The sequence below is a fragment of the Nicotiana sylvestris genome, chromosome 2, assembly GCF_000393655.2.
Source record: "Nicotiana sylvestris chromosome 2, ASM39365v2, whole genome shotgun sequence".
NCBI classification, from domain to species: domain Eukaryota; kingdom Viridiplantae; phylum Streptophyta; class Magnoliopsida; order Solanales; family Solanaceae; genus Nicotiana; species Nicotiana sylvestris.
In genome coordinates, this window is record NC_091058.1 from 9,663,663 (window position 1) to 9,735,751 (window position 72,089).

Below are 72,089 nucleotides of genomic sequence, written 5' to 3' on the forward strand. Positions count from 1 at the left end.
ATTGTTTTCTATCATATAATATTTTAATTATTTTTTACATTTCGTCTTGTATCTATAATATAAACATTATCATATTATTTTTCTAATTCTTTTGAAAATATGCCAAAATTTAAATGAATAAGTTCTTTTATTATTTTCCATAAATCTACACTTTTAGTAATTATTATTTAGTATTATGTGCAATAAGCAATTAATTTTTTTTCTCTTGTTTTCGTATAGAGTTTTGACTTTAATTGTTTTATAACTTAACTACATGACAATTTTAATTACATCTTTATATTATTAATTTCTTACTTGCCGTTATTTCATTGTAAATATTTTAAATTTTAGGTTTATAAATTATGTTTTCAATTGCGTGATATTATCCATATAATATGTTTTTTCTCGTAATAATTTAAAAAGTTTTCATATATTAAATTTAAATGTCTTATCCTTCTATATATCTACAATTATATTATTTGCTTAAAAAAATCTCTATTTTTTGTTCTTTGTCTATTGTTACTTTGTTACCCGTTACTTAATATGGTTACATTATTACTTAACTTTTTATTAGCTTGACACCTACTTTATATTCCTATCTGCTACTTTTATTATAATATACTATAATGAATATGGTTTTTCTTTCTCTTAAAATAATTTTTATTTATTTATTTTAATATTTCACTATATAATATTTGAATTTATCAATAATATTTTTGAGTATTAATTATTTATTTGCTTTATTTTATCATTTAAATTAATTCAAAATGTAAATTCTCTCACACTATCTTTATCTCCCTCTTTCTAAATTATATCCCCTAGTAAGTATGATATTTATTTAATTTTTTCATTTAGTATTTTGTTCAATAATAGACAAAAAGAAAAGTACATATGATCAAACTATATAATACTTCAACAAAATATTATGGTATTTTTATTATTAAACTTCTAGTAATTATTATTTTCGTTGAAGCTTTTAGACTTTAAAAAAATTATTTTTATTGTATACTTATTTAAAATTCAGAAAATTTAGTCTAAAACAGATACCATAAATTATCCATTATAAAATAAATAAATTATTAAATGTATCTACATTCTGAAGTTTAGGTTAAAACCTAAAATATATTCTTCAACTCATTAAAAAGTATTGAATTTTTAAAATAAATTAAAATTGCATATTAGATTACGGTAGGATATATTCTTCTCACTCGATATTAGAAAAGGAATCCAAATATTATTGATATCAAAATTCTTTACTTTCCAAATAAAAAATTTCAGTTAGAAAATATTAGTACTGTCACGACCCTAAATACCGATCGTGATGGCGCCTATCACAGTACTAGGCAAGCCGGCAACCCCTATTCCACAACTGATTTATCAATAGCATTAAACCATTTCTCTAACCTTTGTTTTCGAAACAGAATTCTTTATAAGCATAATAATAATAATAGAAGTACGCGGAAAACTAAATGACAAATACGACACGACCCCAACAATCCGGTGTCACGAGTCTAGAGCCTCTAATACTTATCAGAATATCTAATACATCAAGTCTAGGAATGCAAAAAAAAAAGAGATAGAAGGGAAGAATCAGGGTTGCGGATGTCATGCAGCTACCTCGAACCTCCCGGCAAGTACTGGATAATAGCAAAAGCTCTCACTCCGCCCCTCGGGCACCTAGATCTGCACACAAGGTGCAGGGAGTAACGTGAGTACGCCAACTCAGTAAGTAACTAAAGTAAATAAAGACTGAAGATAGTGACGAGCAGGTAAAATATAATATCTGAAAATATCAATAGGGTAATAGCTCAGCTTTGTAATTTAAAACCAGTTTCGTCTCAAAGATATACAGTTTCAGCTTAAGTTTGAAATCATATAATTAGCAATATTTTTCCAAAAGAGGTTATGTTTGAAAGAAGAGTGAAAACAGTATGACAAGGCCTCTTGAGCAAGGAATCACTCAAATATGGCCCCTCGGGAAGCCTCTCGGTCACTCGGGACTCATCTCTCGTCACTTAGTACTCATTCTCAGCACTCAACTCATATATCTCTCATAATAACAGAAATCAAATTAACTGCTGTGACGTGCAGCCCGATCCATATAGATAGTCGATTGCGCTCACTAGGGGTGTGCAGACTCCGGAGGGGCTCCTACAGCCCAAGCGCTATATTGTTGCGGCGTGCAACCCGATCCAATATATATATCGTTGCGGCGTGCAACCTGATCCATATAAGTATTATTGCGGCGTGCAGCCCGATCCATAATATATATAATATCCTCACCGTTGGGTTCTCAACCCCCTCTCAGTCATTTAACTCATCGCCTCTCAGGCACAATAATAGAAGGTAAGGATCTCAGCCCACAAATCCTCTCATTTAGGAATAAAGAGATAGAATCAGCTTAAATCATTTAAACAGATAAAGACATGACTGAGGATATAAATTTTTAACAAGTAAAGTGAGGAAAATCAGTCAAAATACCCCTAAGGGTTCTACAAGTCGGCACAAGGCCCAAACATGGCATACAGCCCAAATAACAGTATAAATGGCTAAAACATAGAATAATATAGATTTCCAAATCAATTACGCGGCTTAATAGTCGCTATGGAACGGACCAAGTCACAATCCCTACCGGTGCACGCCCACATGCTCGTCACCTAGCATGTGCGTCACCGCATTTATCAAATCAAGTCAAATACCGAGGTTTTGTACCCTTAGTTCTCGATTTACAATGGTTACTTACTTCAAACCGGTGAAAATACTACTCCGCGACACCTTTGCCTCTGGAATCGGCCTCCACTCGCGTTGAATCTAGCCAAAATCAGAATTAATACGTCACAATATGCTAAGGGAGCAAAGCCCAATCGAAAACAATCGAATAATATCAAAAATTCCGAAATTAGTGAAACCCGAGTCCCGGGCCCACTTCTCGAAACTCAAAATTTTTTACATCAACGGGTTCCTTATCCTCCCACGAGTTTATACATATCAAAAGTTCTCAAATCCGACCTCAAATGGTCCCTCAAATCGCAATTCAAAAGTTCAAAATCTCAAGCCCCAGTTCTTCTTTTTTAGCTTTGGTTCCATGAATTTCTAGGTAAATTTCACAATAGAATCACGTTTTAGGTTGACAAATCTTACCTCCAATCAATTCTCCTTGAATCCCTCTTTAATCACATTCAAAAAGCTCCCAAAAAGCTCAGCTATGGAGGAAAAATGGCTCAAAATCACGGATAAAATAACTTATAAACTTTCTGCCCATTTCTGACTTTCCTTCTTCGCGAACGCGGTCAAACTCTCGCGTTCGCGATGCACAACTTATCTTGACCAGATTTTCCTTCTACGCGATCGCGACATAGGACTCGTGAACGCGATGCTTTGCCTAGGCAACCCTTCGCGAATGCGACAACACACCTGCGAACGCGAAACACAATTTCACTTCTAATCTACTAACTCAAATCCTTCTATGCGAACGCGACAGTACCTCTCGCGAACGCGATGCACCAAGCTCACTCCCCTTCGCGAACGTGTGGCCTGCCTCGCGAACGTGAAGGCCAATTTCACACCTTCCTCCTCTTACTCTTCGCGAACGCGGAGACCCTTATGCGAACACGAAGATATAAATTGCTGCAACTGCTGAGATCAATTTTCTGCAACTTTCTAAACTCAAAAATGGTCCTATTGACCACCCGAAACTCACCCGAGGCTCCCGGGACCTCAACCAAAAGCACCAACACATCCTAAAACCTCATTCAAACTTGCTCCAATCATCAAAACACCTCAAACAACATCAAATTACCCAAAACTCATCGAATTCAAGCCTAAGTTTTCTAAAAACTTCCGAAATACACTTTCGATCAAAAACCCAACCAAAACACGTCCGAATGACCTGAAATTTTGTACACACATCCCAAATAACATAACGAAACTACTACAACTCTGGGAATTCCATTCCGACTCCAGGATCAAAATCTCACCTACCAACCGGAAATCGCCAAAATCTCAACTTCGCCAATTCAAGCCTAGTTCTACTCCGGACCTCCAAAACCAATTTCGATCATGCTCCTAAGTCATAAATCACCCAACGAAGCTAACCAAATTATAAAAATTTCGTTCCGAGCTCATATACAAATAAGTCAAATCTTGGTCAAACCTTTCAAATTCAAAGCTTTCATCTGAGACTGTTCTTTCAAATTCATTCCGATTTTCCTGAAAACCAAAACCAACGATCTACATCAGTCATAATACATTACATGGGTGAAGACATGCCCGAGAACTGGCGATCAAAGTGCAAAAACTTAAAACGACCGATCGGGTCGTTACAAGTACAGTGATTGAACTTTATTTTTAAAAAAAAAGAATTCTTATTTCAATAAATGAAATTCCATATATAGTTCTTAAGTGATATTTCCTTATTTGACAATCTCCCACAAACTCTTTAAGATTGCCAAGTAGTTTCATAGTAGCTTGCCACTTGGCTTAACCACAATGCAAACTTTCATGTTTTAATATATATGATATTTTATTTAATTTTTTCATTTAGTGTTTTATTTAATAATAGACAAAAAGAAAAGTGCATACAATCAAACTATATAGTACTTCAACAAAATATTATGATATTTTTATTATTAAACTTCTAGTAATTATTATTTTTGTTGAAGCTTTTAGCCTTTAAGAAAATTATTTTTGTTGTATACTTGTTTAAAATTCAGAAAACTTAGTCTAAAACAGATACTTTAATTATCCATTATGAAATAAAGAAATTATTAAATGTATCTACATTCTGAACTTTAGGTTAAAACCTTAAAATATATTCTTCAACTCATTAAAAAGTATTGAATTTTTAAAATAAACTAAAATTGCATATTAGATTACGGTAGGATATATTCTTCTCACTCGATATTAGAAAATGAATCCAAATACTATTGATATCAAAATTATTTACTTTTCAAATAAAAAATTTCAGTTAGAAAATATTAGTACAGTGATTGAATTTTATTTTTAAAAAAAAAGAATTCTTATTTTAATAAATGAAATTCCATATATAGTTCTTAAGTGATATTTCCTTATTTGACAATCTCCCACAAATTCTGTAAGATTGCCAAGTGGCTTTATAGTAGCTTGCCACTTAGTTTAACCACAATGCAAACTTTCTTCTTTTAATATATATACTAGTATTAGTACTCGTACGATGTGCGGATAATATTATGATCCTGCTAAATTCTATAAATTAAAAAGAACAAATTATATGAATAACTATTGACATAAACTTAAATATTATAACCTTATATATAGCCGGTGATACAAACAAATAAAAATACAATATGATTCAAAAATAAATACTCATTCCCTTTCAATTTACATAAAATAATTTTCTTATTAGGCTATTCCAAAAGAATGACACATTTCTGTATTTGAAAATAATTTAACTTTAAATTTTTTTATGTTACCCATTTTACATATAATGAGAAGTTCTTACACCCATGCAAATATCATAGTCCCACAAAACTATTAGGATCATAAGTTTCAAAAGTTTTCTTTTTCGTTCTTAAATTTTGTGTCAAGTCAAACTATTGAAACTGAGTGAAGTCATACTATATAGAGTAATAACAAATAAAAATATATTTACTAATATCTTAATTTAAATTATAAAAATATGTTATGTTATTAACTCAACATAATAAATTCTTACATGAACATCAACTTCTACCAACCTAAAATTATACGGTGACAAATTAATATATACATACATGCTAATTTATTAACAACCAATATATTTTAACTTTTGGGAGTTACTAATTTATAAAACAGTTGGATCGTAATTTGCTCAATAATTTTGCTAGTTACCTCAATTTTAACCACATAATTAAAGTTACATTGTTTTTAACAATATAAATGATACATTTGAGATATAGTTAAGATTAATATATTATAATTAAATAAATGTTAACCTACTTTAAATATTTTTCTTCCACGATGCACATGTACTAAAAGAAAATGAGTTCCTACATGTAATTCTTAATTAAATGAATCTTACCATATGATTTTACGATCCACTTTATTTTGTGCAAATAGCAATCCCAAATAGTGCAATTATATTCATCTATGTATTTACCTTATCCAAATTTATTTCATTCTAATTGACACACACACACACACAATATATATACACACACACACACAATCTGAGAGAACACAAATAACAACAATGCACTAAAAAGTCATTGTCCATACCTGAGTCATTAGAGAAGAATCTATCCTCCCTTATTATATATTTTAGCATAGCAACTGCTAGCACTAATAGAAAAATTAAAAAAGATGTATGTATTGCTTCCAAAAAATTGAGATATAAAATAAATTATAAAATATTGGAAATTAATTTTATCGAAAGGCAACACAATTGACATTTATTTAGCCAATGTCTGAGTCGATTCATAGTTAAACATTATCCCTAAGGTAGTTACGAAAGTTAAGTTTTGATGCAACAACTTGGTAATTATGATTATGGATTCGAGCCTAGATTTTTAGTCTTATTTCTAGTAACAAACATGTTTTTGTTTTTTCTGTTATTTTTATTGTGAACTCAAATTTCAAAAAACTCTTTCTCATTATTTAGAACAATTCGCCTCACTCGTTGAGCCTCCCTTTTGAATTAGAACATTTATGTGTTGATTAGCTTTCCTAATTAATTAATCAATCAATTCAAATTTAACTTTTTTTCCATTCAGATTCAAAAGAATCTTATTTACTATCTTACTATTTAAATTTAAATAAATATCCTGTCTTTCAATTTAAATTAAATACTATAACAAATATTATCATAATTTATCAAGTGGCTTTATATTAGCTTGCCACTTGGCTTAACCATAATGCACACTTGTTATATTGCCATGTGACTTTTTATTAGCTTATCGCATTACTTAATGTCCTTACTCATTGCTCTACTTTTAGTATAATATAATGAATATAGTTTTCTATTACCCTAAAATTTAATTTAACATTGTTCTTTTGTTCCGTAGCTCCAATTATTTTATTTAAATTTATCAATAATATTATTTTTCCTATTTAATTATTTTATTAAACAAATTTAAAGTGTAGACCCCTTCACATTACTTCTTTATTTTCTATCATATAATATTTTATTTATTTTTCACATTTCGTGTTGTATTTATAGTATAAATATTATCGTATTATTTTTCTAATCCTTTAGAAAATATGCCAAAGTTTAAACGAAGAAGTTCTTTTATTATTTTCCATAAATCTACACGTTTAGTAATTATTATTTAGTATTATGTGCAATAAGCAATTAATTTTTTTCTTTTGTTTTCATATATAGTTTTGACTTTAATTTTTTTATAACTTAACTACTTACATCTTTATATTATTAATTTGTTGCTTGGTGTTATTTCATTGTAAATATTTTAAATTTTAGGTTTATAAATTATGTTTTCAATTGCGTGATATTATCCATATAATATATTTTTTCTCGTAATAATTTAAAAAGTTTTCTTATATCAAATTTAAATGTCTAATCCTTCTATATATCTACAATTATATTATTTGTTTACTGTCACGATCCTAACCTCGAACCCGGTCGTGATGGCGCCTCTCGTGAAGACAATGTAACGATAAGACCGGTAGGGTCGGGATGGTGCCTCTCGTGAAGACAAGACCAGCCAGTCTAACCCAACTCGTCCTTTAAAACAGTAATTTAACACAAATATAGTATAAACATGGTTTAATAGTACCAAATAGCGGAAAGTATGAATAAGAAATGCGAAAATCCAGCCCGACACAGCCCTAACCGGGGTGTCACAAGTCAGGAGCATCTACTAGGGTATAAATACAACTGAAAACCTGGAGTGTACAAATATAGACTAATTAAATGAGGAGAGAGAAAAGCAGTGCTGTGAACGCCAGCAGCTACCTTGCTAAACTCTGCCTCCGATCAGCCAAAACATACCTGAATCTGCACACAAGGTGCAGGGAGTAATGTGAGTACTCCGACTCAGTGAGTAATAATAATAAATAAAGACTGAAGGCAAGAAATCACGCAAAAACATAAGGCATTCCATACTAAAGCAGTAAAATCACTTTAAACATTAAAGCGGTGAGAAATCAAGTGAAAATCCCTTTTTCCAACAAGTAAAACAAGTAGTTTACAAGTGAGTAACAAAAATGATAGAAATGTCAATAGCCCCTCGGGCAAAAACATGTACAACAAAATGCCCCTCGGGCATAATATCAACAGAACCAGTCCCTCAGGCTCAATATCAAAACAGTGCCAGCCCCTCGGGCTCAATATCAGAACAGTAACAGCCCCTCGGGCTCACTCTCAGAATAGTATTAGCCCATCGGGCTACCTCACAATCACTCATATCAGCCCCTCGGGCATAGTATCAATCAATTAGAACAATAGGTACTCGCGCTCACTGTGGGTGTGCAGACTCCGGAGGGGCCCTTTACGGCCCAAGCACTATATCAAGCCACCTCGTAGCATCATCACTTAGCATATCCTCACATCACTCAAGCCACTACGTGTCATATAAAGTATCTCAGGCCCTCAGCCTCATATCACTCGACCTCACATCACTCAAGCCACCGCGTGGCATAAATAGTATCTCAGGCCCTCGGCCTCATACCACTCAGCATATCCTCACATATGTCCCTCGGCCTCACTCAGTCCGGAAATCATCATAAGCCCCTCGGGCATTTGTAAAACAGTAGTTCTCAGCCCAAAATATTATTTAGAAATATCATTTGAGTTTTCAAATCTGTATAAAAGCGGCTGAGTTTGTAAAACAATAATTATCAACAGGACTGAGTTTAAATATAAGTCAAAACAGTGAGGAAATAGTGATAAAAATTCCCGAAGGATTCAAATAATTGGCACGAAGCCCAAGTGTGGCAATCGTCCCAAAATCATGATGATAACAAATAAGTTTCAATCAAATATGCGTTAAATCATCAATCGGGATAGACTAAGTCACAATCCCCAGTAATAAAAGACCCCGCGTTCATCATCTAGCGCGTGTCTCACCTCAATATAGCACTACGATGTGCAAATCCGGGGTTTCAAACCCTCAGGACATCATTTACAAACATTACTCACCTCGAACTGGCTAATTCTCTAGCTCGCGACGCCTTTTCCCCTCGAATTGGCCTCCACGCACGTCGAATCTATCCAAAATCAGAACGAATACATCACAATATACTAAAGGAACAAAGCCCAAGTGAAAACATTCGAAAAATATCAAAAATCCCAAAATTAGCAAAACCCGATCCCCGGACCACGTCTCGAAATTGGGTAAAATTTACATTTTCAGAATCCTCATACCCTCACGAGTCTAACCATACCAAAATTATCCAATTCCGATACCATTTGGTCCTTCAAATCATCATTTTACATTTTTGAAAGTTTTTACAATTTCTTCCCAAATTTCATCCCAAATCACGAATTAAATGATGAATTCAATGATAGATTCATGTACTCTAGCCAAAATCTGAGTTAGAATCACTTACCCGATGAATTTCTTGTAAAACCTTCGAAAAATCGCCAAAATCCGAGCTCTCTAGGTCAAAATATCAAATAAAACCCAAAACCTCGTATTTATAGAGTACCCCTCAGATTTCAGCCTCCGCGGGCCGCACAAAACCGACCGCTGTCCGCACAAAAACGACCGCGGCCGCACAACTTTCCTCTGCAATGATAGGCTTTAGTATTTTGGCCATAACTTTTGCTACAGATGTCCAAATTGCAATATCTTTACCTTTCTGGAAACTAGACACGAAGTGCTACAATTTTGTTTTCGAATCATCTCAAAATTCCTTGTAGATCAAAAGATATGAGCTTCCGAAGTTGGACCGACGACCTGCGGATCTTCATGACCGCGGACCATTTTCCGCGCCCAGCACTAAACCACCACACCCAGCACTAATTCCACCGCGTCCAGCACTAAAACTTCTGCCCCATCCATTTTCTAAGTTCAGGAATGTCCAGACTCGCTCAATACTCACCCGAAACACACCCAAGGCCCTTAAACCTCAACCCAAACATACCAACACCTCCCATAACATCATTAACACCTTGTCGAGCTTTCGAATCACTCAAAACAACATCAAAACACTAAATCAACTTCAGATTCAAGCTTAAGAACTTAGAAATTTCAAATTCCACAAACAACGCCGAAACTTGATAAATCAGGTCCGATTGACCCAAAATTTTGCACACAAGTCATAAATGACATAATGGAGCTATTCCAACTTCTTGAGTCAGATTTTGATCTCGATATCAAAAAGCCAACCCCTCGGTCAAATTTCCAAACTTCGGCTTCTCATTTTCGCCATTTCAAGCCTAATTAAACTACAAACTTCCAAATAATTTTTCGGGCACGATCCGAAATCCAAAATTACCATACGGAGCTAACCAAATCATAAAAATTTCGATCCGAGATCATATAAAAAAACAAGTCAAATATTGGTCAAACCTTTCAAATTTTAAGCTTTCAGCTGAGACTGTTCTTCCAAATTAAATTCTGATTAACCTAAAACTCAACACCAATGATTTACATAAGTCATAATACACCACAAGGGGCAAGTCATGCCCGAGAACTGGAGAGCATAGTGCAAAATCTCAAAACAACCGGTCGGGTCGTTACATATTATGACTCATAAACGTGGCCGGAATTGAATTTCGGGAAGTCCGGAGTTGATTTGGAAAGAGAATTCTCATTTCGGAAGCTTTAAGTTGGAAGAATTAACTAAGATTGGATTTCAGAGTAAACGACCTCGGAATCGGGATCTGAAGGTTCCAGCAGGTTCGTATGATGATTTCGGACTGGGGCGTATGCCCGGATCGGATTTTAGATGACCCGGGAGCTTTTTGGCGCATATTGTGGAAGTTGGCAATTTGGAAGAAATTTCATAAGTTTGGCTTGAAGTGCATTTCAGCGTTATCGATGTCCATTTGGGATTCTGAGTCTGGGAGTAGCTCCGATGGTGATTTTGGAGTTGGGAGCGCGATCGAAAGTGAATTTGGAGGTTCGTAGGTCATTTTGAAGTCGTTTGGCTAAAGATAGAAATTTGAAAGTTTTTCTGAGACATTTGACCGGAAGTGGACTTTTTGATATCGGGGTCGAATTCCAATTCCGAAACTTGGAGTGGGTCCATAATGTTGAATATGACTTGTGTGCAAAATTTGGGGAAAATCGGACGTGATTTAATAGGTTTAAACATCGAGAGTAGAAGTTTGAAGTTCTAAAGTTCATAAAGCTTGGATTGGAGATCGATTAATAGTTTTAGCATTATTTGATATGATTTGAGGCCTCGAGCGAGTCCGTAATGTGTTTTGGGAATGGTTAGTATGATGGGTTTGGGTCCCGGGGGGCCTCGGGTGGATTCCGGGTGGTTAACGGATCAAAAATGGAATTTTGGAAAGGCTAAAGTAGCTGGTATCTGGTGTAACCGCACCTGCGAGAGTTTGGCCGTAGGTGCGGAGCCGCAGAAGCGGCCAGGAAGCCGTAGATGCAGTATGGGCGGAGGAGAGTTGAGACCGCAGATGCGGTCATTTTGCCGCAGATGCAGGACCGCACCTGCGGTGGAGAAGACGCAGAAGCGGACCTGGTGAGGACCGCAGAAGCGGTATTTGAACCGCACCTACGGAATCGCAGGTGCGGAAAGTGCTGGAGGCAGTGAGTTGTTTTAAAGTCGGGATTTGGCCATTTTTCTCTCATTTTCTCTTGGTATGGATGATTTTGGAGAGCTTCAAGTGGGTTTTTTCATCATCAACGACAAGGTAAGCTAACCCCACCTATCTTGAGTTAAATATATTGATTATGTATGGATTTTAGAATGTAAATTGGTAGAAATTTGGGGGTTTGAGTAAAATCTAGAAAATTAGTATTCTTGGATTTTGACCACGATTTTGGATATGGAATTAAGAGAAAATCTGTGACGACCCAAAGGGACATCACCTGTTTTCTTACCCATTATGTGCTTCTGAGGCCTTGAAAACCTCATTTGGAGTTGCTTTGATTTGCGTGCACAGTCCGAGTGCGTAGCCGGAAAGCTTAAATATGAAATTCTATGAAAAATTCTAAGTTTTGATATTAAAATGAATAAAATTTGACTTCGGTTAATATTTTGGATAAACGGACCCAGACCCACGATTTGACGGTCTCGATTGGTCATTGGGGATCTCTAGAAAGCCCGAGGGTCCGTGGGAAAATATGGGACTTGGGCGTATGCCAAGAATCGAATTCCGAGGTCCCAAGCCCGAGAAATGAATTTTTGAGTAAAATTGTTTTTCGAAATTATTAAGGAAAATTGAAATGAAAATTGATTAGAACGTGTTGGTATCGGGCTCTTATTTTGGTTCCGGCGCTCGGTACATGTCGTATATGTGATTTAAGAGGTTTCTGTAAAGTTTGGTTAAAATCGGACGTCGTTTGACGTGTTTCGGACTTGAATTCCTAAATTTGAACTTGATGGAGTTTTTGAAAATTTTATTGATCTTGAGGTTTAATTCGATGTTCATGATGTTATTTTGGCGATTTGATTAGACGAATATGTTCGTAGAATGTTTTTGAGGTTGTGTATATACTTGGGTTAGAGTTTCGAGGGCTCGGGTGAGTTTCGAGTAGGTTCCGGTATGCCTTAGGCTTAAAAAGATCAGATGTTGCAGGTTCAGGAAATATTGCAGGTCTCTGAACCCTCTTGTGCGGTCTGCGAGAAATCGGGTGCGGCCGCGGAGGGGTCAGCGCGGCCACGGTCGCCTTTGAGTGGTCCGCGGTAGATATTGTGTAGCCGCGGTCGGCTTTGTGCGGTCCAGACGGGGTTATGATCTGCAGGTCTTCAGGAAGGCCTGTGCGGTGCGATCCTTTTTGTGCGGTCCACACAGGGAGTTTCAGAGGGGTATAAATTCACGTGAATTTCAGTTATTTTTACACTTTTCAAAATCCCAAAACGTAAGAGGCGATTTTCTAAACAACTTTTCTTCTCCAAAACGATTGGTAAGTGATTTCTAACTCATTTTCTTCACTTCTTAACATCTTTTAACATGATTTCAACTTCAGATCAAAGATTTTCATGGGGAAATTGGATGTTTTGGGTAGAACCTAGGTTTTCTAAAATTGTGTATTTGGACCTCAATTTGAGGTCCGATTTCAAAACAAACCATATATTTGGATTTGTGGGGGAATGGGTAACCGTGTTTTGGTTCGAACCTCGAGTTTCGACCACGTGGGCCCGGGGGCATTTTTGACCTTTTTGGGTAAAACCTTGTAAAACTTATTTTTATGCATTGGGGTTGACTCATTTAGCATTTATTGATGTAATTAAGTAACTTATGACTAGATTTGAGCGGATTGGTGGTGAAATCAAGAGGTAAAGCTATAATTGAGACTTGAGTGGTGTTCAAGGCATCGAGGTAAGTATTTGGTCTAACCTTAGCTTGAGGAATTAGGAGTGGAGTCATATTTGCTACTTGTTTCTTGTTGAGTACGATGTATAGGTATGGTGACGAGTATCTATACCTTAGTGTCGAGCATGACCGTGAGTCTTAAATTGAAAGTGGTTGTGTCCTTAAATGACATTTCAGATGCTTTAATTAATGATCTTCTATATTGTGCAAAGAATTGTTCTATCCTCGCAGATCTTATTTATGTTTGAGCATTGTCATTATTTGGGCTGAGAACAAGCTAAGTTAAGATTGGTTATAGCTGATTCTCCCTTGCCGGGATGATTGTTTTGATATCTTTGTTCCTTTGCCGGGAAACTATTATATTGCTTTTGTTCCCTTGCCAGGAGGTTATTATATCGCTTATGTTCCCTTTCCGGGATTTCTTGTAATTGTGTGATGAAATGGGAGCGGGTGGTACGCCTATCATAAGATATTATTAAATGAGAGCGGGTGGTACGCCTACCACAAGATATCATGAAATGGGAGCGGGTGGTACGCCTTCCACAAGATATTATGAAATGGGAGCGGGTGGTACGCCTACCACAAGATATTATGAAATGGGAGCGGGTGGAACGCCTACCACAAGATATAATGAAATGGGAGCGGGTGGTACGCCTACCACGAGAAATAATGAAATGGGAGTGGGTGGTACACCTACCACGAGATATGAGAAATGGGATCGGATTGCACGCCTGCAACAAGATGAAACTGAAAGTGAAAGTTGCCTTTATTTTCTTCATTTGTGATAGAAGTTATATTGCTAGCTTCCTTATTATTCCCTGTTATTTTCTTTTAATTGTTATCCCCGAAGCGTGTTTCCCTTCCCCAGCTTTAACTGCTTATTACTTGTTTACTTTTTCGCCATATATTGTATAATTGCACAGGTTTATCTGGAGTCTAGTCCTAGTCTCGTCACTACCTCACCGGGGTTAGGCTAGACATTTACCAGCACATGGGGTCGGCTGTGCTTATGCTACACTCTGTGCTCTTTTGCACAGATCTAGGTCTTGGACAGCAGCAGTAGCACGGGAGCCAGCTTTCAATCCAGTGAGATACCGAGGTAGCCTTGCAGGTGTCCGCAGGCCCGGCGTCTCCTCTATCTTTTATTTCAGACTGTTATCTCATGTATTCGAGACAAACAATTTATATTTTCTTTCAAACGGTTGTATTTAGTACTCTTAGAAGTTCGTGAGTAATGTGACACCAATTCTTGGGTAGAGGCATATGTTGATTCTCGCATTATTGTTTCGTCTTCTTTAATTTATGTCTTCCGCATAATTATTTAATTTCGTTGCTTCATGTTATCACTGATAATTGTTAAAAGAAGTAATTGTTAATGAAGTAAGCAATTAAGGATTGACTTGCCTAGCTCACATTAGTAGGCGCCATCACGACTCCCGAGGGTGGGAAATTGGGGTCGTGACAAGTTGGTATCAGAGCTTTAGGTTACATAGGTCTCACAACTCATGGGCAAGCTCAGTAGAGTCTGAGGGATCGGTACAGAGACGTCTGTATTTATTCCCCAGAGTCTACAGAGTTAGGAAAAATCTCCCATTTGTTCTTTCTTGTCGTGCGGATTTGTTCCTCAAATGCTAATTGAACTTCTACTCTGTTTTTCGCAGATGGAGAGAACACGCGCTTCCTCATCTGCCGCTCAGCAGCCCGAGTCCCCTGCAGCAGCTCCCACTAGGGGCAGAGGGCGAGGGCGAGGCCGTGCTAGAGGCCGAGGTAGGGGCAGAGCTCAGCCCCAAGCAGCACCACCAGTGGCAGAGCCTCAGGTTGATTTCGAAGAGGAGGTTCCGACCCCAATAGTTCCAGTGGGCGCAGCTTAGGTCCCAGAGGGGTTCATTGCCACCCTAGTTCTTCAGGATGCTCTAGTCCGATTGGTGGGCCTCATGGAGTGTGTCACCCAAGCGGGTTTGCTTCCAGTAGCACCAGCCACTTCTCAGGTTGGAGGAGGGACTCAGACTCCCGCTACTCGCACTCCGCAGCAGGTAGCTCCCCAGATTCAGGTTCCAAAAGTTCAGCCAGCGGTGGCAGTTCAGCCGGGTGTAGTGGCTCAGACCGACGATGGAGCGGCTATGTCCGTCAATGCTTTGTGGAGACTGGACAGATTCACCAAGCTCTTCACTACTACTTTCTGCGGAGCTCCTTCTGAGGATCCCCAGTATTTCCTATACAGCTGCCACGAGGTTGTCAGGAACATGGGCATTGTTGAGACCAATGGAATCGATTTTGCTGCATTTCGCTTAGCTGGATCCGCCAAGACTTGGTGGAGGGATTATTGCTTAGCCAGGCTAGCCGGGTCTCCATCTTTGACATGGGAGTAGTTTTCAGTGTTGTTTCTGGAGAAGTTTCTCCCCGTGACTCAGAGAGAGGCCTTCCGGAGGTAGTTTGAGCGCCTCCAGCAGGGTTCCATGACGGTCACCCAGTATGAGACCAAGTTTATTGATCTAGCTCACCATGTTCTTGTCATACTTCCCACCAAGAGAGAGAGAGTGAGGAGGTTTATTAATGGTCTTATTCAGCCGATTCGTCTTCAGATGGCCAAGGAGGCCGGGAGTAAGATCACATTTCAGGAGGCGGCCAATGTGGCCCGCCGAGTTGAGATGGTTCTGTCACAGAGAGGTGGTCATGGATCGGATAAAAGGCCCCATCATTCGGGCAGATTCAGTGGTACCTCGTCTGGAGGTAAAGATTCATATGGTAGAGGCCATCCTCCTAGGCCCTTTCAGTCAGCTCTATAGGTCTCCCATGGTACTCCAGGTAGTCGTGGTTCTCAGACGCACTATTCTGATCAACAGTCTTACAGTGCACCATCAGCACCTATCAATGCACCGTCGCTTCAGAATTTCCAGGGTCGTCAGCCCCACCAGCCGAGGGCTTGTTTTACTTGTGGCGACACGAGGCACATTGCTAGGTATTGCCCTCGAGCTTCGAGCAGTTTTTCGCATCAGGGTTCTCGTGCTATGGTACAGGCACCAGGTGTTCCACAGCCTGCCCAGCCAGTTAGAGGTGGGGGTAGAGGTGCTAGAGGTGGAGGTAGAGGTCCTAGAGGTGAAGCTCAGGCCGCTAGAGGTGGAGGCCAGCCAGCAGCAAGCCATCCCAGAGAAGTAGTTCAGGGTGGTGGGGCCCAGCCACGATGCTACGCCCTTCCAGTTAGGCCCGAGGCTGAGGCTTCAGATGCAGTTATTATAGGTTCTATTCTGGTTTCTGATAGAGATGCTTTAGTGTTATTTGATCCGAGGTCTATGTATTCGTAAGTGTCAACTTATTTTGCACCGTACCTGGTCATGCCTAGTGATTCGTTGAGTATGCCTATTTATGTGTCTACACCGGTGGGTGATTCTATCATGGTCGATCGAGTTCATCGTTCTTGTATTGTAGTGATTGGAGGTCTTGAGACTCGTGTTGATTTGTTGCTTTTAGATATGGTCGATTTCGGTGTTATATTGGGGATGGACTGGTTATCCCCGTACCATGCTATCTTGGATTGCCATGCCAAGACTGTGACCCTAGCATTACCGGATTTTCCCCATTTAGAGTGGAGAGGGACTCCTGGTCATTCTACCCACAGTGTTATCTCGTATGTGAAGGCTCAACGTATGGTCGGGAAGGGGTGTTTGGCCTATTTGGCGCATGTTCGCGATTCTAGCGCGGAGGTCCCTTCTATTGATTATGTGCCCGTTGTTCGGGAGTTTCCTGAGGTTTTCCCTTCAGACCTGCCAGGTATGCCATCCGACAGAGATATTGATTTTTGCATTGATTTGACTCCGGGCACCCAGCTCATTTCTATTCCGCCATACCGTATGGCCCCGCCTAAGTTGAAAGAATTGAAGGAGCAGTTACAGGACTTGCTTGAGAAGGGTTTCATTAGACCTAGCATTTCGCCTTGGGGTGAGCCGGTGTTGTTTGTTAAGAAAAAGGATGGTTTGATGAGGATGTGCATTGATTACCGGCAGTTGAACAAGGTCACAATCAAGAATAGGTATCCATTGCCGAGGATTGATGATTTGTTCGATCAGCTTCAGGTTTCCAAGGTATTTTCAAAGATTGACTTGAGATCTGGCTACCATCAGTTAAGGATTAGGGCATTCGATGTCCCTAAGACAACATTCCGTACTCGATACAGGCATTACGAGTTCTTGGTTATGTCATTTGGGTTGACCAATGCCTCATCAGCCTTTATGGATTTGATGAACCGAGTGTTCAGGCCTTATTTGGACTCATTCGTGATAGTCTTTATTAATGATATTTTGATATATTCCCGCAGCCGGGAGGAGCACGAGCAGCATCTTAGAGTGGTTCTTCAGACCTTGAGGGATAGTTAGTTATATGCTAAGTTCTTGAAGTGTGAGTTCTGGTTGAGCTCAGTTGCATTTATAGGTCATATTGTATCCGCAGAGGGTATTCAGGTTGATTCGAAGAAGATTGAGGTAGTTAAGAACTGGACTAGACCAGCATCAGCTACAGAGATTCGGAGTTTCTTGGGATTGGCAAGCTACTATCGTCAGTTCGTGGAAGGGTTTTCATCTATTGCAGCCCCGATGGCCAGGTTGACTAAGAAGGGTGCCCGGTTTAGATGGTCAGACGAGTGTAAGGCGAGCTTTCAGAGGTTTAAGACAGCTCTGACTATGGAACCGGTGTTAGTTTTGCCCACAGGTTCAGGGCCTTACACTGTTTATTGTAATGCGTCTCGCATTGGGCTTGATGCAATGTTGATGCAGGAGGGCAAGGTCATTGCCTATGCTTTGAGGCAGTTGAAGATTCATGAGAAGAACTATCCAGTGCATGATTTAGAGTTGGCAGCCATTGTTCATGCATTGAAGATTTGGAGGCACTATCTGTATGGCATGGCATGTGAGGTGTTCACTGATCACAAGAGTCTTTAGTATTTGTTCAAGCAAAAGGAATTGAATTTGAGGCAGAGGGGGTGGTTGGAGTTGTTGAAGGATTATGATATCACTATCTTATATCACCCAGGAAAGGCCAACATGGTGGCCGATGCTTTGAGTAGAAAGTCAGCCAGTATGGGCAGTCTTGCTTATATTCCAGTCGGTGAGAGGTCGTTTGCTTTGGATGTTCAGTCTTTGGCCAATCTATTTGTGAGATTGTATATTTCTAAGCCTAGTCGAGTATTAGCTTGCACGGTAGCTCGTTCTTCTTTATTGGAGCGTATCCATGTTTGGCAGTATGATGATCCCCATTTGTGTGTCCTTAGAGACACGGTGCAGCATGGAGGTGCCAAGCAGGTCACCTTAGATGATGATGGAGTTTTGAGATTGCAGGGTCGAGTTTGTGTGCCTAATGTGGATAGGCTCCGAGAATTGATTTTAGAGGAGGCCCATAGCTCCCGATACTCTATTCATCCAGGCGCCGCGAATATGTATTAGGATTTGCGGCAACATTATTGGTGGCATAGAATGAAGAAGGATATTGTTGCATATGTGTCTAGGTGTTTAAATTGTCAGCAGGTTAAGTATGAGCATCAGAGACCTGGTGGTTTGTTTCAGAGGATTAAACTTCCCGAGTGGAAGTGGGAGCGGATCACTATGGATTTCTTAGTTGGACTCCCGCAGGCTCAGAGGAAGTTCGACGTAGTATGGTCATTATTGATAGGCTAACCAAGTTAGCGCATTTCATTCCTGTGACAGTCTCCTATTCATCCGAGAGGTTAGCTTAGATATATATCTGGGAGATTGTTTGCGTTCATAGGGTGCCGGTATCCATTATTTCGGACCGAGGTACGCAGTTTACCTCGCGCTTCTAGAGAGCAGTTCAGCGAGAATTAGGCACTCAAATTGAGTTGAGTACAGCATTTCATTCTCAAACGGACGGGCAGTCCGAGCAGAATATCCAGATTTTGGAGGATATGCTCCGAGCTTGTGTCATTGTCTTCGGAGGATCGTGGGATCAATTCTTACCTTTAGTAGAGTTTGCCTACAGCAACAGCTACCAGTCGAGCATCCAGATGGCACCCTATGAGGCTTTATATAATAGGTGGTGTCAATCTCCGGTTGGATAGTTTGAGCTGGGAGAGGCTCGGTTGTTGGGTACAGATCTAGTTCAGGAGGCCTTGGGCAAGGTCAGGATTATTCAGGATAGGCTCCGTACAGCTCAGTCCAAGCAATATAGCTATGCAAATCGTAAGGTTCGAGATGTAGCTTTTATGGTTGGTGAGCGGGTGTTGCTCCGAGTGTCGCCTATGAAGGGCGTGATGAGATTTGGGAAGAAGGGCAAGCTTAGCCCTAGGTTCATTGGTACATTTGAGATTCTTGATCGAGTGGGAGAGGTGGCCTATAGACTTGCATTGTCGCCGAGCTTATCAGCCGTGCATCCAGTTTTTCATGTGTCTATGCTTTGGAGGTATCACGGCGATCCATCCTACGTGTTAGATTTCAGCACTATCCAGTTGGACAAGGACTTGTCCTATGAGGAGGAGCCGGTAGCTATTCTAGACCAGCAGGTTCGTCAGTTGAGATCCAAGAGTTTCCCTTCTGTTTGTGCTCAGTGGAGAGGTTAGCCCCCTGAGGCATCGACCTGGGAGTCCGAGTCCGATATGCAGAACCGTTATCCTCACCTTTTCCCCGACTCAGGTAATTCTTTCTTCTGTTCGTTCGAGGATGAACGGTTGTTTTAGAGGTGGAGAATGTGACGACCCAAAGGACCATCACCTATTTTCTTACCCATTATGTGTTTTCGAGGCCTTGAAAACCTCATTTAGAGTCGCTTCAATTTGCGTGCACAGTTCGGGCGCTAGCCGGAAAGCTTAAATATGAAATTATGTGAAAAATGCTAAGTTTTGATATTAAAATGAATAAAATTTGACTTTGATCAATATTTTGGGTAAACGGATCCGGACCCGCAATTTGACGGTTTTGGAGGGTCCGTGGGAAAATATGGGACTTGGGCATATGCCCGGAATTGGATTCCGAGGTCCCAAGCCCGAGAAATGAATTTTTGAGTAAAATTGTTTTTTGAAATTGTTAAGGAAAATTGAAATGAAAATTGATTAGAACGTGTTGGAATCGGCCCGTATTTTGGTTCCGGCACGCGATACAGGTCTTATATGTGATTTAAGAGGTTTTTGTAAAGTTTGGTTAAAACCGGACGTCGTTTGACGTGTTTCGGACTTGAATTCCTAAATTTGAACTTGATGGAGTTTTTGAAAATTTCATTGATCTTAAGGTTTAATTCGATGTTCATGATGTTATTTTGGCGATTTGATTAGACGAATATGTTCGTAGAATGTTTTTGAGGTTGTATATATAGTTGGGTTAGAGTTTCGAGGGCTCGGGTGAGTTTCGAGTAGGTTCCGGGATGCCTTAGGCTTAAAAAGATCAGATGTTGCAGGTTCAGGAAATATTGCAGGTCTCTAAACCCTCTTGTGCGGTCCACGAGAAATCGCATGCGGCCGCGGAGGGGCCAGCACAGTCGCGGTCGCCTTTGAGCGGTCTGCGGTGGATGCTGTGCGGCCGCGGTCGACTTTGTGCGGTCCGCACGGGGCTATGATCTGCAGGTCTTCAGGGAGGCATGTGCAGTCGCGGTCCTTTTTGTGCGGTCCGTACAAGGAGTTTCAGAGGGGTATAAATTCACGTGAATTTCAATTATTTTTACACTTTTCAAAACCCCAAAACGTAAGAGGCGATTTTCTAAATAACTTTTCTTCTTCAAAACGATTGGTAAGTGATTTCTAACTCATTTTCTTTACTTTTTAACATCTTTTAACATGATTTCAACTTCAAATCAAAGATTTTCATGGGGAAATTGGGTGTTTTGGGTAGAACCTAGGTTTTCTAAAATTCGGGATTTGGACCTCAATTTGAGGTCCGATTTCAAAACAAACCATATATTTGGATTTGTGGGGGAACGGGTAACCGGGTTTTGGTCCAAACCTCGAGTTTCGACCACGTGGGCTCGGGGGCATTTTTGACCTTTTTGGGTAAAACCTTGTAAAACTTATTTTCATGCATTGGGGTTGACTCATTTAGCATTTATTGATGTAATTAAGTAACTTATGACTAGATTCGAGCGGATTGGTGGTGGAATCAAGAGGTAAAGCTATAATTGAGACTTGAGTGGTGTTCAAGGCATCGAGGTAAGTGTTTGGTCTAACCTTGGCTTGAGAGATTAGGAGTGGAGTCATATTTGCTACTTGCTTCTTGTTGAGTACGACGTATAGGCATGGTGACGAGTATCTATACGTTGGTGTCGAGCATGACCGTGAGTCTTAAATTGAAAGCGGTTGTGTCCTTAAATGACATTTCAGATGCTTTAATTAATGATCTTCTATATTGCGCAAAGAATTGTTCTATCCTCGCAGATCTTATTTATGTTTGAGCATTGTCATTATTTGGGCTGAGTACAAGTTAAGTTAAGATTGGTTATAGCTGATTTTTCCTTGCCGGGATGATTGTTTCGATATCTTTGTTCCTTTGCCGGTAAACTATTATATTGCTTTTGTTCCCTCGCCAGGAGGTTATTATATCGCTTATGTTCCCTTGCCGGGATTTCTTGTAATTGTGTCATGAAATGGGAGCGGGTGGTACGCCTATCACAAGATATTATGAAATGGGAGCGGGTGGTACGCCTACCACAAGATATTATGAAATGGGAGTGGGTTGTACGCCTACCACAAGATATCATAAAATGGGAGCGGGTGGTACGCCTTCCACAAGATATTGTGAAATGGGAGCGGGTGGTACGCCTACCACAAGATATCATGAAATGGGAGCGGGTGGTACGCCTACCACAAGATATTATGAAATGGGAGTAGGTAGTACGCCTACCACAAGATATAATGAAATGGGAGCGGGTGGTACGCCTACCACGAGATATGAGAAATGGGATCGGGTTGCACGCCTGCAACAAGATGAAACTGAAAGTGAAAGTTGCCTTTATTTTCTTCATTTGTGATAGAAGTTATATTGGTAGCTTCCTTATTATTCCCTGTTATTTTCTTTTAACTGTTATCCCCGAAGCATGTTTCCCTTCACCAACTTTAACTGCTTATGACTTGTTTACTTTTCCGCCATATATTGTATAACTGCATAGGTTTATCTGGAGTCTTGTCCTAGCCTCGTCACTACCTCGCCGAGGTTAGGCTAGACACTTACCAGCACATGGGGTCGGTTGTGCTGATGCTACACTCTGTGCTCTTTTGCACAGATCCAGGTCTTGGACAGTAGCAGTAGCGCAGGAGCCAGCCTTCAGTCCAGTGAGACACCGAGGTAGCCTTGCAGGCATTCGCAGGCCCGGCGTCTCCTCTATATTTTATTTCAGTCTATTATCTCATGTATTCGAGATAAACAATTTATATTTTCTTTCAAACGGTTGTATTTAGTACTCTTAGAAGTTTGTGAGTAATGTGATACCAGTTCTTGGGTAGAGGCATATGTTGATTCTCGCATTATTGTTTCATCTTCTTTAATTTAAGTCTTCCACATAATTATTTAATTCTGTTGCTTCATGTTATCATTGATAATTGTTAAAAGAAGTAATTATTAATGAAGTAAGCAGCTAAGGATTGGCTTGCCTAGCTCACATTAGTAGGCGTCATCACGACTCCCGAGGTGGGAAATCTGGGTCATAACAAAATCATATATTTGAGTTCGTGAGTTCATGGGTAAACTTTATCTTCGAAAAATTTAGGAATCGGGGCAAGTGGGCCTGAGGGTAATTTTGTCAACTTTTCGATCGGGGTTAGAAATTGCTTTGAATTGGATTGTAATGAGTAATTGATCATATATTAATGGATTTGCATAATCATTGGCTAGTTTTGGAGCATTGTGCATCGATTCGAGTCTTCGGAAGGGCGTGGAATGTCGGTTACGGATCTTCGGAGTGAGGTGAGTCTCTTTTCTAACCTTGTAAGAGGGAATTGTCCCCATAGGTGAGTTAATTGGTTATGTGCTCCTATTTGTGGGGGCTACGTACGCACGAGGTGACGAGAGTCCGTGCGTAGCTACTATTATGCTATTGTCCGGGTAGTCTAGAACCCAAAAACATGTTGTACTTGGATTATTTGTAAACTTATTGACAGCTTGAATTGCTTAGATCTCATCGAACCAGTAAATGAATTTCTAAAAAGATTAAACTTCATTTTTCTTAAATCATTAAAAGAGAACTGGCTTTATTGGAATAAACTCTTAATTGGCGGTTTGACTGTGTATATCTATGCGTGCCCGCGTCGCATGTATGATTCGCGAGCGGGGTATTTGTTTATTTAATGTTGACCGCGTCGTAGGTATGATGTGCGAGCGGGGTAATAGATGCATCTATGGTTCGTGCCGTTCGACCCTCGGCAATGCACATTTTACATTTCTGTTGGATCGGGTCGTACGACCTCGGCAGGATTTGCGCATGCTTGTATTGCTTGCCTTGAGATTATTTGAGATTGATACTTGCTCTCCCCGACTTGAGATAATTGGAAACTATTGGATTATGAATCCGGAGACTTTTATTATAAAAAGGAACTTTCACCTGTTCATGACTTACTTAAAATTAGTGTCATTCTTAATAAATCCTTGATTATTCGCATTAGTGATATATCATTATTGGACCACTAGTAAGTGTCGAAGTCAACCATCTCGTCTCTACTTCTTCGAGATTAGACGGGATACTCATTGGGTACACATTGTTTTCGTACTCATACTACACTTGTTGTGCATTTTTGTTGCACAGGTTCATATGTGGCTAGTGGCTTAGTGGCATAGCGGCATGGTTGATACGGAGACTTAGACGAGTTGCATTTCTCGAGATGCCCGTAGCCAGCAGAGTCTCTTTCAGAGTATTGTATTGTACCTTCATTTCTGTCCATTTGTTTTTCGGACAGTTGTTGTATTACATTATTTCTTAGAAATTACTCATGCACTTGTGACACCGAGTTTTGGGATGTGTATGGGTTTATTCAGAAATTTTAAAAGTTGTTAAGTGTTTCATTACTTATTCAGAGAAATTTCCTATGTATTGTGTAAACTTATAAAAGAAGTGATTTTGGAAATAATTAAAATGAGAAATTGCTAGTAAATTGTAGTTGGCTTGCCTGACAGTGGTGTCCGGCGCCATTATGACCCTTAGTGAATTTTGGGTTGTGACAGACAAGGCCAACCAATTTAACACAATTCACTCTTTTAAGCAGTTAAGTAACATAAAGATACTTTAAACATGATTTAATAGCAATATTTAGCGGAAATAGAGATAACAAAAATGGAAACCCAACCCGACACAGCCCTAACCGGGGTGTCACAAGTCATGAGCAACTAAGGATCCTGATACAAGTCTACTAAATACGATATCTAGTACAACTATTTGAAGAACATAGAAATAATGAGATAAGGGAGACACGGGAGCTACAGACGCCAACAGCTACCTCGTAGTCTCCGAAACACCGTTTGGACTAGAAGGATCAACACTCAGGAGTGGGACCTGCTACACCTGAATCTGCACACATGGTGCAGGGAGTAATGTGAGTACTCCGACCCAGTGAGTAATAAATATAAAAATGACTGAAAGTAAGAAAACACGTATACACAAGATATTCTATAATGAAGCAGGTATAAGTAATTCGTAAGTAGTAAACCAATTAAAAGTGGAATAAAATACTTCTACAACAAATAAATAGGTAATTGACAGACAATTAAGATAAAGTAAACACATAGAAGTTCACCCCTCGGGCACAGTATCAATAATTTCCACCCCTTGGGCCCAATCTCACATCACAATAGGTACCCTCGCTCACTGGGGGTGTGCAGACTCCAGGAGGGGCCCTTTACAGCCCAAGCGCAATATCAAGTTATCTCGTGGCATCAAATCTAGGCCCTCGGCCTCATGTCAATCAAGCCACCTCGTGGCGTATATGTGTATCTCAGGCCCTCGGCCCTACTCAGTCCAAAAGTCATCACAAGCCCCTCGGGCTATAGTAAAACAGTGTTTTCAGCCCAAACATCATTTAAAATATCATTTAAGTCTTGAAATTGAGAAAGAATGGTTGAATAGTAAAAACAGTGGGAAAACATCATGACTGAGTTCAAGTAACAAGTCAAATTAGTGAGGAAATATCACTAAATAACCCCGAAGGATTCAAATAGTTGGCACTAGTCCCAATTATGGCATTCAGCCCAAATAATGATGGCAGCACATAGTTTACAATCAAATATGCGGTAAAATTATCAATCGGGACGGACCAAGTCACAATCCCCAATAGTATACGACTCCACGCTCATCATCAAGCGCGTGTCTCACCTCAATATAGCACTACGATGTGCAAATCCGGGGTTTCAAACCCTCAGGACATCATTTACAATCATTACTCACCTCGAACCGGCTAACTCTCTAGCTCGCGACACCTTTGCCCCTCGAATCGGCCTCCACGCGCATCGAATTTATCCAAAACAGAACGAATACGTCATAATATGCTAAGAGAACAAGGCCCAAGCGAAAATAATTGAAAAATACCAAAAATTCCGAAATTAGCAAAACCCGAGCCCCAGGCCCTCTTCTCGAAATTCATAAATTTTCACATCATTAGCTTCCCCGTCTCCCCACGAGTTTATACATATCAAAAACACAAGAATCAGAGCTCAAATGACCCCTCAAATCCTCAATTTAAGCCCTCTTAAACTCAAGCCCTAAACCTCCATTTTTTAGTCCTTTAATTCCTTAAATTTCAGTCCTAAATCATGAAATTCTACCATAAAAATGTATTTTAAGTCCAAAATCCTTACCTCAACGAAGTCTCTTTGATTTCTCTCTTCAAAATCGCCCAAAGCTCCCAATTCCGAGTTCAAAAATGGTTAAATCCTTCAAAAATCACGAAGGATGAAATATATACCTTTTGCCCAGGTATTTTCGCATCTGCGGTCCAAAACCCACTTCTGCGGTACCGTATTTGCGGTCAAACCTCCGCTTCTACGGAATTCATTAAACCAGCCCAAAACCGCATCTGCGAACTCGAATCGCAGATGCGGCCCAAAACTCCGCTTCTGCGGTTCCTGACCCTTAGCCCAAATCTCGCATCTGCAGCCTATACCCTTGCACGTGCGGCCCCGTACCTGCGGTCCCCAAGCCACAGGTGCGAAAACACCAGAAGCAGCAATTTTCTGAAATCTCTTAAGTCCCGATTCTTCCCGTTAACCATCCGAAATCACCCCGAGGCCCCCGGGACCTCAACCAAAAGCACAAACGTGACCCAATACCTTATTCAAACTTGTTCCAATCATCAAAACACCTCAAACAACATCAAATTACCCAAAACTCATCGAATTCAAGCCTAAGTTTCTATAATCTTCCGAAACATGCTTTGGATCAAAAATCCAACCAAACCACATCCGAATGACCTGAAATTTTGCGCGCACATCCCAAATGACACAACGAAGCTACTTCAACTCTCGGAATTTCATTCCGACCCTTATATCAAAATCTCACCTATCAACCGGAAATCGCCACAATCTCAACTTCGCCAATTCAAGCCTAATTCCATTCCGGACCTCCAAAACCCATTCCGATCACACTTCTAAGCCATAAATCACCTCCTGAAGCTAATCGAACCGTCGGAACTCATATCTGATCCCTCTAACATGTAAGTCAACATTCGGTTGACTTTTCCAACTTAAACCTTCTTAAAAGAGACTAAGTGTCTCATACTTCACCAAACTCATTTCGGACTCGATCCGACCAACCCGATACCACAAAATACAGATAACAAAGTATAAAGAAGCAGAAATGGGGAAAATGGAGTGGTAACTCATAAGACGACTGGCCGGGTCATCACATCCTCCCCAACTTAAACAAACGTTCGTCCTCGAATGAGTCAAGAATCATACCTGAAGCCTCGAATAGGTGAGGATATCTGCTTTGCATATCCCGCTCGGTCTCCCAGGTAGTCTTCTCCACATGCCGACCTCTCCACTGCACTTTCACTGAAGCTATATCCTTTGATCTCAGATTTTGAACCTAACGACCCAAAATAGCTACTGGCTCCATATCATAGGTCAAATTATCATCCAACTGAACCATGCTGAAGTCCAAAACATAGGACGGATCCCCGATATACTTCTGGGGCATAGAAACATGAAATACCAAATGCACACTCGACAAGCTGGATGGCAAAGCAAGCTCATAAGCCACCTCCCCAATCCTCCGAAGCACTTCAAAAGGCCTAATGAATCGAGGACTCAATTTTCATTTCTTCCCAATTCTCATAACACCCTTCATGGGTGAAACCTTCAATAGAACCTTCTCGCCAACCATGTAGGACACATTCGAACTTTCCTATCAGAATAACTCTTTTGCCTCGATTGCGCGGTACAAAGCCTCTCCTGAATTACCTTCATCTTCTCTAAAGCATCATGAACCAAATCAGTCCCCAATAGCCTAGCCTCGCTGGGATTGAACCAACCTACTGGAGATCTACACCACCTCCTATACAAAGCCTCATATGGAGCCATCTGAATACTCGACTAGTAGCTGTTGTTATAAGCAAACTCTACAAGCGGTAGAAACTCATCCAATGAACCTCCGAGATCAATAACACAAGCATGCAACATGTCCTCCAACATCTGAATAGTATGCTCGGACTGCCCGTCCGTTTGAGGATGAAAAGTTGTGCTTAACTCGAGGATGAAAAGTTGCGCTCAACTCCACCTGAGTACCCAACTCTCTCTGCACGGCTCTCTAAAACTGCAAAATAAACTGAGTACCTCTGTCTGAAATGATGGAAACTAGAACACTATGCAAACGAACAATCTCCTGGATATAAATCCCTGCTAACCGCTTTGAGGAATAGGTAGTACACATAGGAATGAAGTGTGCGGACTTGGTCAGTCGATCCACAATCACCCAAATAGTATCAAACTTCTTCATAGTCCATGGGAATCCAACAAAAAAGTCCATAGTGATCCTCTCCCACTTCCACTCAGGAATAACCATCTGCTGAAGCAAGCCACCCGGTCTCTAATGCTCAAATTTCACCTACTGACAATTGAGACACCGAGCTACAAACCCCACAATATCTTTCTTCATTCTTCTCCACCAATAGTGCTGCCTCAAATCCTGATACATCTTCGCGGCACCCGGATGGATGGAATATCGTGAGCTATGGGCCTCCTCCAGAATCAACTCTCAAAGCCCATCCACATCGGGCATACAAATCCGGCCCTACATCCTCAACACCCCATCATCACCGATGGTCACATCTCTAGCATCATCATGCTGAACTCTGTCCCCGAGGACAAGCAATGCGGATCATCATACTGGCGCTCTCTGATGCGATCATATAAAGAAGACCGAGAAGCCACACTAGCCAATACCCGACTGGGCTCCGAAATGTCCAATCTCACGAACCGATTGGCCAAGTCCTGAACATCAACTGCAAGAGGTCTCTCCCCAACTAAAATATATGGCAAACTCCCCATACTCACTGCCTTTCTGCTCAAAGCATCGGCCACCACATTGGACTTTCCCGAATGGTATAATATAGTGATATCATAATCCTTAAGCAACTCCAACCATCTCCGCTGCCTCAAATTAAGATCCTTTTGCTTGAACAAATGCTGAAGATTGCAATGATCGATGAACACCTCACAAGACATGCCATACAAGTAATGCCTCCAAATCTTCAATGCATGAACTATGGCAGCCAACTCCAAATCATGAACGGGGTAGTTTTTCTCATGGGGCTTCAACTGACGAGAAGCATAAGCAATAACTCTACCCTCTTGCATCAATACACAACCAATCCCAACTCTCGAAGCATCACAATACACGGTATATGAACCTGAAGCTGATGGCAAAACCAATACTGGAGTTGTGGTCAAAGCTGTCTTGAGCTTCTAAAAGCTCTCCTCACACTCGTCCGACCATACAAATGAAACACCCTTCTAAGTAAACTTGGTCAAGGGCGATGCGATGGATGAGAATCCCTGAATAAACCAGCGATAATAGCCTGCCAAACCAAGAAAGCTACGAATCTCTATGGCTGAGGACGATCTAGGCCAACTCTGAACTGCCTCTATCTTCTTCGGATCAACCTGAATACCCTCGCTGGACACCACGTGCCCCAAGAAAGCCACTAAACTGAGCCAAAACTCACACTTGGAGAATTTTTCATAAAGCTTCTCCTCTCTCAATCTCTGCAACACGACTCTCAAATGCTCTACGTGCTCCTTCTGACTACGCGAGTACACCAGAATATCATCAATGAAGACTATGACGAATGAATCGAGATAAGGCCGGAACACGTTGTTCATCAAATGCATGAACACTGCTGGGGCATTGGTCAGCCCAAAAAACATCACTAAGAACTCGTAATGACCATATCTGGTCCTGAAGGCTGTCTTAAGAATATCTGAATCTCTGATCTTCAACTGGTGATAGACCGAATGAAGTCAATCTTGGAGAACACTCTTGCTCCCTGAAGTTGTCAAATAAATCATCAATGCGAGGCAAAGGATACTTGTTCTTAATTGTTACCTTGTTCAATTGCCTATAATCAATGCACATTCTCATTGTATCATCCTTCTTCTTCACAAAAAGAACCGGCGCACCCCAAGGTGACACACTAGGCCGAATGAACCCCTTATCTAGGAGCTCCTGAAGCTGCTCCTTCAATTCCTTCAACTCCGCTGGTGCCATACGATACGACGGAATAGAAATGGTCTAAGTGCCCGGCACCAGGTCAATACCAAAATCAATATCCCTGTCCGGTGGCATGCCCGGCAGGTCTGCAGAAAACACATAGGGAATATCCCTCACAACTAGGATAGAATCAATACTGGGAGTCTTAGCTCTGACATCCCTCACAAATGCTAGATATGAAAGGCAACCCTTCCCAACCATACACTGGGCCTTCAAGAAAGAGATCACCCTACTAGGAACATAATTAGTCACACCATGCCACTCGATCCTCGGTATACCCGACATAGCCAAAGTGACTGTCTTAGCATGGCAGTCCAGAATAGCATGACACAGAGATAACCAGTCCATGCCCAAAATAACATCAAAATCCATCATGCTCAATAGCAATAGATCTACTCGGGTCTCCAAACCCCCAATAGTCACCACACATGACTGGTACACACGATCTATAATAACAATATCACCCACCAGGTTAGATACATGAACAGGTAAAGTAAGAAACTCACAGGGTGTACCCAAATAATGAGCAAAGTATGATGACACATAAGAAAAGGTGGAACCGAGATCAAATAATATAGAGGCATCTCTGTAGCAGACTAAAACAATACCTGTAATGACAGCATCTGAAGCAATGGCGTCGGGTCTTCCTGGGAGTGCATAGAAACAGGTCTGACCGCCCCCTGAATGACCTCCACCTCTGGGGCGACCCCTGACTGACTGACCTCCACCCCTAGCTAGCGGAATGGGTGGTGATGAAGAAATTGGCGCTAAAGCCGAAGACTGACCCCTCTGCTAGGATAAACTAGCAACATGATGAGGGCACTGCCTCCACATGTGGCCCATCTCGCCATACTCATAACAACTCCTAGGTGCTGGAGAAGGGGACTGAAGGGAACCCCTCACACCGGAGTGACTAGCAGATGCGCTCGGCATAGAAGAACTTTAAGCTGATGGGGCACGAGATTAACTCTGAGCTGGGAGGGCGCTGAGTGATGACTGGCCCTGCTGAGATCTATGATGACCATGACCTGAAGATGCCCCGCGATACTCTGGGCGGGCAGACTGAGCAGGCCAGAATGAACGGCCTCTACCATGTTTAAACAGGCCCCTCGAAGGAGCACCACTATAACTGCTCGATCCTCGAGGCCTCTTGGACTCCCTCTTCTCTTGTTCCTATCGGCGAACAGTCTCAATCTCCCGGGCGATATCAACAACCTCTCGAAGGTAGCACCCATCACTCTCTCTCTGGTCATAAGAATACGGAGCTGATAAGTAAGACCATCAGCAAACCTCCTGATCCTCTCTCGATTTGTCGGAACCATCTAGATGACATGATGAGCCAACTCATAAAACCTCGACTCATACTGTGACACAGTCATATCCCCCTATCGCAACCACTCAAACTGTCTACAAAGCTCCTTTCTGTGGGACTGTGGTACATACTTCTCCAGAAAGAGAATGGAGAATTGCTGCCAAGTAAGGGGCGCTGCACTAACAGGTCTACGCCTCTTATACGCCTCCCACCAAGTGAAGGCAACCCCCGAGAACCGAAAGGTGATAAATGCCACACCGCTAGACTCAAGAATCCCTGTTGTACGAAGCATCCGCTGGCACTTATCCAAGAAACCCTGGGCATCCTCGCCCTCTGCTCCGCTAAAAGTCGCATGCTGGAGTCTACCAAACCTCTCAAGTCGACGATGCTCATCATCCGGCATAACTGGTACTACAAACTCCTGAGCTGGTGCAACCAGTTGGGCTGGAGGTGCCCCCGATGTCTGAAGTCCCTGCACTAACTGCTCAGGTGTGCGAGCAGCGGGTGTCTAATTGCCTCCCCCGGCCTGTGAAGTAGTTGCTGTTGTGGTGGCTGAAACTACCTTAGCCAGGCTCGTGCAAACTGATAAGATCTGTGCCAAGGCCTCCTAAAGACCCGAAATCACGATGGGCATAGCTGGTGCCTAAACTGGTGCTGTTGGAGCATCCATAGCTGGAGCCTAATCCTGAGCTAGGGCAGCTGGTGGATCTACAGGTGCTGCCCTCGCTGCTCTGTCTCTGCCACGACCACGACCGTGTCCACGGCCTCTGGTGGCCTCGGCTAGTGGCACTGGTGGTCGTCCACACTCATCCGGTAGCTCGCGTCCTCACCATCTGTGAGAGAATGGAATAACAAAAGTTTAGTACTCGGACCAACAAGTTCACACGACAAGAATTTCAAGAATATGAAGTTTTTTTTCCTAAAGGTTCTACAGCCTCTCGAGGATAAATACAGACGTCTCCGTACCGATCCGCGAGACTCTACTAAACCTGCTCATGACTTGCGAGGCCTATGTAACCTAGGCTCTAATACCAACTTGTCACGACCCTAACCCCGAACCCGACCATGATGACGTCTCTCGTGAAGACAAAGCCAGCCAATTTAACACAATTCACCCTTCTAAGAAGTCAAGTAACATAAAGATACTTTAAACATGATTTAATAGCAATATTTAGCGGAAATAGAGATAACAAAAACGGAAACCCAACCTGACATAGCCCTAACCAGGGTGCCACAAGTCATGAGCAACTAAGGATCCTGATACAAGTCTACTAAATACGATATCTAGTACAACTATTTGAAGAACATAGAAATAATGAGATAAGGGAGATACGGGGGTTGCAGACGCCAACAGCTACCTCATAGTCTCCGCCTGGACTAGAAGGATCAGCACTCAGGAGCAGGACCTGCTACGCCTGAATCTGCACACATGGTGCATGGTGTAATATGAGTACTCTGACCTAGTGAGTAATAAATATAAATAATGACTGAAAGTAAGAAAACATGTATACACAAGGTATTCTATAATGAAGCAGGTAGATAAGTAATTCGTAAGCAGTAAACCAATGAAAAGTGGAATAAAATACTTCTACAACAAATAAACAGGTAATTGACAGACAATTAAGATAAAGTAAACACATAGAAGTTCGCCCCTCGGGCACAGTATCAACAATTTCTGCCCCTCAGGCTCAATCTCACATTACAATGGGTACCCGCGCTCACTGGGGGTGTGTAGACTCCGGGAGGGGCCCCTTACGGCCCAAGCGCAATATCAAGTCATCTCGTGGCATCAAATCTAGGCCCTCGGCCTCATGTCAATCAAGACACCTCGTGGCGTATATGTGTATCTCAGGCCCTTGAGCTCATATCAGTATCAATGTTCCTCAAAATATAGGCCCTCGGCTTTACTCAGTCCAAAAGTCATCACAAGCCCCTCAGGCTATAGTAAAACAATGTTTTCAGCCCAAACATCATTTAAAATATCATTTAAGTCTTGAAAACTGAGAGAGAATGGCTGAATAGTAAAAACAGTGGGAAAACATCATGACTGAGTACAAGTAACAAGTCAAAACAGTGAGGAAATATCACTAAATAGCCTTGAAGGGTTCAAATAGTTGGCACTAGGCCCAATTATGCCATTCAGCCCAAATAATGATGGCAGCACATAGTTTACAATCAAATATGCGGTAAAATTATCAATCGGGACGGACCAAGTCACAATCCCCAATAGTATACGACCCCACGCTCATCATCAAGCGCGTGTCTCACCTCAATATAGCACTACGATGTGCAAATCCGGGGTTTCAAACCCTCAGGACATCATTTACAATCATTACTCACCTCGAACCGGCTAACTCTCTAGCTCGCGACACCTTTGCCCCTCGAATCGGCCTCCACGCGCATCGAATTTATCCAAAACAGAACGAATACGTCATAATATGCTAAGAGAACAAGGCCCAAGCGAAAACAATTGAAAAATACCAAAAATTCCGAAATTAGCAAAACCCGAGCCCCAGGCCCTCTTCTCGAAATTCATAAATTTTCACATCATTAGCTTCCCCGTCTCCCCACGAGTTTATACATATCAAAAACACAAGAATCAGAGCTCAAATGACCTCTCAAATCCTCAATTTAAGCCCTCTTAAACTCAAGCCCTAAACCTCCATTTTTTAGTCCTTTAATTCCTTAAATTTCAGTCCTAAATCATGAAATTCTACCATAAAAATGTATTTTAAGTCCAAAATCCTTACCTCAACGAAGTCTCTTTGATTTCTCTCTTCAAAATCGCCCAAAGCTCCCAATTCCGAGTTCAAAAATGGTTAAATCCTTCAAAAATCACGAAGGATGAAATATATACCTTTTGCCCAGGTATTTTCGCATCTGCGGTCCAAAACCCACTTCTGCGGTACCGTATTTGCGGTCAAACCTCCGCTTCTACGGAATTCATTAAACCAGCCCAAAATCGCATCTGCGAACTCCCTTCTGCGGTTCCTGACCCTCAACTCAAATCTCGCATCCACGGCCTACACCCTCGCACGTGCAGCCCCACACCTGCGGTCCCCAAGCCGTAGGTGTGAAAACACCAGAAGCAACAATTTTCTAAAATCTCTAAGTCCCAATTCTTCCCGTTAACCATCCGAAATCACCCCGAGGCCCCCGGGACCTCAACCAAAAGCACAAACGTGACCCAATACCTTATTCAAACTTGTTCGAATCATCAAAACACCTCAAACAACATCAAATTACCCAAAACTCATTGAATTCAAGCCTAAGTTTCTAAAATCTTCTGAAACACGCTTTTGATCAAAAACCCAACCAAACCACGTCTAAATGACCTGAAATTTTGCACACACATCCCAAATGATACAATGAAACTTCTGCAACTCTCGAAATTCCATTCCGACCCTTATATCAAAATCTCAACTATCAACCGGAAATCGCCACAATCTCAACTTCGCCAATTCAAACCTAATTCCATTCCGGACCTCCAAAACTTATTCCGATCACACTCCTAAGACATAAATCACCTCTCAAAGCTAACCGAACCGTCGGAACTCACATCCGAGCCCTCTAACACATAAGTCAACATCTGGTTGACTTTTCCAACTTAAACCTTCTTAAAAGAGACTAAGTGTCTCATACTTCACCAAACTCATTCCGGACTCGATCCGATCAACCCGATACCACAAAACACAGATAACGAAGCATAAAAAAGCAGAAATGGGGGAAACAGAGCGGTAACTCATGAGACGACTGGCCGGGTCATCACATTTACAAAAGAAATTCTCTATTTTTTGTTCTTTGTTTATTGTTACTGTGTTACCCATTACTTAATATGGTTACATTATTACTTAACTTTTTATTAGCTTGGCACCTACTTTATATCCCTATCTGCTACTTCTATTATAATATACTATAATGAATATGGTTTTTCTTTCTCTTAAAATAATCTTTTTATTTATTTTTAATCTTTCACTATATAATATTTGAATTTATCAATAATATTTTTGAGTATTAATTATTTATTTACTTTATTTTATCATTTAAATTAATTCAAAGTATGAAATTCTCTCACACTATCTTTATCTCCCTCTTTCTAAATTATTTTCCCTAGTAAGTATGATATTTTATTTTATTTTTTCATTTAGTGTTTTATTCAATAATAGACAAAAATAAAAGTGCATATAATCAAACTATATAGTACTTCACCAAAATATTACGGTATTTTTATTATTAAACTTCTAGTAATTATTATTTTTGTTGAATCTTTTAGCCTTTAAAACAATTATTTTTATTATATACTTGTTTAAGATTCAGAAAACTTAGTCTAAAACAGATACTTTGGATTATCAATTATGAAATAAATAAATTATTAAATATATCTACATTCTGAACTTTAGGTTAAAACCTTAAAATATATTCTTCAACTCATTAAAGTATTGAATTTTTAAAATAAATTAAAGTTGCACATTAGATTACGGTAGAATATATTTTTCTCACTCAATATTAGAAAAAGAATCCAAATACTATTGATATCAAAATTCTTTACTTTCCAAAATATAAAATTTCAGTTAGAAAATATTAGTACAGTGATTAAACTATATTTTTTTAAAAAGAATTCTTATTTCAATTTAATTTCAATAAATGAAATTCCATATATAGCTCTTAAGTAATATTTCCTTATTTGACAATTTCCTACAAACTCTTTAAGATTGCCAAGTGGCTTTATAGTAGCTTGTCACTTGGCTTAACCACAATGCAAACTTTCTTGCTTTAATATATACTAGTATTAGTACCCGCGCGATGCGCGGAGAATTATAAAGAACAATTTACACTGTATATTTTAATTTGTTAGTGTTGATATCGTCTTTACAATCAAACATTAAATATATTTTGAGACTCCAGTAAAGATTTTATTCCGCCGCTCTAATAGATATTCCATGAAAGATAATGATACTATACAATTTGTTTGATATAAATGTTCCATAATAAATAATGATGCTATTAATTTTGCTTCATATGAAGCCTGTAAGCAACATCAGTTTAATGATCTCTTTAATTTTTCATCTTCTACATGCCCTTAATCAATTTTCTTAAATATGTTAGTATATTTTTTAGCAGATCTTGGACTTTAAGTTTATTACTTAATATACTATACTTTAACCTTGGTTCATCATTGTATGCTTATTATCTAGAATACAAACGCATAGGAGAAAAAAAAGTGAGAAAAGATTTAAAACGTACGAAATACTGCAAAAACAAATCTCAGTTCTCATAAGCATTCGAGATATATGAGTAATTAACTAAATGCCAGTATGTTACTATTCTCATGGAGTTATTGAGATAAATTTCAGCTTTCTTCAATTATCCACGTTTAAAATACATATCAATGAGTGCAAATTCACTTTGCAATTATGGATCAACCTTCCCTATTTTATAGCTGTTATGTTATCAATGCAGTGGTATTAACAAACATGTTTGAGCTTACCATATTTTTTTGTATCCTCATTTCATTTACACCAATACTTAAAAGACGCATTCTTCTATCTCGATTGAGAAATTGTATATGAACAATAATCAGTTTAGGTAAGTTATATATGCACATTATAGTGAAAAACGATTACCTGTTTGGAAATGACCATTCGCTATATCATGCAAAAGTAGGACTGATTTTCTTCATTTTCGATTCTGCTCCATCTACCATTTGTGGGATCAACACCTTGTAAAAGAAATAGCGAAATATAAAACAATTACCTAATAGTTCGTTCTTATCAACATCAAGTTGATTTATCAAATGCTCACAAAGGTTTAAAGTTGATGATATTCAAACTAAACTGCAGAGCATTAATTTCAACCACACTCGTCCTATGAGAAAACATCAGTTTCAATTTATGCTTGTTGATCTTAAATTTCATATCGTTTGGTCCAACTACAAAATTTTTCATAACATACAATCTCATTTCATGTATTTTTATTTTAAAGATACGTATAACGGACCATCCAACAGTTTCGTAAATTCGATCTCCCTAAAAAAAGAAATAAATTTAAGTTAGTAAGAGGTCATGTTATATAAAGATTATGCATTATTTTGTTTGTATAAACCTACAACATACTAATGCATCAATAGGCATGAGTATACTATCACTAATAGTAAAACTGGATGAAACATTGTATTACTAAACATGCATCAACACCAAATAATATTTTGATCTTGGCATCATGGACAAAATTTGATCATAACTCTCTGACTAATGGTGTCACGGCCCATTTACATAGTAGGTCATGATGGCGTCTGACACCATTGTCAGGCAAGCCGACGCGGAAGTATAATTAAGTTCTTATTTTACCTTTACCAAAACTAAGCAGCAACAGATTTCTCAGATTTAAAGTTGAGGTCAGAAATGATCAATACTGTATCAAAGTAATAATACAACCCAAAAATAAATGTTTACTCGAGTGTGTGCCAAGACCTGGTGTCACAAGCTATAGGCAACTAGTAGAATATACAAAAGAATCGCGCTATCCTACTGTCCGAATCAGGATAGATAGCAAAAGTAAATACATAAGAAAGACTTCTTTAGGCTGCTAAACGGCATGGAAGGTAAGCAACTCACCGTAGAAGTCTCGGGTCCGCTCAAGGATGCGCACCAGACTGGTAACTAGATCCACCTGCCTCAGATCCTATACAATTAAGTACAGAAGTGTAGTATGAGTACATAAACAACATATACCCAGTAAGTATCCCATCTAATCTTGAAGAAGTAGAGACGAGAAGTCGACTCGATACATACTAAGGTCAAATAATATGAGAAGAAATTTTAATAAGCAGGAATAACACGAGGTATTAGTATTAATAAGCATGGAATGACAGTTCTTTTCCAAATATCATCGTGAGTGTCCATATATATATATATATATTAAGCAGATATGAAGTCCAGGCCACAGAGAAAGTGCTAAGCAAATCATGCACAAATAACACCGAGGGACGTACGACCTGATCCAACATAAAAATAAATTGTGCACTGCCGAGGGTTGAACGGCTCGAACCATAGATGCATCTATTACCCCGCTCGTGAATCACACGTGCGACGTGGTCAAACATAAATAAAATCATCACAAGCAGACGATAAGGTATATCTGAGGAGTAGTCATTCACAGAAAATTCCCAAATTCTCTTTAAAGGACCAAATAGAATAAGGTTCCTTTACTAGTTGCATTTACCTTAATCAAATAATTTATACAATTCCGAATTTAACATCAAGTTACAAGAATATCATGTAGAGCATGCTTTTGGGCCCTAGACTACCTGAACTTAACATAATAGTCGCTATGCACGGACTCTCGTCACCTAGTGCGCACGTAGCCCCCGCACATAATGGCAATTAATTCAATTATTACACCTATGGGGACAATTCCCTCTTACAAGGTTAGAAAGGAGACTCATCTCGCTCCAAAGCGGACTTCCAAATGTCAAGAACAAGTCCAAGTCCTCAATTCGGAGCCGAACAATCCCAAACTAGTTAAATGAAGTAAGAACTAGTCAATATAGACTCACAAGATCGAATTCTAGATATTTAAGCAATTTTCCAACCATTAACACAAGTTTCCTAAATTCCGACCCCGAGCCCACGTGCTCAGATTCCGAGATTTTTTGAAGGAAGTTATTCTCTACAACCTAAGGATCAATAATATATGATTTCTAATTAATTCCATAACAATTTTCATGGTTAAATCTAAGTTTTATTAAAACTCTAGGTCTTGCTCTAACCCCTTGATTTTACGTAATTTCTAGTGTTTAATCTACCTAATACGCAAGTATTAAACTAAGGATGGGTGGAATAAACTTACCTCACAATGTTAAGTGAAAGTCTTCTCCCCAAAGCTCCCAAAATTGCCAATGGAAGAGTGAAAATATGATAAAAATAACTTAGAGCCCGTATTAAATGAACCTCACTGCCCAGCGATTTCCGCAGATGCGGGACCGCATCTGTGAAAAGGGGGAGGGAAGGCTAGGACCACTTCTGGGGTCTGAAGCCCGCATTTGCGGAGCCGCTTCTGCGGCTAGGGAGCCGCATCTGCGATTCCTGGCCTAGCCTTACCTGGGTCGCTTCTGCGATGCACGGACCGTTTCTGCGGTCTCGCACCTGCGGTCCACCAAACGCAGGTGCAGTTATGACAGAAGCAACAACCTTAAACCCTTTCTCAAATTTTTCACTTCGCTCGAGCCTCGTCCGATTGACGCTCGGGGCTCCCGGGCCCCGTCTCAATATATCGACAAGTCTAAAATCATGAGACGGACCTACTCGAACCTTTGGAACACCCGGAACAACGCTAAATCTAGGAATCACCCCCTAAAACCATGTGACGACCCAAAGGGGTCACCACCTATTACTAATTGAATCCCGTGCTTCCGAGGCCTTGAAAACCTCATTTAAGGTTGCCCCGATTTGCATGCGCAGTCCAGGCACGTAGCTAGAAAGATTAAATATGAAATTTTGTGAAAAATGCTAAGTTTTGATATTAAAATGAATAAATTTGACTTCAGTCAACATTTTGGGTAAATAGACCAGGACCCGTGATTTGACGGTCTCGAAGGATCCGTAGGAAAATATGGGACTTAGGCGTATGCCCGGAATCGGATTCCGAGGTCCCAAGCCCGAGAAATGAATTTTTGAGTGAAATTGTTTTTCTTGAAATGATTAAGGAAAATTGGAAATGAAATTTGATTAGAAGACTATGGTATCGGGCTCGTATTTTGGTTTCGGCGCCCAGTACAAGTCTTATATATGTTTTGAATCACTCTTGTAAAGTTTGGTTAAAAACGAACGTTGTTTGACGTGATCCGGACCCTAATTGGGAAATTGATGTTTAAAAGGAAATATGAGAAGAATTCATTGATCTTGAGGCTTGATTCGATGTTCATGATGTTATATTGAAGATTTGATCACACGAATATGTTCGTAGAGTGTTTTTGAGGTAGTGTGCATACTTGTGTTAGAGCTTCGAGGGCTCGGGTGAGTTCCAAGTAGGTTCCGGGATGATTTAGACTTAAAAGACCAGATGTTGCAGGTTCAGGAAAATATTGCAGGCCTCTGAACCCTTTAGAACGTCCCGCAAGGAATCGCGTGCAGCTGCGGTCGCCTTTGCGAGGTCCGCGGTGGGTACTGTGTGGACGCGGTCAGCTTTGCACGGTCCGCGCGGGGCAAAGATCCACAGGTCTTCAGGAGGGGCCAGCGCGGTCGCGGTCGGCTTAGCGCAGTCGGCGGTGGGGGCTTCGGAGGGGTATAAATCCACGTGAATTTCAGTTATTTTTACACTTTTCAAAACCCAAAACATAAGAGGCGGTTTTCTAAACAACTTTTCTTCTCCAAAATGATTGGTAAGTGATTTCTAACTCATTTTCTTCACTCCTTAACATCTTTAACATGATTTCAACTTAAAATCAAAGATTTTCATGGGGGAAAATGAGTGTTTTGGGTAGAACCTAGGTTTTTTCTTTCTTTCTAAAATTGGGGATTTGGACCTTAATTTGGGGTCCGATTTCTAAATAAATTGTACATTTGGATTCATGAGGGAATGGATAAACGAGTTTTGATCCGAACCTCAGGTTTCGACCATGTGAGCCTGGGGGTGATTTTGACTTTTGAGTAAAACTTTGGGAAAACTCATTTTCATTCATTGGGGTTGATTCATTTAGCACTTATTGATGTAATTAAGTAACTTTTGTCTAGATTCGAGCGGATTGGTGGTGGATTCAAAGGGTAAAGCTATAATTGAGGTTTGAGTGGTGTTCAAAGCTTCGAGGTAAGTGTTTGGTCTAACCTTAGCTTGAGGGATTAGGAGTTGAGTTTTATTTGCTACGTGCTAATTGTCGAGTACGACATATAGGCATGGTGACGAGTTCTATACGTTGGTGTCTAGCATGACCGTGAGTCTTTATATTGCGGATATTCTGATTTTGTTGTATCTTCCATGCCTTAATGATGATTTTCTATATATTGTTACAAGCATGTGAAAGAAATTATGATCCCTGAACTTCGTGGGGCATTAGCTCAAGTTATAATACGAATTGTGAAAGTATACGAGATGATTGAGCCCCTATAGAGCGTTGGCTCAAGTGGTAAAGTGAGATAATAAGTGAAAGTGAAAGAAAGAGAAAGATTTATTAAATTGCTCCCTTGCCGGGATGTTTGTTGCTTTGTTGATTATCTCCCTTGCCGGGATGCTGAGAATATTGATATTGTTCCCTTGCCGGGATTTAGCTATTTAATTGTATTCACTTGCCGGGATTTCTACCATTATTTGTCTACTCCCTTGCCCTGTTAAAGCACAAAGGGTGATGTCGTGCATTATTTGCTATTGTGAGGAAAGAGTGTAAAGCACGAAGGGTGATGTCATGCCGCACGATGTACCATTCCGTGCCGATTTTATTGATTATATGGTGAGGAAAGAGAGTAAAAGCACAAAGGGTGATGCCGTGCATATTTTTATTATATGATTGTTTTAGTGAGGACGATAGTAAAAGCACGAAGGGTGATGTCGTGCATTTGTTGATTTCTGATTCTTTGTTGATATCCGAGTTATGTTGTTTCTTTCATTACTTGTTGTTATTTGATTTACTTCGAGGATATAGATTCCCTTACCTTATTTGCCTTGTGATTGTTGTTTAGGTGAGGAAGAGTGTAAAGCACGAAGTGTGATGTCGTGTATTGTTTTGGTGAAGATGAGAGTAAAATCACGAAGTGTGATGCCGTGCAAATGGTTGACTTTTGATTCTTGTTGATATTCTAGCGTTGCTGCTTCTTTCTGTTATTGAGGATTTCTATTTGAAAAGGTTATCTCCCCATAGCATGTTTCCCCCTCCCACATTGACTGGTTATTTCTGTATCTCTTTTCTGTTGTATACATATGTATATGAACTGCACAAGTTTATTTGGAGTCTGGTCCTAACCTTGTCACTACTTCGCCGAGGTTAGGCTGGACACTTACCAGCACATGGGGTCGGTTGTGCTAATACCACACTCTGTGCTCTTTGCACAGATCCAGGTCTTGGACAGCAGCAGTAGCGCGGGAGCCAGCCTTCAGTCCAGTGAGACACCGAGGTAGCCTTGCAGGCGTCCGTAGGCCCGGCGTCTCCTCTATCTTTTATTTCAGTCTGTTATCTCATGTTTCTGAGACAAATAGATTATATTTTTCTTTCACACGGTTGTATTTAGTATTCTTAGAAGTTCGTGAGTAATGTGACACCAGTTCTTGGGTAGAGGCATATGTTGATTTCCGCATTATTGTTCAGTTTCTTAAATTTACGTCTTTCGCATATTTATTTAATTCCGTTGTTCTTCATGATATAACTGATAATGGTTAAAAGAATTAAATTGGTTAATGAAAAAGGTCGTTAAGGGTTGGCTTGCCTAGCTCCCATCAGTAGGCACCATCACGACTCCTGAGGGTGGGAAATCTGGGTCGTGACAAGTTGGCATTAGAGTTCTAGGTTGCATAGGTCTCACAACTCACGAACAAGCTCAGTAGAGTCTGAGGGATCGGTACGGAGACGTCTGTATTTATCCCCCAGAGGCTGCAGAGTTAAGAAAATCTCACATTTGTTCTTTCTTGTCGTGCGGATTTGTTCCTCAAATGCTAATTGAACTTCTACTCTGTTCTTCATAGATGGCGAGAACATGCGCTTCCTCATCTACCGCTCAGCAGCCCGAGCCCCATACAGCAGCTCCTATCAGGGGCAGAGAGTAAGGCCAAGGCCGTGCTAGAGGCTGAGGTAGAGGCAGAGCTCAGCCCTGAGCAGCAGCACCAGTGGCGGAGCCTCAGGTTGATTTTGAGGAGGAGGTTCCGGCCCCAGTAGTGCCGTGGGCCCAGCTCAGGTCCTAGAGGGGTTCATTACCACCCCAGTTCTTCAGGACGCTCTGGTCCGATTGGTGGGCCTCATGGAGAGTGTCACTCGAGCGGGTTTGCTTCCAGTAGCACCAGCCACTTCTCAGGCTGGATGAGGGGCTCAGACTCCTGCTACGCGTACTCCGGAGTAGGTAGCTCCCCAGGTTCAGGTTCCAGCGGTTCAACCAGTTGTGGCAGTTCAGCCGGGTGTAATAGCTCAGACCGGCGATGGAGTGGTTATGTCCGCCGATGCTTTGTGGAGGCTGGATAGGTTCACCAAGCTCTTCACTTCTACATTCAGCGGTGCATCTACTAAGGATCCCCAGGATTATTTGGATAGTTGTCACGAGGTTCTTCGGAACATGGGGATCGTTGAGACCAATGGAGTTGATTTTGCTACCTTCCGATTGTCTGGATCTGCCAAGACTTGGTGGAGGGATTATTGCTTAGCTAGACCAGCCGGTTCGCCATTTTTGACTTGGGAGCAGTTTTCAGAGTTGTTTCTGGAGAAGTTTCTCCCCGTTACTCAGAGAGAGGATTTTCGGAGGCAGTTCGAGCGCCTCCAGCAGGGTTCCATGACGGTCACTCAGTATGAGACCAGGTTCATTGATCTAGCTCGCCATGCTCTTGTTATACTCCCCACCAAGAGAGAGAGAGGGTGCGGAGGTTTATTGACAGTCTTATTCAGCCAATTCGTCTTCAGATGGCCAAGGAGGCCGAGAGTGAGATCACTTTCTAGGAGGCGGCCAATGTGGCCTGCAGAGTTGAGATGGTTCTATCACAAGGAGGTGGTCATGGGTCGGATAAGAGGCCCCGTCATTCAGGCAGATTCAGTGGTACCTCGTCTGGAGGTAGAGATTCATATGGTAGAGGCCATCCTCCTAGGCCCTTTCAGTCAGCTCTCCAGGTCTCACATGGTACTTCAGGTGGTCGTGGTTCTCAGACGCATTATTCTGATCAGCGGCCTTATAGTGCGCCACCAGCTCCCATCAGTGCACTGCCGCTTCAGAGTTTCCGAGGTGGTCATTCAGGTCGACAGGGCCATCAGTTTCAGCAGTCGAGGGCTTGTTACACTTGTGGTGATCTGGGTCACATTGCTAGGTTTTTCCCTCGAGCACCGGGTAGCTCTCAGCATCAAGGTTCTCGTGAGATGGTACAGGCACCAGGTGTTCCACAGCCCGCCCAGCCAGTTAGAGGTGGGGGTAGAGGTGCTAGAGGTGGAGGTAGAGGTCCTGGAGGTAAAGCTCAGGCCGCCAGAGGTGGAGGCCAGCCAACAGTAGGCCGTCCCAGAGAGGTAGTTCAGGGTGGTGGGGCCTAGCCCCGATGCTATGCCCTTCCAGCTAGGCCCGAGGCTGAGGCTTCATATGTAGTTATTATAGGTACTATTATGGTTTGTGATAGAGATGCTTCAGTTCTATTTGATCCAGGGTCTACGTATTTGTATGTGTCCTCTTATTTTGCACTGTACTTGGTCATCCCTAGTGATCCACTGAGTATTCCTATTTATGTGTCTACACCGGTGGGTGATTCTATCATGGTCGATCGAGTCCATCGTTCTTGTGTTGTGGTGATTGGGGGTCTTGAGACCCGTGTTGATTTGTTGCTATTAGACATGGTCGACTTCAATGTTATATTGGGGATGGACTGGTTATCCCCGTACCACGCCATCTTGGATTGTCACGCCAAGACTGTGACCTTAGCCTTACCGGATTTGCCCCGATTAGAGTGGAGAGGGACTCCTGGTCATTCTACCCGCAGTGTTATTTCGTACGTGAAGGCTCGACGTATGGTCGAGAAGGGTTGTTTGGCTTATTTGGCTTATGTTCGCGATTCCATTGTTGAGGTTCCCTCTATTGATTCGATGCCCGTGGTTCATGAGTTTCCTGATGTTTTCCTTTTAGACCTACCGGGTATGCCACCCGACAGGGATGTTGATTTCTACATCGATTTGGTTCCGGGCACTCAGCCCATTCCTATTCCGCCATATAGTATGGCCCCGCCAGAGTTGAAAGGGTTGAAGGAGCAGTTACAAGACTTGCTTGAAAAGGGTTTCATTAGGCCCATCGTTTCGCCTTGGGGTGCGCCGTTGTTGTTTGTCAAGAAAAAGGATGGTTCGATGAGAATGTGCATTGATTATCGGCAGTTGAACAAGGTGACCATCAAGAATAAGTATCCACTGCCGAGGATTGATGACTTGTTCGATCAGCTTCAGGGTGCCAAGGTATTTTCAAAGATTGACTTGATATCTGGCTACCATCAGTTGAGGATTAGGGAATCCGATATCCCTAAGATGGCATTTCGTACTCGGTACGGGCATTATGAGTTCTTGGTTATGTCATTCGGGTTGACAAATGCCCCAGCAACTTTTATGGATTTGATGAACCGAGTGTTTAGGCCTTATTTGGATTCGTTCGTGATCATCTTCATTGATGATATTTTGATATATTCTCGCAGCCAGGAGGAGCACGAGCAGCAACTCAGAGTGGTTCTTCAGACTCTGAAGGATAGTCAATTATATGCTAAGTTTTCAAAGTGTGAGTTATGGTTGAGTTTGGTTGCATTTCTGTGTCATATTGTGTCCGAAGAGGGTATTCAGGTTGATTCGATGAAGATTGAGGTAGTCAAGAACTAGCCTAGACCAGCCTTAGCTACAGAGATTCGGAGTTTCTTGGGATTGGCAGGCTACTATCGTCGGTTCGTAGAGGGGTTTTCATCTATTGCAGCCCCAATGACCAGGTTGACTTAGAAGGGTGCCCAGTTCAGAGGGTCAGACGAGTGTGAGGCGGCTTTCAAAGGCTTAAGACAGCTCTAACTACGGCACCGGTGTTAGTTCTGCCCACAGGTTCAGGGCCTTACACCATTTATTGTGATGCATCTCGCATTGGGCTTGGTGCAGTGTTGATGCAGGGGGGCAAGGTTATTGCCTATGCTTCGAGGCAGTTGAAGATTCATGAGAAGAACTATCCAGTGCATGATTTAGAGTTGGTAGCCATTGTTCACGCATTAAAGATTTGGAGGCATTATCTGTATGGCGTGGCATATGAGGTGTTCACTGATCACAAGAGTCTTCAGTATTTGTTCAAGCAAAAGGAATTGAATTTGAGACAGAGGAGGTGGTTGGAGTTGTTGAAGGATTATGATATCACTATCTTATATCACCCGGTAAAGGCCAACGTGGTGGCCGATGCTTTGAGTAGGATGTCAGCCAGTATGGGCAGTCTTTATTATATTCCAGTCGGTGAGAGGCCGCTTGCTTTGGATGTTCAGGCCTTGGCCAATCAATTTGTGAGGTTGGATATTTCTGAGCCTAATCATGTATTGGCCTGCACGATCGCTCATTCTTCGTTATTGGAGCGTATCCGTGATCGGCAGTTTGATGATCCCTATTAGTGTGTCCTTAGAGACACGGTGCAGCGCGGAGGTGCCAAGCAGGTTACCTTAGGTGATGATGGAGTTCTAAGATTGCAGGGTCGAGTTTGTGTGCCTAATGTGGATGGGCTTCGAGAGTTGATTTTAGAGGAGGCCTATAGTTCCCGGTACTCTATCCATCCGGGTGCCGCGAAGATGTATCAGGATTTGTGGCAGCATTATTGGTGGCGTAGAATGAAGAAGTATATCGTAGCATATGTGGCCCGGTGTTTGAATTGTCAGCAAGTTAAGTACGAGCATCAGAGGCTTGGTGGTTTATTTCAGAGGATCGAGCTTCCCGAGTGGAAGTGGGAGCGGATCACTATGGACTTCATTACTGGACTTCCGCTGACTAGGAAGAAGTTCGACATAGTTTGGGTCATTGTTGATAGGCTGACCAAATCAGCGCATTTTATTCATGTGGCAGTCTCCTATTCATCCGAGAGGTTAGCTGAGATCTATATCCGGGAGATTGTTCGCCTTCATGGTGTGCCTGTATCTATCATTTCGGACCAAGGTACGCAGTTCACCTCGCGTTTATGGAGAGTAGTTCAGCGAGAGTTGGGTACGCAAGTTGAGTTGAGCAGAGCATTTCATCCTCAGACGGACGGGCAGTCTGAGCGGACTATTCAGATATTGGAGGATATGCTCCGGGCTTGTGCTATTGACTTCGGAGGTTCATGGGATCAGTTTTTGCCTTTAGCAGAGTTTGCCTACAACAACAGCTACCAGTCGAGTATCCAGATGGCTTCTTACGAGGCTTTATATGTTAGGCGGTGTCAGTCTCCGGTTAGATGGTTTGAGCCGGGAGAGGCTTGGTTGTTGGGAACAGATCTGGTTCAGGAGGCGTTGGATAAGGTCAGGATTATTCAGGATAGGCTTCATACAGCTCAGTCCAGGCAAAAGAGCTATGCGGACCGCAAGGTTCGAGATGTGGCTTTTATGATCGGTGAGCGGGTATTGCTCCGAGTGTCGCCTATGAAGGGCGTGATGAGATTTGGGAAGAAGGGCAAGCTTAGCCCTAGATTCATTGTCCCGTTTGAGATTCTGGATCGAGTGGGGGTGGCTTATAGACTTGCATTGCCACAGAGCTTATCAGTCGTGCATCTAGTATTTCATGTGTCCATGCTTCGGAAATATCACGGCAATCCATCCCATGTGTTAGATTTCAGCACTGTCCAGTTGGACAAGGACTTGTCTTAAGAGGAGGAGCCGGTAGCTATTCTAGACCGGCAGCTTCGTCAGTTGCGGTCGAAGAGTTTTCCTTCTGTTCGTGTCCAGTGGAGGGGTCAGACTCCTGAGGCATCGACCTGGGAGTCTGAGTCCGATATGCGGAGCCGTTATCCATCTTTTCCCCGACTCAGGTACTTCCTTCTTCTATCCGTTCGAGGACGAACGTTGTTTTAGAGGTGGAGAATGTGACGACCCAAAAGGTCATCACTTGTTTTAAAACGAAATTTGCATGTTCTCAAGCCTTGAAAACCTCATTTAGAGCCACCTCAATTTGCATGCGCAGTCCAGATGCATAGCCGGAAAGCTTAAATATGATAACCTATGAAAAACGATAAGTTTTGATTTTAAAATGAGCTAATTTGACTCCGGTCAACATTTTGGGTAAACGGATCCGGACCCGTAATTTGACGGTCCCGAAGGGTCCGTAGGAAAATATGGGACTCGGGCGTATGCTCGGAATCGAATTCCGAGATCCCAAGCTCGAGAAATGAATTTTTAAAGGAAATTATTTTCTGGAATTGTTTAAAGAATTTTGAAATGAAATTTGACCAGAACATGATGGTATCGGGCCCGTATTTTGGTTCTGACGCCCGGTACAGGTCTTATATATGATTTAAGATATTTTTGTGGAATTTGGTGAAAAACAGATGTCACATGATGTGATTTGGACTTAAATTGCAAAATTTATGTTTAAAGAAGTTTTGAGAAAATTTCATTGATCTCGAGATTTAATTTGATGTTCATGAGGTTTTTTTGATGATTTGATTACACGAGTAAGTTCATATGATATTTTTGAGTTAGTATGACATTTGGGTTGGATCCCCGAGGGCTCGGGTGAGTTTTAGAATATTTTTACACTTAGGAAAAAGTTGCAGATTCAGAGAAGTTGCAGGTCTCTGAAGCCAGGTCTCGCGGTCCGCGGTGGAAGCTTCGCGGCCGCGGTGGTGACTCTGCGACCGCCGTGGGATATGTGCGGTCTGCGGTGAGCAAGGCCAAGCCTTCGCGGTCACGCTCGATTTCTTGCGGTCTGCGGTGGAGCTCCGTGGTCGTAGTCCTTTTTATGCGGTCCATGGAGAGGGTCTGAGAGGAGTATATTAAATAGACTTTTCAGTTATTTTCCACTTTTCAAAACCCTAAAACATAAGAGGCGATTTTTCCAACAATTTTTCTTCTCCAAAGCAATTGTAAGTCATTTTTAACTAGTTTTCTTCAATCATTAACATCTTTTAACATGACTTCAACTTTAAATCAACGATTTTCATGGAGGAAATTGGGTGTTTTGGGTAGAACCTAGGTTTTTCAAAAATTGGGGATTTGGACCTCTATTTGAGGTCTGATTTCAAAACAAATTACATATTTGAGCTCGTGGGGGAATGGGTAATCGGGTTTTGGTTCGAACCTCGGGTTTTGACCACATGGGCCCGGGGCGATTTTTAACTTTTTGGGTGGAACTTTGGAAAACTCATTTTCATGCATTCAAATTGATTCATTTAGCGTTTATTAATATAATTAAGTAACTTGTGTCTAGATACGAGCAAGTTGGTGGTGGAATCAAGAGGTAAAGCAATAGTTGAGGCTTGAATTGCGTTCGTGACATCGAGGTAAGTGTTTGGTCTAACCTTAGCTTGAGGGATTAGGAGTTGTGTCCTATTTGCTATTTTTTCCTCGTTGAGTACGACGTATAGGCATGGTGACGAGTATCTATGCTTTGGTGTCAAGCATGACCGTGAGTCTTATATTGTGATTTTCATGATTTCGTTGTATTATTCATGCTTTGGTAAAGATTTCTATTTGTTGTGTAAAGTTGTGAAAAGAATTGTGACCTATGAACATTGAGGAGCGTTGGCTCCAGTTGTATAACGAACTGTGAAAGTATAAGTGATAATCGAAACTCTAGAGCATTGGCTCGAGTTGTGAAGTGAATTGTGAAGTAAAAGTGAGAAGGAGAAGAGATCATTATGTTGCCCCCTTGTCGGGCTATTGTTGAGTTGAGGTTCCCTTGCATTGTGTTCTTAATTGATATTACGGACGCTTAGGTTGATGATTCTTCGTGTTAGGTGTTGTAACAAGTTTGGTTATAGCTGGGTAGTTAGGTGTTGTAACAAGTTTAGTTATAGCTGAGGTAGTTAGGTGTTAAAACTAGTTGAGTTATAGTTGAGCTAATTAGATGTTGGAACAAGTTTGATTATGGTTGTTTCTCCCTTGCTGGGACGTATATACTTGTACTGTTGAGTTCTCTTACCAGGATAGATGTTGAAACTATTGTTGATCCCTTGCTGGGATGGTTAATTACGATTATTGTTGACTGTATATTTGGAACGGGCTGCACGCTGCAACAAATATTATATTGGATCGGGTTGCACGCCGCAACAGTTATATATGTGGATCGGGTTGCACGCCGCAACAGAAATTATATTGTATCGGGTTGCACGCCGAAACAGATATTATATTGGATTGAGTTGCACGCCGCAACAGATATTATATTGGATCGGGTTGCACGCTGCAACAGTTATATATATGGATCGAGTTGCATGCCGCAACAATGTTAAATGATAAGGGATCGGGTTGCACGCCGCAACAGTATTGTCATTGTATTGATTGTAGACATCGAGTGTTCTTTCATACTTTATTAAGTTTCTGATAGAACTGATATGTTTCCCCCACCCTTTTAAACTGTTATTACCTGTTTATATTTCTGCTGTATATTATATAACTGCACAGGTTTATCTGGAGTCTGGTCCTAGCCTCGTCACTACCTCGCCAGGGTTAGGCCAAACACTTGCCAGCACATGGGGTCGATTGTGTTGATGCTACATTCTGCACTAATGTGCAGATACAGGAGCGACACTTGGTCAGCAGCATTAGGGGAGCCAGCCTTCAATCCACCGAGACACCGAAATAGCCTTGCAGGCGTCCGCAGGCCCGGCGTCTCCTCTATCTTTTATTATGTCTTGTTATCTCATGTATCCTAGACAAATAGTGTTATTTTTCTTTCAAACTGTTGTATGTAGTACTCTTATAGTCCGCAGATATTGTGACACCAGTTTCTGGGTAGAGGCATGTGTTGACTTTCGAAACATTTTGGTTTTATATTTATTTAAGGCTTCCGTTTAAATCTCATATTCCGTTGTCATTTAGATGTTTATCACTTGTCAATATAAGTTGTAAAAAGGATTAATAGTTAAAAATTTCTAAGTTCGTGGCTTGCCTAGTTTCTACGAGTAGGCACCATCACGACTCCCGAGGGTGGGAATTCCGGTTCGTGACACTTTCGCATTTGCGAAACAATTGTCGCATTTGCGAAGAAGATATCGCATTTGCGATCATAGAGGATTTAGGCGGGCATCGCATTTGCGATGGCTACTTCACATTTGGGAAGATGGGTGCCCAGGTCAACTCTCGCATTTGCGGTGCATGGATCGCATTTGCGAGACTGGCTTCGCGCAGATCAGAAACACACCAGCTATTTTTCAAAGTTCAAAATGCACCCGTGGCCTATCCAAAACTCACCCGACCCCTCGGACACAGAATTTCATTTTAAAACAAGTGAGAATATATTAAATTAATTTAAAATAAAATAAATTAAATAATTAAATAATATTCCAAAATATTATTTATAGATTTAAATAGTAAAATAGTTTCGAGTAAGAGAATAAAAGCGTAAAATATATTAAATTTCAAGAATTAAAAAATAGTATTTATCGATAATTATTAAAAGGATAATAAGCAAAATATTAAGTCAATTAGTAAACCGAAAAACTCATATGAAAGTATAATAATATTAAATAATAAATAATTTAATAATTATAAGCAAAGAACAAAAAAATTGTGTAAAATTTAAAAGAAGAAGACTTATTTAAGATTTAAACAAAAAAAAACTAATACTGAGAATTTTATTAAAATAATATAATTTAAGATATTTAAACGAAACAAATCACCACATGACATAGTTAGTAATTTTTAATATTGATAATGAAATGAAATTCAAGTACTAAAATTAACCTATTGGATTATATAAATATAGAAGAAGAAAACAGATTATCTATTATGAGATTTGTGAAATGGTTTCATGTCTTCCTTCTTAATTAATATCTAGTGATTATCTATAAATTTTATCTGGAAGGTTTATATTTTAAAATTATTTATACATAATTCAAATAATCCAAATCACAATCCGACATGATTTGTGTCCGCGCATCGCGCGGGTACTAATACTAGTATTATATTAAAGGAGAGTAGTGAAGCATGTGGTTAAGCCAAGTGGCAAGCTAAAAAGAATCCACTTGGGAATTTTAAGACAACATTAATAATTAGAAACTATAAATGGAAACATAATTAATGAAAGTATTTTAATAAATTTTATACATAATCTAAATAGATATGAGACAAATCTGATCTATATATCTATATTTATATATACAAATTTATAACTAATGGAAATCCACCGCTAATTGATCAAGCTTTATAATTAATGGAAATCCACCGCTAATCTCAGCTTTAAATTGTTGGATTCTATTTGTATAACATTAATAAAAGTTATTAATTGATATTTTTTTTGTATCTAATTAATAATTGGATTTTTTGAATTGCATAAAGTGTCACCGAATTGTATAACTAAATAGTACTAAATATCTTTTCATTTTTTGTTTTTAGATTCTTTATAATTTTGTATCTAGAGAATGTTTTGTGTATAACCAAATAAGTTTTGTATCTGATCTTATTTGGATACAATATACATTACTGTAGGTATGTTTAATTAAATATTGTGTATAATTCAGTTATGGTAGGTATCCTTTTTTGAGAAAGAATCAATTAAATTTAATTTTGTATCTTACACATTAATTTTAAGATGAAATAATAATTCTTTAATTTGTTTGATTCTATTTGTATAACATTAATAAAAGTTATTAATTGATATTATTTTGTATCAAATTAATAATTAGATTTTTTGAATTGCATAAAGTGTCACCGAATTGTATAACTAAATAGTACTAAATATCTTTTCCTTTTGAAGGAACATTCTCTAGAATTTTGTATCTAATTACTAATTTATATTTTTGTTAAAGAATTGCTGGAGCTGTCACCGAGTTATGTAAAGAAATAATATTAAATACCTTTTCCTTTTGAACATTCTCCAGAATTGTTTATCTAATCTAATTAATAATTAAAATAAAATTTATATACTGCATAAAGTGCTGTCATCGATTAATATAAGAAAATATTACTAAATATCTTTTCCTTTTGAAGAAACATTCTCTAGAATTTTTCCCTGATTAATAATTGAATACTTTTTATGAATGGTATATTAGAACTATGACTGATTATATAAGGAAATAAAATTAATACTTTTTCCTTTTGAACATTCTCTTGATTTGTGTATTTACTTAATAATTGATTTTTTATAATGAATTTCATATTAGAGATGTCGCTCATTTATCTAAAAAATTAGTATTAAATATTTTGTTTCCTTTTGCAAAACCTCCAAAATTGTGTATTTACTTAATGATTGTTTTTTATATATTGCATATTAGAGTCGGCACTAATCTTTATAAAGTAATACTATTAAGAATCTCTTTTAATTAGGGTTTTGCTGCTTATAGTTTTTAATATATTAATCATATGACTACTACAAAATACCTTATGTACAATTCATTATAAACAAACCTACAATCAATTAGAAACTATAAAATATGGTTGCAACCATTAACTATATTAGTGAAATATCGAGTATCGAAATGAGTTGGAGTTGATAGATATGGCACGTTCCATATCGTGATAAATTAGACAGCCCCTTGAATTACTTATTCAGGATAAAAAGATGGATACATTTTTAAGTGCTATTAAACTTTTTCATTACCATGTAATGTGGGTATTCAAGTTGTTTTGTATTTTCTTTAACTTATGCGTATATTTAATCCACATTAATTATGATTTTGTTAGGATCTAGATATATAGAGATTTATTATGGTTTTATTTACAATTTGAATTGGTGTTAGGCAATACAAATTTATCATTGAAAATCTATTTTCCTTTATGATTTTATATAAGAAATCTGCATATGTGATTGAATACATAAATAACTGAAGATTTTAATTTACATACGAGTTTATTTGTATTTCTTTGCATATTTAATGAAATTTGCTGATTTTGTGAGTTTTTACTTTTATAGTTTGGTATTAACTATTGTTTTCTTATGTTAGTTTGTACAAATTTTATGCTTAATGCATAATAGAAAAGGATTTTTTCTTCTTGGCAGATTTTGAATTCAAACGGCTAAGCTATTTGTAACGACCTGACTGGTCTTTTTACCTTTTCGGACCTTGTTCCCCTAAATAAAACTTCTCACACTTACTTCAGCTAATTTACGACTTGTGGGGACGGTTAGTTCGGGGTTTGGAGGAATTTTGAGTGATATATGCCCATTTGAGTTCTTAGAATTTTCTTAAAAGACTAAGTTTGACTTTGGTCAATATTTTGAGAAAACGGATCCGAAATCGTGATTTGACGGTCCCGGAAGGTCCGTGGGAAAATATGGGACCTGGGCGTATGCCCGGAATCGAATTATGAGGTCCCTAGCCCGAGTAATGAATTTTTATTAGAAATTGTTAATTTGAAGTTTTAAGGATTTAAAGAAACTAAGTAATGATGGATTTCATGGGTATCGGGCTCGTATATTGGTTCCAAAGCCAGGTACAGGTACGAAATATCATTTAAGACTTGACCGTAAAATTTGGTGTCAATCCGAGTAGTTTTAGGGCATTTTGGCCCGTTAGAGGAAAATTAAGAACTTAAAGTTCATAAGTTTGATTCATTTGGTTTTAGGGGGTGATTCCTAGATTTAGAGTTATTCCGGGTGTTCCAAAGGTTCGAGTAGGTCCATCTCATGATTTCAGACTTGTTGGTATGTTCGGGCAGGGCCCGGGAGCCCCGAGCGTCAATCGGACGAGGCTCGAGTGAAGTGGAAAATTTGAGAAAGGGTTGAAGGTTGCTGCTTCTGTCATAACCGCACCTCCGGTTGGTGGACCACAGGTGCGAGATCGCAAAAGCAGTCCGTGCATCGCACAAGCAACCCAGGGCAGGCCAGGCCAGGAACCGCAGATGCGGCTCCCTAGCCGTAGAAGCGGCTACGCAGATGCGGGCTTCAGACCGCAGAAGCGGTCCCAACCTTCCCTCCCCCTTTTCGCAGATGCGGTCTCATTCTCGCTGATGCGGGACCGCAAATGCGAAAATCGCTGGGCAGTGAGGTTCATTTAATACGGGTTCTAAGTCATTTTTATCACATTTTCACTCTTCCATTGGCGATTTTGGGAGCTTTGGGGAGAAGACTTTCACTTAGCATTGTGAGGTAAGTTTATTCCACCCATCCTTAGTTTAATACTTGCGTATTAGATAGATTAAACACTAGAAATTACGTAAAATCAAGGGGTTAGAGGAAGACCTAGGGTTTTAATAAAACTTAGATTTAACCACAAAAATTATTATGGAATTAATTAGAAATTATATATTATTGATCCTTAGGTTGTAGAGAATAACTTCCTTCGAAAAATCTCGGAATCCGGGCACGTGAGCCCGGGGTCGGAATTTAGGAAACTTGTGTTAATGGTTGAAAAATTGCTTAAATAGCTAGAATTCGATCTTGTGAGTCTATATTGACTAGTTCTTACTTCATTTAACTAGTTTGGGATTATTCGGCTCCGAATTGAGGGCTTGGACTTGTTCTTGACATTTGGAGGTGCGTTTTGGAGCGATGTGAGTCTCCTTTCTAACCTTGTAAGAGGGAATTGTCCCCATAGGTGTAATAATTGAATTAATTGCCATTATATGCTGGGGCTATGTGCGCACTAGGTGACGAGAGCCCGTGCATAGCGACTATTATGTTAAGTTCGGGTAGTTTAGGGCCCAAAAGCATGCTCTATGTGATATTCTTGTAACTTGATGTTAAATTCAGAATTGTATAAATTATTTGATTAAGGTAAATGCACCCAGTGAGGGAACCTTATTCTATTTCGTCCTTAAAAGAGAATTTGGGAATTTCCTATGAATGACTACTCCTCAGATATACCTTATCATCTGCTTGTGATGATTTTATTTATGTTTGACCGTGTCACACGTGTGATTCGCGAGCGGGTTAATAGATGCATCTATGATTCGAGTCGTTCAACCCTCAGCAATACACAATTTATTTTTATGTTGGATCGGGTCGTATGTCCCTCGGTGTTATTTGTGCATGATTTGCTTAGCACTTTCTCTGTGGACTGGACTTCATATCTGCTTAATATAATATATATATATATATATATATGGACACTCACGATGATATTTGGAAAAGAATTGCCATTCCATGCTTATTAATACTAATACCTCGTGTTATTCCTGCTTATTAAAATTTCTTCTCATATTATTTGACTGTAGTAAGTATCGAGTTGACTTTTCGTCTCTACTTCTTCGAGATTAGACGGGATACTTACTGGGTACATGTTGTTTATGTACTCATACTACACTTCTGTACTTAATTGTACAGGATCTGAGGCAGGTGGATCTGGTTACCAGTTTGGTGCGCATCCTTGAGCGGACCCGAGACTTCTACGATGAGTTGCTTCCCTTCCATGCCGTTTAGTAGCCTGAAGAAGTCTTTATTATGTATTTACTTTTGCAGTCTATCTTGATTCAGACAGTAGGATAGTGCGATTCTTTTGTATATTCTACTAGTTGCCCATAACTTATGACACCAGGTCTTGGCACACACTCGAGTAGACATTTATTTTTGGGTCGTATTATTACTTTGATATAGTATTGATCATTTCTGACCTCAACTTTAAATCTGAGAAATCTGTTGTGCTTAGTTTTGGTAAAGGTAAAATGAGAACTAAATTATACTTCCGCATCGGCTTGCTGAAAATGGTGTCGGGCGCCATCATGACCTACTATGGAAATGGGTCGTGACAACATGGTATTAGAGCACTAGGTTCACATAGGTCTCACGAGTCATGGGCAAACCTAATAGAGTCTTGTAGATCGGTACGGAAACGTCTGTATTTATCTTCGAGAGGCTATAGGGTATTAGGAAAGGCTACTCTTTATTCATCTCCTATTTTGTAGTGGTTGGTATACTAAATTCCTTCTTCTATTCTCTCACAGATGGTAAGGACACGCACGACTGATGTTCCGGACCCAGGAGGAGCTGTTCCCCCTATTGCTAGAGGCTGAGTTAGAGGCTGGGGGAGGGCTCTGGCCCGTGGTAGGGGACGAGGGTGTCCCAGAGTTATTCCAGTAGCACCACCAGCGGATCCTGCGGGAGATCCTATTGCTGAAGAGCAGGGTGAGGTGCCCGTGGCTGAGCCTACCCCGGCAGACTTCATGACAGCACCGGAATTTTAGGAGGTCATAGGTCATATGCTACGGTTCATGGATTCTATGACTCAGGCTAGTTTATTTCCAACAGGCCTAGCTACCTCACATGCAGGAGGGGGAGCACAGACCCCTACTGCCCAGGCTCTAGGACATGTAGCTGCAATGTATCAGACTCCAGGTGTACTACCCATGGATGGGGCTCAACCAGTTGCTACAGTGGCACCCCCACCTAGGCCAGTTGCGGATGGTGATCTGCAGAAGTTATTAGATAGATGGAATAGGCTTCACCTCCCATCTTCAGGGGTGAGTGACATGAGGATGCCCAGGACTTCATCGACAAGTGCAGGGACAGACTGCACAATATGAGGATATTGGAGTCGCTTGGAGTTGACTTCACTACTTTTCAGCTTGAGGGCAGGGCCCATAGATAGTGGCAGTCCTATGTTCTTGGCAGACCAGCGGGTTCTCCTCCCTCACTTGGGGTCAGTTCACACATTTATTCCTGGATCGGTACATTCCACCCTCTGAGAGGGAAGAGCTGCGGTATCAGTTTGAGCATCTTGAGCAGGGTCAGATCTCGGTGACCGATTATGAGGCGAGGTTCTCCGAGTTGTCTTGCCATGCACTCATGATACTTCCCACAGATGCAGAGAGAGTGCGGAGATTTGTTACGGGGTTGCACCCTACTATTCGATCAGGCATGGCCCGAGAGATGGAGATGGGTACTGAGTATCAGCTAGTGATTGAGACTGCTCGCAGGATTGAGGGGTATCGCCAGAGGGGTAGAGAGCAGATGCAGCAAGACAAGAGGGCTAGATTTTCGGGAGAGTTTAGAGGTGCCCCAGCTAGGGGTAGAGGTCACTTTGGGAGGGGTCAGCCTAGCAGGCCCCCACATTTAGCGCCGCCACCCCCTCCCCAAGGTACTCCAGTGAGGCCTTATTTCAGTGCGATGCCGAAGAGTTCTTACCACCCACCAGTTGTCCAGGGTTCCTCTGGCGGGTATTTTGGATATCAAGGTCCCTTTAGTGCCGTGCCAGAGGGTTCATATCGCCCACCAGCCATCTAGGGCTCTTCCAGTGGGTATTTAGGGCAGCAGGCTCAGACTTCAGGGCAGCAGGCCATGGTACCGAGAGTATGCTATGAGTGTGGAGATCCGGGTCACATGAAGAGGACCTGCCCCAGACTTCGGGGTAAGGTAGTGCAGTAGGGTCAGTAGCCCATAATATCAGCACCAGCTGCCCAACCACTTAGAGGTGGAGGGCAGGCTGGTAGAGGTCATCCTAGAGGTGGAGGTCAGGCAGGGAGAGGTCAGACAGCTATTGCTCAGTCAGGTGGAGGCCAGCCAGCTGGCACTCCTGCCAGATTCTATGCCCTTCCGGCCAAGCCAGATGCATTGGCCTCAGATGTCGTCATCATAGGTATTATTTCCATCGGTGGTAGGGATGCTTCAGTATTATTTGATCCAGGGTCTACTTATTTATATGTATCATCCATGTTTGCTTGTTTCCTAGTTATTTCTCCTGAGCCTTTGGGCACTCCTATTCATGTTTCCACTCCTGTGGGCGATTCTGTGGTTGTGGATCGGATCTACCGGTCCTATGTGGTCACATTTTGTGGTTTCGAGACTAGAGCAGGTCTTTGTTGCTTGATATGATTGATTTTGAGGTCATCCTAGGCATGGATTGGTTATCTCCATATCACGCCATCCTCGATTGCCATGCCAAGACTATTTCACTAGTGATTCCAGGGTTGCCGAAGTTAGAGTGGAAGGGTTCCACAGTCGATACACCTAGTCGGATTATTTCTTTCCTGAAGGCTCGGCATATGGTCGAGAAGGGGTGTTTGGCTTATTTAGCTTATGTCCGAGACACCACCATAGAGTTTCCGATGATTGATTTAGTTCCAGAGGTTCGGGAGTTCGCTGATGTTTTTCCTTGTGACCTTCCTGGCATGCCTCCAGATCGTGATATTGATTTCTGTATCGATTTGGCTCCAAGCACCCAGCCTATATCTATTCCACTGTACCTTATGGCTCCTAGGGAGTTGAAGGAGTTGAAAGAGCAGCTTGAGGAGTTATTGGCAAAGGGGTTTGTTAGGCCCAGTGTATCGCCATGAGGAGCACCAGTGTTATTTGTGAAGAAGAAGGATGGGACCATGCGGATATGCATTGACTATCGCTAGTTGAATAAACTCACCATCAAAAACAAGTATCTGTTGCCTCGTATCGATGATTTGTTTGACCAGTTGTTAGGTGCTAGGTGTTCTCTAATATAGACATGAGGTCAGGGTATTATCAGCTAAGGATTTGGGACTCGGATGTTCCGAAGAATGCATTCCAAACTAGATATGACCATTATAAGTTTTTGGTGATGTCCTTTGGCTTGACTAATACCCCCGCGACATTTATGGATTTGATGAACAGGGTATTCAGGCTATTATTGATTTGTTTGTTATCGTCTTCATTGACGACATCTTGATATACTCACGTAGCTTGGGGGAGCACGAACATCATCTGAGAGTAGTGCTTCAGACTTTGCGAGAGCAGAAGCTATATGCTAAGTTCTCCAAGTGTGAGTTTTGGCTAGAGTCAGTGGTATTATTGGGGCATGTTGTGTCAGGAAGGGGCATTTAGGTGAATCCCAAGAAGATTGAGGCAGTTCATAGTTGGCCACATCCTACTTTAGTGACCGAGATTAGGACTTTCCTGGGGTTAGCAGGTTATTACAGACGATTCGTGCAGGTCTTTTCATCTATATCATCACCTCTGACTAAATTGACCCAGAAGGGTGCTCCATTCCGTTAGTCTGATAATTGTGAGGAGAGCTTCCAAAAATCAAGACAGTTTTAACTACAGCACCAGTCCTTGTATTGCCTTCAAGCTCGGGGATGTATACGGTGTATTGTGACGCTTCACGCATTGGCTTGGGATGTGTACTGATGCAGGAGGGGCGAGTTATTGCATATATGTCGCGTCAGCTGAAGGTTCATGAGAAGAATTATCCTATGCACAATATAGAGTTGGCCGCAAATTTTTCATGCTCTTAAGATATGGAGGCATTATCTGTATGAGGCATCATGTGAGGTTTATACTGATCATCGCAGCTTACAGCATTTATTCAAGCAGAGGGATGTTAATTTGAGGCAGCGCAGGTGGCTTGAGTTATTGAAGGATTATGACATCACCATTCTTTATCATTCGGGCAAGGCAAATGTGGTCGTGGATGCCTTGAGCAGAAAGGCAGAAAGTATGGGTAGCTTGGCATTCATTCCAGCAGCGAAGAGGCCACTAGCTTTGCACATTCAATCCTTGGCTAACAGACTTGTGAGGTTGGACCTTTCAGAGCCTAGCCGAGTTCTAGCATGTGTGGTTGCGTAGTCTTCATTATTAGGGCAGATTAAGGCCCAACAGTTCAATGATCCACATTTGGCGGTTCTCAGAGAGATGGTACTTCAAGGAGGTTTCTATTGGCGAGGATGGTGCTTTGCGGATTCAGGGCCGTCTATGTGTTCCTAATGTTGATGGTCTAAGGGAGAGGATTCTAGAAAAGGCTCACAGTTCGCGGTATTCCATTCATCCGGGTGCCACGAAGATGTATCGTGACTTGAGGCAGCATTACTGGAGGCAGAGGATGAAGAAAGACATAGTGGAGTATGTACCTAGATGTTTGAATTGCCAGCAGGTCAAGTATGGACACCAGAGGCTGGGTGGCCTACTTCAGCAGATGCCTATCCCTGAGTGGAAGTGGGAGCGCATCACCATGGATTTCGTAGTTAGGTTACCGCGGACTTTGCGGAAGTTTAATTCAGTATGGGTCATTGTGGATAGGTTTACCAAGTCGTCTCACTTCATTCCAGTGGCGACCACTTATATAGCGGAGAGGTATGCTCAGATTTATGTTCGGAAGATAGTCCGGTTGCACGGTGTGCCTGTTTCCATCATATCAGACAGAGGCCCTCAGTTCACTTCCCATTTTTGGAGAGCCGTTTAGAGTGAGTTGGGGACCCGTGTAGAGCTTAGCACAACATTCCATCCTCAGACCGACAGGCAGTCGGAGTGGACAGTTCAGATTTTAGAGGATATGCTTAGAGCATGTGTGATTGAATTTCGAGGGCAGTGGGATCAGTTATTGCCTTTAGCGGAGTTTGTGTACAACAATAGCTATCAGTCCAGCATAGAGATGGCTCCATACGAGGCTTTATATGGTCGACGTTGACGTTCTCCTATCGGGTGGTTTGAGCCCAGTGAGGCTAAGTTTTACGGTATAGATTTGATATAGGATGCCTTGGATAAGGTAAAGTTGATTCAGGAAAGGCTTCGCACAACTCAGTCCAGACAGAAGAGTTACGCGGATATACTTGTTACAATACCTAACTACCCAGCTATAACCAAACTTGTTACAACACCTAACACAAAGAATCATCAACCTAAGCGTCCGTAATATCAATTAAGAACACAATGCAAGGGAACCTCAACTCAACAATAGTCCGGCAAGGGGGCAACATAATGATCTCTTCTCCTTCTAACTTTTACTTCACAATTCACTTCACAACTCAAGCCAATGCTCTAGAAGTTCGATTATCACTTATACTTTCACAATTCGTTATACAACTGGAGCCAACGCTCCTCAATGTTCATAGGTCACAATTCTTTCCACAACTTTACACAACAAATAGAAATCTTTACCAAAGCATGAATAATACAACGAGATCATGAAAATCACAATATAAGACTTACGGTCATGCTTGACACCAACGCATAGATACTCGTCACTGTCACACCTCCTTTTTACCTACATCCCCTGGAAGGATGTATATAAGGGAGTTCTTCCAATTTAAGTGACAATCGAAACAGGATTATTTATTTATTAAAAATTCAGAGTTGCCACTTGGAATAATTTTATGGTGTCCCAAGTCACCGATTCAAATCCCGAATCGAGGAAAAGATTGACTCTGTATTACAGTCCGCGAACCAGAAATCCGGGTAAGGAATTTTGTTAACCCGGAAGAAGGTGTTAGGAATTCTCGAGTTCTGTGATTCTAGCACGGTCGCTCAACTGTTATAATTGGCCTATTATCTGATTTTAAAACACTTTTAAACCTATGTGCATTTTTAACTTTTGAAAAACCGCTTTTACTTATTTAAAGAATTAATTCAAGGTCACTTAAAACATATCGCAAGCCACACCACATGAAATGCACCCGTGGTTCACGACACGCTCTATTCAACCTTGTTGAAAATTAGAACCAAGTCACATGAAATGCACCCCCGGATTTTAACATGCTTATTTCGTTATTATTATCCAAAAATTATGGCAGGGTCACATGAAATGCACACCCGAATTTTAGGAAATTAATTTCAAAACAGGCAACTACGATGTTCTATTAATTTTCCGAACTTCTCATTTCTACCATTTCGTATTAGCTCAACCCAAATCTATCTATCTCATAAATATACACAACAGGATTCCCAACCCCTAATACAACACTTAAACAAAGAACTCGGGATATTGAAGTGAATAAACAGACTAATGAAAGTAGCTCACCACAATTAAGATGAATGTAGTATTTACGAAACAGTAAACAAAGCCTATCAAGATTGCATTAGATGCATTTCTGGGAAAACCTTAACAAGAAGCTAAACAGAACATACTTCTTCAAAGTATTCATACCAGCAACTCCAAATTCATGTCATCAAGACCATGTATATGAAATTAAAGGGAGATAGCAATTAACAATAGTGAAGACTTCATAAACAAAGCATCGTAAATAACAGAAATAGAACATGTAAATGAAAGAATCGAAGCTTAGACCTTAAACCGGAAACAGAAAACAACGATCGCAAATCGAACCTCGACAAACTCAAACCAACCTCAGCTCAGACAAAACTCCATCTGGCCACTAGCGAACGCACAAGCTAGACCCACGGCAAGGAGCGTGAATCACGCCATTGTTTCTGTTCGTCTGTTTCCTCTATGTGTATTAGAGATGAGAAACTTAGTTCATTTTCACTTTGGTTCCCTCCCTATGTATACGTGCTCGATCTGGACTGGAAAGGGAAATGATGTGACTATTTTGTTGGTGTTGGCTGGTCGTTTGTGAGGTGAAGCTTTGCCGGAGATGGCAGCTTCGCGGTGAACGGAGGCCCAGCGACAACAACTATTTGTTTGGTGTCTCTAATGGCTGAAGAAGAAGATGTTGGGGGGGTGAAGGAGACGACGAAGTTAGGGGGTAAGTCGTTGGTCTCTTCTGTTCAATAGCTGAAGCTTTTTCTTAAGGGCTGCTGGTTCTCGTTTCTCATGAAGAAGAAGAAAGCATTGAATTTTTTAGTTATCTGGATTTTGTTCTTGCGCCGTTTTTTTTTTTGCTTTTGAGTTGTAGGAATTGAAAACTTATGGTAGGGTTTCTATAATTGGGTATTTTATGTGGAAGTGGGAAAGAAAGATGGCCATTGGATTAGAAGGAAATAGATGGCTAGGATTAAATCTTGCACTTAAATGGGCTAATGGGTTGGGAAGAATGGACTAAGGGTAATTGGGTTGGACCATGTCTTTTTGTGTTTCAATTTTGGGCTAAGAAGACTCCAAAAATTATTAATTAAAATCATAGCTAAATTCTCTTAATATAAGATAACTATACTACATGATGCAAAAATAAATTCTAATTAATTAAACTAAACTATATTAAAACATGAAACTATTACATATATTTTTTTTCTATTTTTCAAGATTATATAAAGATAAAATTAAGGTACTATTTTTGTATTTTTTTTATTTAAATTTATGAAAGATACGTAAGCTAAAATATTTTTTTGTAATTTTCCATTTTCATGACGAAAATAAAGTAAAGAAGTCAAAAATAGTTGAAATAGCTATATTAGGCCTAAATTAAATATTTACATGCTAAAATATGAAAATTCTTGGGGAGGGTCAAAAATCACATGTCTACAGCTGCCCCTATTTGACTGAAAATGCAAAGCATTTTCGGACAAAGAACAACTAGACAGGTTTTTTGACCCGACCCTTATTTGGAGAGACTAAAACTAAGAGAAAAGGGGAAAGTGACCGAGCCCTGGTATCTGAGCTGCATACATATCCTTGGCTATAAAGGAATCAGGCCACGTGTAGTTCAGAAGTGAGTGGGATGATGGAGTATGCCGAGGTGGAGAGTCAGTCGAGGTGCCGTTCCGCCGAGGTTCCGGTCCGCGATCCTGATGTTACACCAAAAATCAAAACATGAAAAAGACTAGCTAAGCCTATCAACTACGAATTACAAGATTCCTATCTATAAGTCTTCTAAAGCTTGATCTTGAGTCTTGAATGATTCTTCATGCAGACTTTGGATTTGAACCTTGACGCTTGCTAGTTGTAGGTGCTAGATCGTTCTTCTTCAGCTTTTCGGATCAAAACCGGGTATGCAGTGCTTGTGACCTCGGCCATGTCTTGAGAAGCTCATATCTTTCATCAACTTCTGCATTTGGATTAACTTCTTGCCTTTCTCTTTTTTCTTTGTTGTGACTAACTTCTGTTGATCACCTCGGACTGTTGACTCGCATTCCTACCGCGAGCTTCTTTTGTTGCTGACTTGAATTGCATTCTGAAGTGAATTCCCTTGTTTTCCAGGTGGGTGCCTGATTGCCAAATCTTGGAATGTCTTCCTTCGAAACTACTTTCCCTTGAAACTTGAACTGTCTTTCCTTGTTCTCCAGGTGGGCGCCTAATTACTAAAACTTTCTGTATTCTCTTGTTCTCCAGGTGGGCACCTGATTACCAAAACTTGAAATGTATTCCCTTGTTCTCTAGGTGGGCGCCTGATTACCAAAACTTAAAATGTATTCCCTTGTTCTCTAGGTAAGCGCCTGATTGCTAAACTTGAAATGTATTCCCTTGTTCTCCAGGTGGGCGCCTGATTGCTGAATCTTGAAATGTTATCCCTTGTTCTCCAGGTGGGCGCCTGATTGCTAAATTTGAAATGTATTCCCTTGTTCTCCAGGTGGGTGCCTGATTGCTGAATTTGAAATGCATTTCCTTGTTCTCCAGGTGGGCGCCTGATTGCTAAATTTGAAATGTATTCCCTTGTTCTCCAGGTGGGCGCCTGATTGCTGAACTTAAAACGTATTCCCTTGTTCTCCAGGTGGACGCCTGATTACCAAAACTTGAAATGTATTTCCTTTTTTTTCCAGGTGGGAGCCTGACTATTGAACCGAAAATGTATTCTCTTGTTGTTCAGGTTGGTGCCTGATTGCTGAACTTTGAAAAATGTATTCCCTTGTTCTCCAGGTGGGCGCCTGATTGCTGAATTGGAAATGTATTCCCTTGTTCTCTAGGTGGGCGCCTGATTGTTGAACTTGAAATATATTCCTTTGTTCTCCAAGTGGACGCTTGATTGCTGAATTTGAAATGTATTCCCTTGTTCTCCAGGTGGGCGCCTGATTGCAACAAAATAGACAAAAACAAAGAAAACTTCTGCCCCAGTTTGGTGTTGGGCGCATCTGTGAGTGTTAATTGAATCATGTTACCAGAAAATCTCAAAGAATTTTAAAAGCTAGATCCCATTATCCAGGAGGATCCTGAAAACTCCTAGTTATATGACAGTTTTAAAGCTAAGTTATATTTCCTAAAGGTAAGACTTCCGCTAAATCTTGTTGTCTATGAAGACCTTAAAACTAAATCTCATTATCCAGGAGGGTCCTGAAATTTAAAATCAAATCTCATCTTAAGGGTGAAAATTTCAGAGCTAAATTCAACTTCCTAACGGTGAAACTTATGCTAAATCTTAGCATCTAAGGGAGGTATTAAACTAAGTCCCATTATTCAGGAGGGTCCTAAAAATTTCAAATTGAATCTTATCCTAAGCATGAAAACTTCAAAGCCAAACTTATATTTCCTCAAGGTAGAGCCTATGCTAGATCTTGTTACTCATGAACGTTTTGAATTTTAACTAAGTCCCATTGTCCAGGAGGATCCTGAGAATTTTTAAGATTAAATTCCATTATCCAGGAGGGCCCTGAAATTTTAAAATTAAATCCCATTATCCAGGAGGGTTCTAAAAATTTAAAAACTAAATCTCATTATCCAGGAGGGTCCTGAAAACTTAAAACTAAATCCCATTATCCAGGAGGGTCCTAAGAACTTAAAACTAAATCCCATTATCCAGGAGGGTCCTGAGAACTTAAAACTAAATCTCATTATCCAGGAGGGTCCTGAGAACTTAAAACTAAATCCCATTATCCAGGAGGGTCCTGAGAACTTAAAACTAAATCACATTATCTAGGAGAGTCCTGAGAACTTAAAACTAATTTTCATTATCTAGGAGGGTCCTGAGAATTTTTAAGATTAAATCCCATTATCCAGGAGGGCACTGAAATTTTAAAATTAAATCTCATTATCCAGGAGGGTCCTGAAAATTTAAAAACTGAATCCCATAATCCAGGAGGGTCCTGAAAACTTAAAAACTAAATCCCATTATCCAGGAGGGTCCTGAGAACTTTTAAAACTAAATCCCATTATCCAGGAGGGTCCTGAGAATTTAAAAACTAAATTTCATTATCCAGGAGGGTCCTGAAAATTTAAAACTAAATCCTATTATCCAGGAGGGTCCTGAGAACTTAAAACTAAATCCCATTATATAGGAGGGTCATGAGAACTTTTAAAATTAAATCCCATTATTCAGGAGGGTCCTGAAAACTTAAAAACTAAATCTCATTATCCAGGAGGGTACTGAGAATTTTAAATTAAATCTCATTATTCAAGAAGGTCCTGAGATTTTAAAAACTAAATTCCATTATCCATGAGGGTCCTGAAAACTTAAAAACTAGATCACATTATCGAGGAGGTCCTGAAAACTTAAAAACTAAATCTCATTATCCAGGAGGGTCCTGAGAACTTTTAAAACTAAATCCCATTGTCCAGGAGAGTCCTGAGAATTTAAAAACTAAATCCCATTATCCAGGAGAGTCCTGAAAACTTAAAACTAAATCCCATTATCCAGGAGGGTCCTGAAAACTTAAAAACTAAATCCCATTATCGAGGAGGGTCCTGAAAATTTTAAATTAAATCCCATTATCCAGGATGGTCCTGAGAATTTTAAATTAAATCCTATTATCCAGGAGGGTCCTAAAAATTCCTGATTGAATCTTGTCTTGAACATGCAAACTTTGAAACCATCTTCTATTCCTTGGGGTATATTTGTTCTAGATTATGCTATTTCTGAATTTTAAACTAGGTCCCATTTTCCAGGAGGGTCCTGAAAACTCCTAATTGGATTCTGTCTCAAACATGCAAACTTTTAAGCCAACTTACATTCCTTTGGGGTACATTTATGCTAGATTATGTTACTCACGATTGTTTTGAATTTTAAACTAAGTCCCATTTTCCAAGAGGGTCTTTAGAATTTCAAATTAAATCCCATTATCCAAGCGGGTCCTGAAAATCACAAGTCAAACCTGTCTGGTTCTTGCCTTTCCCCAGCGGAGGATTTCTCCGGAACAAACGAAATTTTCTGCCCCTGTTTCAAATCAAAGAAAAATTTTGTCAGTTTAAAATATGGTGGTTGGTTTGTGGCCTTGACTTTGAGGGCGGTTTCTCCTTCACTTCTCATGATAACTGATTTTCACCCGAAGACCTTGCTTGTTCCTTAACTAATCACTTTATCTGCCATTCGTATCACAGAAAATACCTCTTCTCCATTCAGACCCATTACCCTCTATCTGTTGCATTACTCATGAACTGACATTTACCGGCCTTTGTGTCTCACATGAATCCCAAAGCACGTCAATTACCGTCCACTCAATGTGCATGTTGTTCTTTCCTGACTTAACCCACCGGCATAGGCCTTGAGGTCTATTGCTCCTTCACTTGCCATGATAACTTTGATTTCTGCTTGGAAGACCTTGCTTGTCACTGGTTAACCACTTTCTTTGTTAATCTTATCACAGAAAAAACCTTTGATTCGTTCACCCTACACCCTCCATCTGTTGCATTGTTCATAAATTGATATATACCAAGCCTTTGTGTTTTACCGAAAATACCTTTGATTCGTTCACCTAACACCCTCCATCTTGTTGCATTATTCCTGAATTGATATGTACCAAACCTTTGTATTTCACAAGTATCCCAAAGCATTTGATGTGTTACCGGCTCAATGCGCTTGTTGTTCTTTTCTGACTTATGACATTTGATGTGTTAGCCAGACCCCGTTTTGTGCAATTTGGACAGCTGGTGGCAAATTTTGAAGTCATTTCTCACTTGTTCTAACCGCACAGACTCAAGAAGAGGAAGTAAATAAGACAAAAAGGATCGGAGTAAAGGACAATGAAAAGAGATAATTCCTAACAAGAAAACTACAAAGTAGAAACCTATCAGATATGGACACCAACTCTAATGACCGTGACATGCACCTGTGGCATGTTCTGTAAAGCATGTCTGATGTTCAACTCCTATTATACCCCAAACCATGAAACTGGGTTTCCATGCTCCAATTATCCAATCTGATTCACAATCCTTATTCGACATGTAGTGCCCGAGGGGTTTTCACCATCAAGCCTCTCTCGTTTTGTTCTTTTTCTCAACTTACAGTCGCCTCAAGGTGCCCGTGAAGGTTTTCACCAATAAGACTCTCTCATTTTTTATTTCTCTCTGCTTTCATCCCCTTACGGTGCCCGTGAAGGTTTTCACCAATAAGACTCTCTCATTTTTTATTTCTCTCAGCTCTCGTCGCCTTACGGTGCCCATGAGAGTTTTCACCAATAAGACTCTCATTTTCAATTTTTCCTGCTTGGATCAGAGTGTTGCCCTTGATATGATTCCCCTCTACCTGCTTGACTCGGCATTTTTCGAAAACTGATCATAAGGTCTTTCTTTGGATCGTAATGTGGGCTTTTAGACAGTGTTAGAAAGAAAGGGTATAAAAGGCTCAAAACAATTCAACTGGGTTCAAAATTACAACTTTTGGAATCAAATTTACTGCAACAACCACAACTTCTGCCCCAGTTCTTGCTTGGGGACTTTTGGATTTTATTTCAATGGGACCGAACCGTGAGGCTGCCTACGTATCTTTAAAAGGAATCAGGTCGAACGTAGTTCATATTATTACTTTGTTTGTTGTGATTTTTCTTTTCTCTTCTTTCCTTCTTTTTCTTTTTGTTGTTGTTTTTATTCTTTTTTTTTCTTTTTTCTTTCTTTTCTTTTCTTTTTTCCTTTTCTCTTTCTTCTTCTTTTTCTTCTCTCTCTTTTCATTCTTTTTATTTTCTCTTTTTCCTTTATTCATCTTTCACACTTGCGTTTCTAATCTTTGCTACTGATTCCGAAAGAGGGGTATGAAAAAAAATAGATAAGGCTCAAAGGGGTAACGGAGGATAAAGTGTTTAGATAGCAGAACAAAATGCCTTCATCATTCCAATCTCCAAAACATGCAAAGTGCAAACTACACAATTAAACAAACCAAGGAAAACCTTTGTAACATCTTTTGATTGCACTAGACTTGATAATTATATCCACACATTCGTTTTCTACATCTGTTAGTTACCAAGCCCCATTAGACAACACCCTCACTCTCATTACCACAAACGGCCCCCTACAAATTTGGGGCAAACTTGCCATTATCTTCACCTGATGCAGCATGATGCATTTCAATAGTGTATTTTTATGTTCTACCTGCCCTAGTTTCACACAATTCGGGCTTGAAGTGATCTCAAAATGCCTTTACTTATTTCCCTCAAATGTCCTTACATATTCAACATTGTTTCATTGCTTCGTGATTAAACTAACTTTTAAAACCAAGCTGAGAGTTACGCGTGCATGTTATGTCACTAGAGTCAACAGGAAAAGAACTATAAAAAGAAAAGAGAACTAAACGAAAATGACTAGAAATCACAGAAAACAGAAAATTGCATTAGACAGATGGTGAAAGGGTTTGGACAACAAAACAAACAAACCAAACTGGGGTTACAAACATAGAACAAACCTAGACAACACTAAATGGGCTATTATGACTAAACAAACTAAGCAAAATAAAAGGATAGAAGGGTTTGAGTCACAAGACAATATCCGAATTACAACCCTGAAATAACCCAGACAGCAGAAATGACAACAAAATAAACCACCAAAACTCCTCCCTTGCAAACCAAGAAAAGAGTGTCTTTCTAATCATCAAACTCAACATATTAGCCATTGACTTCTGCATCAACAATGCTAAGACCTTCACCAGCCTCCATCACGTTATTCTGAACCGATTGTCTTTGGGTTCCCTTTGCCTGCTCATTCTTAGGATCAACCTCTGATAGCGCTGAAAGCTTCGTAGCACGTAGACCTTCAAGGATCCCAGAAGAATTCTCACATTCCTTTTCAAAATAAATCATACACACCATATGCGTCTCATTATGCACTGGTGACAGACTTTGGCTAGTGTCTGCTGCATCTGGATTTTGCACGACAATGTCTCCTGCATCAATAAGCTTCTAAATTGCGTTCTTCAGATTCCAACACTTCTCTATGTCATGCCCCGGGGCATCCGAGCAATATGCGCACCTTTGAAAAAAATCAAACTTCTTTGGAAGAGGGTCTGGCATTTTTATCTGGGTAGGCTTCAACATGTTTAATATCCTTAGCCTCTGGAACAGACTGGCATATGCCTCTCCTAATGGAGTGAAGGTCTTCTTCTTCCGTAACCTCCCATTCTTAAAGGCTTGATTAGGCCGTAAACCTAATCTAGGGGGTTTTCGGTAGGCTCATGGAGGTAGATAGGCATTTTATGGAGCTGGGTACTGGGAGAGTGATGTACGATTTTGGGAGTTCTGTGGAGAGAAATGGCATTGGGGAGGATCATCTGGTGCATAAGGATATCCACGGGGACGATGTCGAGGATGGAAGTATTGATCGGGAAAGCCTATTGGATCATCTTCTTTATTTCTCTTTCTTCCACCCAAGCTTACTGGGATGTTCTGAATGTTTTTCGAACAACTCATGATTTGGCCTGACTTGATTCCCTCTTCTATTAGCTCCCCCATTCTTAACACATCATTGAAAGGCTTCCCCAGGGCCGGGATCAAATGACTGAAGTAGGTGGGCCCCTGGGCTTGTAGGAAAAGCTCAGCTATTTCTTCTTCACCAATCGGGGTATTGACTTGAGCAGCCTGCTCCCTCCATCTGAGCCCAAACTCTCTAAAGCTTTCCTCCGGCTTCTTTCCCATCCTAGATATGGAAGAGCGGTCTGGGGTAACGTCTGATTTGTATTGAAATTATTGAACAAAATCTTGAGCCATGTTACCCAATGTAGGCCACTTACCAACATCTTGACGAGCATGCCAGTCCAAAGCTGCCCCAGTCAGGCTCTCACTGAAATACGCCATCATCAAGTCATCTTTCTCTCCAAAACCTCTCATTTCATTGCAATAAACCTTCAGGTGGGTTACCGGATCCCCACACCCATCATACAAGGTAAATTTTGGCACTTTAAACCCCGCGGGCAGGCGAATGTCAAGGGACACAGACAGTTTCTTGTAAGCCATGCTTCCCTGGTCTCCCGTTCCTTGCTTGTTCTTTAAGGACTGTTCTATGCCTTTCAGCCTCTTGGGTGCCCCATCTTTCCCTTTTCTTCCTGTGAACTTTTCATTTTCAACATGAGGCTCATCCCTTGAACCCCATTTGTATGAGTAAGGAACCTTGTGGTCAACCTCTGAGGGGTAATATTGGGCATCATGAGCTTTGAGATAAGCGGGTGGATCTGGGGAGTATGGAGGATTATCTGGCATTGTGTCCGGAGTTTGGGTAAGGGCAGCATCTAGGAAGCTAGGTGGTGGCGAGGGTGGCGCCTTCCCAGTCATCCAAGCCT

General features: G+C 40.6%; 1 pseudogene; it reads left to right on the forward strand.

The window, feature by feature from the left end:
* Positions 1-38,760: 38,760 nt before the first annotated feature.
* On the forward strand, positions 38,761-59,378 carry LOC138882338 (uncharacterized; annotated as a pseudogene).
* The last annotated feature ends 12,711 nt before the right edge of the window (positions 59,379-72,089 follow it).